Source organism: Bufo gargarizans, chromosome 4, assembly GCF_014858855.1.
Source record: "Bufo gargarizans isolate SCDJY-AF-19 chromosome 4, ASM1485885v1, whole genome shotgun sequence".
Classification (NCBI taxonomy): Eukaryota; Metazoa; Chordata; class Amphibia; order Anura; family Bufonidae; genus Bufo; species Bufo gargarizans.
In genome coordinates this window covers 206,096,271-206,168,359 of record NC_058083.1, presented here as the reverse complement: position 1 = coordinate 206,168,359, position 72,089 = coordinate 206,096,271, and the positions used below count along the sequence as shown (strand labels likewise).

The following is a 72,089-nucleotide window of genomic DNA, read 5'->3' as shown; positions in this document are numbered from 1 at the left end:
GCAAAGGTTGACGTACTTGTTTTTCCTTGTAAGCACCACCTCAATAGGAGATTCGCTGTGCAGATCACCCTGACCGACGATGTTTCTTCTCGGTCACTTGTAGTAACTTGGGGGGAAGTCGCTCACTGTCCTAACAAGCCCAAACGCGTTTCAGGGAATACACCCCTTCCTCAGTGGTAGAGACAGTGAGCATTTGGCAGCATTTTATATCCTCCCAGGAGACCAGCCGTGGGTAGGGCTGTTCTAATTGGGACATCCTAAAAGCCCGGTATGGAGTCCCAATCATCAATCTCTCACGCCATATCGTGGATATGATCATATAAAACTCCCATCAAAGATAGTATAGACATATTCAGAAATATAATAATATGAATGTCATAAAATCATATGAACACACAAAAGACGCATATGTGATCACATGCGTCTAATATATCTTCCATGTCCTTTCTCAGTTAAAAAACACAATATTTAATACAATCCTTGGACTTGTGTTTATATATAGATTTTGTAGACATTTTCTCTTTTTAATGTTATTTTATATGGATGTCTTTTATTTTGTCTGATGCTATGTTTATATTAGCTTAAATATTAATCTTTACTACCGTTTCCTGTTCCCTTATATGGAGTGCCCCTCTATCTCTATTTTCTAATTTTGTCTACCGTGCGGTCTGGGTGGACCGAGAGGTGAGCACCCACATCCGTTCGGTCTGTAGGTTGAGCCGCTGGTTTGCATTACTTTGTTTCAAATATTGATTGAGGCCTTTGATATACCTGCTTCCACAAAATACTGATTAAAGGGTTAGATATACCTGCTTCCACCAAATATTGATTGATGGGTGCGATATACCTGCTTCCACAAAATACTGATTAAGGGGTTTGATATACCATCTTCCAACAAATATTGATTGAGGCCTGCGATATACCTGCTTCCACAAATACTGATTAAGGGGATTGATATGCCTGCTTCCACCAAATATTGATTGAGGCCTGCAATATACCTGCTTCCACAAAATACTGATTAAGGGGTTTGATAAACCCGTTTACACAAAATATTGATTGAGGCCTGCGATATACCTGCTTCCACAAAATACTTATTAAAGGAATTGATATACCTGCTTCAACCAAACAGTGATTGAGGACTGCAATATACCTGCTTCCACAAAATACTGATTAAAGGGATTAATATACCTGCTTCCGCCAAGTATTGATTGAGGCCTGCGAGATTCCTGCTTCCACAAAATACTGATTAGGGGAATTTATATAACTGCTTCCACAAAATACTGATTGAGACTTGCGAGATACCTGCTTCCACAAAATACTGATTAAAGGGAATGATATACCTGCTTCCACAAAATATTGATTGAGGTCTGTGAGATACCCGCTTCCACAAAATACTGATTAAGGGGTTTGATATACCTGCTTCCACAAAATATTGATTGAGGCCTGCAATATACCTGCTTCCATAAAATACTGAGTGAGGCCTGCGATATACCTGCTTCCACAAAATATTGATTGAGACCTGCGAGTTACCTGCTTCCACAAAGTACTGTTTAAGTGGTTTGATATACCTGCTTCCATCAAATATTGATTGAGGCCTGTGATATACCTGCTTCCACAAAATACTGATTAAGGGGCTCGATATACCTGCTTCCACCTAATATTGATTGAAGCCCGTGATATACCTGCTTCCACAAAATACTGATTAAGGGGTTTGATATACCATCTTCCACCAAATATTGATTGAGGCCTGCGATATACCTGCTTCCACAAAATACTGATTAAGGGGTTTGATAAACCCATTTATACAAAATATTGATTGAGGCCTGCAATATACCTGCTTCCACAAAATACTGATTAAAAGGATTGATATACCTGCTTCCACAAAATATTGATTGAGGGATGCGATATACCTGCTTCTACAAAATACTGATTAAGGGGATTGATATACCTGATTCCGCCAAGTATTGATTGAGGCCTGCAAGATATCTGCTTCCACAAAATACTGATTAAGGGAATTGATATAACTGCTTCCACAAAATACTGATTGAGACTTGCGAGATACCTGCTTCTACAAAATACTGATTAAAGGGAATGATATACCTGCTTCCACAAAATATTGATTGAGGTCTGCAAGATACCTGCTTCCACAAAATACTGATTAAGGGGTTTGATATACCTGCTTCCACAAAATATTGATTAAAAAGATTGATATACCTGCTTCCACAAAATATTGATTGAGGGATGCGATATACCTGCTTCCACAAAATACTGAAGGGATTGATATTCCTGCTTCCACAAAATATTGATTGAGACCTGCGAGTTAACTGATTCCACAAAGTACTGTTTAAGGGGTTTGATATACCTGCTTTCACAAAATCTTGATTGAGGCCTGCGATTTACCTGCTTCCACAAAATACTGATTAATGGAATTGATATACCTGCTTCTATAAAATACTGAGTGAGGCCTGCGATATACCTGCTTCCACAAAATACTGATTAAGGGGATTGATATACCTGCTTCCACAAAATATTGATTGAGACTTGCGATATACCTGCTTCCACAAAATAATGATTACTGATTAGGTAGGGTCTCATTTTTTGCAGGACGAGATGACTGAGTAGTGCAATTTTGGTGTGTGTATGACTTTTTGAATGCTTGGTATTTACACTATTTGTGATGTAAGGTGACAAAAATTGCTTTTTTTAAACAATTGTTATTTATTTATTTTTTTACACTGTTCAACTGAGGGGTTAGTTCATGTTATATTTTATACAGGAGGTTCTTGTGGACGCGGCGATACCTAATATGTATACTTTTTTATTTATTTAAGTTTTCCACAATAAAAGTATTTTTGAAACAAAAAATTAATGTTTTAAATGTTTCTATATTCTGAAAGCCATAATTTTTATATTTTTTGTGTGATTGCCTTAGGTAGGGGCTTTTTTTTAGCGAGATGAGGTGATGGTTAGATTGGTACTATTTTGGGGGAAATACGCCTTTTTGATCGCTTGGTGTTGCACTTTTTTTTTTGCAGCTTAAAAAAAAAATGATGGTGTTCACCTGAAGGGTTAGGTCATGTGGTATTTTTATAGAGCAGGTCGTTACGGACATGACAATACCGTATATGTACACTTTTTTTATTTATTTAAGTTTTACATAACAATATCATTTTTGAAACAAAAAAAAATCATGTTTTAGTGTCTCCATAGTCTGAGAGCCATATTTTTTTATTTTTTTTGGTGATTGTCTCAGATAGGGCATAATTTTTGAGGAATGAGATGACGGTTTGATTTGCACTATTTTGGGGTGCAGATGACTTTTTGATCGCTTGGTATTACACTTTTTGTGATCAAGGTGACAAAAAAAGGCTTTCTTGACACCGTATTTATTTTATCTTTTTCACTGTGTTCACCTGAGGGGTTAGGTCATGTGGTATGTTATGGTTGTTATGGATGCAGCGATACCTAAAATGTCTACTTTTTTTATTTATTTTTTACATTTAACACAATAAAAGAATTTCTGAAACCCAAAAAAATCATGTTTTAGTGTCTCCATAATCTGAGAGCTATATATATTTTTTTTGTTTTCTTTTGGAGTGATTGTCTTAGGTAGGAGCTCATTTTTTGTGGGATGAGGTGACGGTTAGAATGGTATGATTTTGGGGGCCATACGCCTTTTTGATCGTTTGGTGTTGCACTTTTAGTGATGTAAGGTGACAAAATAATAGTTTTTTTAGCACAGTTTTTATTTAATTTTTTGATGGTGTTCACCTAAGGGGTTAGGTCATGTGATATTTTTATAGAGCCGGTCGATACGGACACGGTGATACCTAATATGTCTACTTTTCTTTTTTTACCTATTTTTTACAATTATTTTTTACTTTATTTTGGGAAAAGGATGATGTTTTTTTAAAACTTGAAACTTAATTTTTTTGCAAAACTTTATTCTTTCTACTTCTTTTTTTACTTAATTTTTTTGGACCACTCTGCGACTTCAACTTTTGGGGGTCTGATCCCCTTTACAATGCTTTACAATACTTCTGTATTGTAAAGCATTGGATGTAAGTGTATTACTGAATGTAATACACTTCAGCCTGCTTGCCTGTGAGATACAGGGGGCTGGATCTCACAGGCTGTCATGGAAGGCAGCCACAATGCCTAAGGAAGGCATCGGGCTGCCTTCTCTGCCATCGGGTCCCCGTCACAGCAGCACGGGGACCCGATAGCTGCTCAGATCCCCGCAAGGACACTACACGTGCCACATTAAGGGTTAATGCGCTGATGCCGGCGAATACAGCAGGGGTTCGGCTATCAGTGGCTGCCGGACCCCTGCCACGGATCAGGCGGGCGCAGCTCCTTCTCCTCTCTCCTCCCATTTGTCCTCCACTCCACCTTCCACCATGCTGTCGTCGCATTCATCTGGCACAAGGCAGGCTTCCGTGGCCCAAATGTTCCAGCGTAAAAAAATGATGAAGCCAGATAATCCTCTTGCCCAACTGCTGACCGCTGGCTTGTCGGAACTGCTAGCCCGCCAACTACTGCCATATAAATTGGTGAACTCAGAGGCCTTTAGAAAATTTGTGGCCATTGGCACACCGTAATGGAAGGTCCCCGGAAGGAAATATTTCTCCCAGAAGGGCATCCCTGAACTATATGGCCACATTCAGCAGCAAGTTAATATATCTCTGGAACACTGTGTCAGTGCCAAGATACATCTGACCACAGACACGTGGTCTAGCAAACACAGGCAGGGAAGGTACATAACTTTTACTGCCCACTGGGTGAACATTCTGATGGCCATCAAGCATGCAACCAGTGGCACCCGTTTGGATTTGGTGTTACCGCCACAAATTGCATGCAGGCCTAGCTCTTCTTATGTTCCTCCTATTTCATCCTCCGTCTCCCCCTCAGCTTACTCCTCCTTTTCCACTGCTACAGCCTCTTCCACTGCACCCCCCAAGCTCCCCAGGATCTATTCGACGTTCCAGGTGAGACGTTGCCATGCTGCGCTGTGGCTGTTGTGCCTGGAAGCCAAGAGCCACACTGGTCCTGCACTGCTTTCCGCTCTGCGGTCACAGGCCGATCAGTGGCTAACCTCGCTCAATTTGACAGTTGGTAAAGTGGTGTGCAACAACGGTGCCAATCTGCTGAGTCAGCTGAAACAGGGCTAAATGACACAGGTGCCGTGCATGGCACACATCCTGAACTTAGTCGTGCAGCGATTTATTGCCAAATACCCCAGGGTCCAGGACATCTTGCGGCAGTCCAGGAAAATCTCTGGCCATTTTAGAAGATCTTACACGGCCATGGCTCGACCTTGCTGACATTCAGTGGCGACACCACTTGCCTGTCAGATGTCTGATTTGTGACAGCCTGACGTGCTGGAACTCCACCTTGTATATGCTTGATTGCTTTATAGGCTGCTCCAGCAGAAACATGCTGTTAACAACTACCTGTACGAAATCTGCGGCAGGATAGGTTCTGGGGAGCTTGGTTTCTTTTCACCGTGCCAGTAGGTGCTCATGCGCGTCGCATGCACACTTCTTTTGATGAGATCACCAAACTGGTCAGTCGCAGCCAGGGCGCTGTCAGTGACATCGTACCTTATGCCTTCTTTCTGGAGCGTGCATTGCGTTGTGTCATTGATCAAGCTGTCGAGGAGCAGGAGCTGGAAGATGAGGAAATCGCAATGCTGAATGATTTCCCAGGGGGGGCTACTCCATCAGAGACAAGTCAGCAGGAGTCTGAAGAGGAGTCAGAGGAGGATGGTGGCTGGGGGAAGGAGGAGGAGGAGCAAGAAGAGCAGGCTTTAAACTGAGCAGCCTGGTGTTGTCCGTGGCTGGGGGGAGGAGACCGAGGACGACATTCTCCTGGGCAATGAGCAGGAGCCAGGGCGCTCCATCACTTCCAATTTAGTGCAAATAGGGACCTTCATGCTCCAGTGTTTGAAGAGGGACCCCCATATAAGAAAAGCATAAAGGGCAAGGACCTGTACTGGGTGGCAACGTACTTAGACCCCCAGTACAAACAAAAAATGGCAGACATGTTACTAGCAATACAGAGGGCTGTCAGAATGCAGAATTTCCAAGCCTTGCTGCGAGAGATGCTGCATTCTACTGTTGCAGGTACAGGGGCAGAGAAATTTCCACCCACAGTGAAACAATCCTACTGCGCCTGCAAGAAGAGGGCGATTTGAAGATGTGTTGGTCATTTCAGATATGAGATCATTCTTGCCGCCAACCCATTGACAGCCACCCTCCGGATTCAGCCTCGGGGAACGCCTAGACTGACAGGTGTCCGACTACATCGGGCTAACGGCCGATGTGGACGCTCTGAGAAGCGAGAAACCCCTTGACTACTGGGTGTACAGGCTTGACCTGTGGCCAGAGCTGGCACAATTTGCCATGGAACTCTTGGCTTGCCCCTCCTCGAGTGTCCTGTCCGAAAGGACATTCAGTGCAGCTGGGGGGATCGTGACCGATAAGCGCACTCTCCTAGCTCACGACAGTGTGGACTACCTCACATTTTTTAAAATGAATGAGGCATGGATCTCGGAGGATTTCAACACCTGTGATGACCATGTGTAATTGAATTTCCTCATGCCAGCCCACACATATCCACTACCACAGAGAACAAAGAATGGTCCTTGCCTTATGTATATAAAGCGGCATAAAATGCCTTTTATGTCAGGTGAATGCCTAATTTTTGGGGCCTGTACGGGCTGACAGTTACATATTTATCCTGTGACCGCTTAATGTACCTCCAGCCACAGAATCCAAAGTTCTTTGCTATCAGCTGAATGCCTATTGCCTAATTTTTGGGGCCTGTACCTGCCGAAATTTACATTTTTTAGCTCTAGTCACATAATCACACCCTTGTCCCACTTCACTGCCTCTCATTATGGTGGCGTATGAACCACATTCACCATAAGGACCTTCTAATGTCACAGGGTCATGTGACTGTGCCCCCACCCCTTACTGTGCCCCCTTATACCCTGCATTGTGCCCTCTTAACACACCCTGTGCAGTGCCCCTAGTCATTCCCTGTACTGTGCCCTCTTATACCCTTTTATCCGGTACGATATGGCGGTGTTATCTGGTCACTGTACAGTTGTGTTATCCGGTTATGGCGGTGGTATGATCCCCCTCTGGTATAACACTGTCAATGTTGTGGAACTATAGCAAGGAGAAATAAATAGTTCTATGTGTCAAAGTCGCAAACTAAGCAGCAGTCCTGGAAATAGGAGTCAATCCAACCTCCTTATCACATGCAATCCATAAACCAGAGTCCAGAAGCCTCTGGGCGAAACCCGGGTCGGGCAGTGATATTTCAGATGATTTTATATGCTGATTTCTAGCGGTGCTGTTGTGAGTATAATAAAACCTTTAATCTTTGACATATTCACGGGTACTGCACTATGTTGCTGATCTTTTGAAGGGTCATCGCTGTCCTGTGAAGTTTTGGTCGGCAGTGTGGCGTGTGCCTGTGGGGAAGTTTCAGCGTGGAATACGATTTAAACTGCGCTTTCCTTTAATAAGGCGTTTTCTAAACTATATCTCCTTTTGAAGCCCGGACCTGGACTCTGGTTTATGAATGTTGTGGAACTATTTGTGTACTTCTAGTAAGTGTTTGCTGCCTGCAAATATGACCTGAAGATTTTTTAGGTTTGCCTGTCATTAAAGTGAATGGGGCCCGCCGCGTCCTGGCCGATTTTTGCCCATCACTACACACCATCTCTCCAGCTTCCTCCAATACACAGTCCCATGTAAATAAAATCTCTCTCTATCTACAGCCTCCTTCAAAATACAGTTCCATGTAAATAACATCACCTCTGCCCCAGCTGCCTTCAACATACAGTCCCAAGTAAATAATATCACCGCCTCCCCAGGCACCTCCAACATGCAATCCCATGTAAACATCAACCCCTAACATTCATTCTTCCTGAAGACTGCGTTTTCCACAACACAGCCTATTTTACTTGTCACATGACCTGTGATGTCATCACAGGTCCTTCAGCTCTTCCAGTGCATTAGATTCAATTGTATTGCCGTCCTGAAGATGGCAATACAGTTGTATCTAGCAGGCAGGCAGGACATTCGGGGCCTGGAACAAAACATCCGGGGCCCAGGCCCCGAATGTTTTAACCTAGCAACTCCTCTGGATCTGATGCTGATGACCTATCCTGAGAACAGGCAATGAATATCGAAATCCTGGAAAACCCAAAGAAGCAATCTTCTGTGGCACGCTATTAAAGCAAATAATAGAATAATCCTTTCATACACGGGCAATGCTGTTGTATGACTGGTGTGGGCCCTTATTTATTACACAACCATAAGAACTGGTTATAGAGTATCAGAAAACATGTTATCACTGGAATCTACTTGCCCAATTGGCTTCTTGCTGATGAAGCGCAATCCTGGAAATGCAATGAGAGTCCCTCAGTTTAAGCAGCATGCATATTTTATAGAGCATTCTCTCTGTTTCAGTAGCTGATTATGTTTTCAATAGTAAACTGGTTAAATCAAACTAATTTATTACCTGTCAATGACCAAGTTTTGTCAGGATGACCACCTCCAAGGAGATAAATAATTCTAAGGCTGATTGCTGAGTGGCTTCCCTAGTGCTTGCTTCCTGATGAATTGAGAGGAGATCTAATAACACATGCTAATAGTTTGTTCATTTATCATAACAACAAGATTTACTGGGTGTATTGCACTAAATTAATTAAATGGATGCCTACAATAGGTGCTGGCGGAGCAATAATCCTGCACTGTGATGCACTAACCATGCCATAAAAATAACAGCTTAATTATATTTAATAATACAAGCAAGAGAACGGTGGCAAGCCATGTTTTATAAAGGAAACATACTGTTCTTATGCCCATTTACGTGTAAATCATATGATCTGTCAAAATGTACTAGTGACAGCACAAGTCTCTGTTAATGCCATACCTGTCAATGCTGTATGCTGCATACATTTCTACCATATGCCTATATAGTTGCATATGCTATTAATTCAATTTACAAAAAAATCCTTAAACCTTTAAATGGGTATTCCAGAATTTTAACCTGCTGCAGAAAGCGCAGCAAACCGCAGGGCTGAATTGACCTACGGTTTGCTGCAATCGCCGACATGGGGGGTCACGGGACCCCCCCCCGCGCATTTAGCCTAGGTGCCTGCTCAATGATTTGAGCAGGCACCGGGTTGCGATCACCGCCAGCCGTACACCAGTGATCGAAAATACACAGGGCGTACATGTACGCCCTGTGTCCTTAAGTACCAGGACATAAGGGCGTCCCTGTACGCCCTATGTCCTGAAGAGTTTAATATTGAAGGCCTATCCTCATGGTAGGCTATCAATATCAAATCAGTGGGGGTTTGCCAACCGAAATCCCCGCCAATTAGCTGTTTCAGAGTAGGTCTAGTGCAGGGATGGCCAACCTGTGGCTCTTGAGCCACATGTGGCTCTTTGCTTCTTCAAGTGAGGCTCTAGCTGTGAAGCCGGGAAGCACTCTCCACCCCATGCTCAGATCTCTTTTCCTGATCAGGCACTGTTACTAGTTTGCTGCTCCAGCTCACTCTCCACTACGTCCTGATGCACACAGTGTAAGAACGTAGTACGTGGAGACACGCACTATGACCTGACATTGCGCTCATCTGGTCACAGTGGAGAGCATGTCAGACCTGCAGAGTAGCAGGTGCCCGACCGAGCAGGAGCCCAGTGCCTGATCAGGAGAGGAAAGAGATTTTTTTTTAAATTATAGATGAGAATGTGGGTCTGATCTGAGCATGGGGGGGTCCAGATCTGAGCAATGGGGGTCTGATCTGAGCATGAGGTTTCAGATTTGAGCATGGGGGGCAGATCTGAGCATGGCGGTCTTGTTTGAGCATGGGTTGGTCAGGTCTGAGCATGGGGGGTCAGATCTGAGAAGGGGGAGATCTGAGCATGAGGGGGGGAATCTGAGCATGTGGGGGAGATCTGAGCACTGAGGGTCTGACACTGGGAGTCTGATTTGTGTTGTCTGATCCAAGCATTGGGGGTCTGATTTTGAGGGTTTGATTTGGAAGTATGATGAGGTTTGGTGATCTTATTGTAGGTCAGATAAGGATTGGGGATCTGATTTAGGCCTCATGCACACTTATTTTTTCACGGTCCGCAAAAACGGGGTCCTTAGGTCCGTTTTTTCGTCCGTGGGTCTTCCTTGATTTTTGGAGGATCCACGGACATGCGGAGCCAAACGGATCCGTCCTGAATTACAATGCAAGTCAATGGGGACGGATCCGTTTGACGTTGACACAATATGGTGCCATTTCAAACGGATCCGTCCCTATTGACTTTCAATGTAAAGTCAGGAGTCCCTTTTATACCATCGGATCGGAGTTTTCTCCAATCCGATGGTATATTTTAACTTGAAGCGTCCCCATGTTAGAATATACTGTTGGATATGAGCTAGATCGTGAAACTCAGATCCGACAGTATATTCTAACACAGAGGCGTTCCCATGGTGATGGGGACGCTTCAGGTTAGAATATTCTGAAAAACTGTGTACATGACTGCCCCCTGCTGCCTGGCAGATGCTGCCAGGCAGCAGGGGGCAGACCCCCCCCCTGTTTTTAACTCATTGGTGGCCAGTGCGGCCGCCCCCCCCCTCCCCCCTGTAGTTAACTCATTGGTGGCCAGTGGGCCCCCCCTCCCTCCCCTGTAGTTAACTTGTTGGTAGCCAGCCCCCCCTCCCTCCCTCCCCTGTAGTTAACTCTTTGTTGTCCAGTGGGCCCCCCTCCCTCTGCTGTAGTTAACTCGTTGGTGGCCAGTGGGCCCTCTCCCCTCCCTCCCCCTCCTCATTAAAATCTCCCCCCCTATCATTGGTGGCAGGGGAGGGAGGGGAGAGGGCCCACTGGCCACCAATGAGTTATCTACAGCGGAGGGAGGGGGGGCCCACTGGACACCAATGAGTTAACTACAGTGGAGGGAGGGGGGGCTGGCTACCAACAAGTTAACTACAGGGGAGGGAGGGGGGCCCACTGGCCACCAATGAGTTAACTACAGGGGAGGGAGGGGGGCTGGCTACCAACAAGTTAACTACAGGGGAGGGAGGGGGGGCCCACTGGCCACCAATGAGTGAACTACAGGGGAGGGAGGGGGGGCCGGCCCCACTGGCCACCAATGAGTTAACTACAGGGGAGGGGGGGGAGGCCGCACTGGCCACCAATGAGTTAAAAACAGGGGGGGGGGGGTCTGCCCCCAGCTGCCTGGCAGCACCAGCCAGGCAGCAGGGGGCAGTCATGCACACAGTTTTTCAGTATATTCTAACCTGAAGCGTCCCCATCACCATGGGAACGCCTCTGTGTTAGAATATACTGTCAGATCTGAGTTTTCACGAAGTGAAAACTCACCTCTGAAAAAGCTTTTATGCAGACGGATCTTCGGATCCGTCTGTATGAAAGTAACCTACGGCCACGGATCACAGACACGGATGCCAATCTTGTGTGCATCCGTGTTCTTTCACGGACCCATTGACTTGAATGGGTCCGTGAACCGTTGTCCGTCAAAAAAATAGGACAGGTCATATTTTTTTGACGGACAGGACACACGGATCACGGTCTCGGCTGCAAAACGGTGCATTTTCCGATTTTTCCACGGACCCATTGAAAGTCAATGGGTCCGTGAAAAAAAAATGGAAAACGGCACAACGGCCACGGATGCACACAGCGGTCGTGTGCATGAGGCCTTAGGAGTCTGATCTGAGGTCTGATGAAAAAAATATTTTTTATTATATTTCTCTGCTAATGAACAATAAGAAAAAATATATTTTTTTAATCTTATTTTTCTTTGTTAAAACCTAGGTGCATCTTGTAGGGGGAAAATACGGTAACTGTGTGTAAATGTATAGCCTGTGGCTCCTTTTTTTTTTTTTGGCTCTTTGTGTATGTAAGGTTGGCCACCCCTGGTCTAGTGTCTCTGACAGGCACTGGAACCACACAGCTCCATCTATTGTGTAATGGACAGAGCTGGTAAATGCAATACTGCTCCTATTGAAGAAATTCCAAACATTCATGGACTTATGCAGCAAGCCTAAGAGATGAGAGAAGTGAGGTAGCAAGAATGGTGGTTGTAGCTGGTACTCACTCTGTCACTTCCTTGGACCGTGCAGTGATAGGAAAAATGCACATTTCTTCTCTTTGGGGCACACCCAGATCTCGGGGTTCTCCTGCCTTTGATAGTGATGGATTGTGAGGTGCAAGGCAGTAATCCCTGACAGCTGAAGGCGTCATGCAGTGCAGGAAATAATGAGGCCAAGTTAAGAGTAAACAGTCCTTTACTGGAGGATAAAGTTTAGGAGCATTAATCACCGCTCTCAAAATGCATGGGGGAATGGGGGTTGGAATACTGAATGTTATATGAGGCAATGCGATCTCAGGGCAGTCCTTAAATCAGGCATTTTAGACAGAATGTGATACTCACATTAAATGTCTCCACAAATATCCACTGCAGGATGTGGATATTTTTCTATGCAGATAGCCAATCTGCTCCTCAGGTGTGTCCAGGCACTATAAGACTTAAATCTCCTCGAAACATGGCAATAGAGGCCTCATGGTCTTGTTCAGACATTTCTCCACAGGACTTCTCTTCACACCCCCATCTGCAGTACGCAGACCTGCAGGGTATTGCGATGTGAGGTCACAGTTAATGGGCAAAAGAGGGTTACTCACAGTTTGTAGGGAGACCCTGGGCAGGCATACAGCAGTGATGGAGAGGCTGACACAGGGGTCCTCTGTGGCACTCTATGTATTTAGGGACCAGGCCTGATGGTGGATAAGGTGCCCTGGATGTTGCAGGTGTTTAATGTGCCTAGGGCAAGGTCCCTTTAAGGTTAATGACGCCAGTGCTTGTAACAGTGGCACACCGATTTATAGTAGCAATAAGTGAGGAACACGGTGTTGTGGTGAACCAAACTTTCTTTTACTGGAAACAGTTCAACTTTATACAGTTTGAGTTCAGTTCCACTTGGCAGTAGCAGTTATAAGCAGGCTTACACAACAATGGCAGGTACACTGTTCTTTGCAAGATACTCAGAGGGTAAGAACAACACTCACAGACCAGGCGGCACTCTTCTTTAGAAATCCTGTGCACTATTCCTCAGAACTCATGGCTGTCTCAATCCCAAGGCCCGTATCCCCTAATGCTGGCTTTATCCTTGGTAACAAACTTCCTCAGGTATATATATCCCTTGCTTTAGGTTAATGATCCTTCTGCCCTTCAGCTTACTTGTCTGGCTGGAATACTCTTCTGCTCTGCTCTGCTCTTTGCTCTGTGGGAACTGCAGGTTTCTCCCAAGAGGTAAACTCTTCTCTTGGTGACTATCTTATGGGCTAACTCTGGCTCATAAACTTCAGGCAGGCCGGAATCCTTCACTAGCCTACTGGTGGCAACTAGAAGCCTGGGCTGTCTAGCTGCATGTCAGGAGGAGGCCCTCAGCTTGTCTCTGGCTGGTGCCCTCTCACTTCTGTCTCCACAGAATCCTGACTACACAGACTAACTCCCGCCTGTCTGGGCCTAAATATATATACTAGGGGCTCCCTATCTCTCTCTAGTGTCTAGGATGATTAACTACACCCTAATAGGCCTGCTACACACATTACAGGGAAGAATACACCTAAAAGCATATGGAAATACATTAAGATGGACTGTTAAATACACTGCCACTGTCCCTCAGTAGTAGGAGTACCACGTGGCCCAATTGACTCTTGTGTAGTGCCCACATTTACCTAGTGGGACACTACATACTCCGTTGCTGTGACGTTGCCCGTCCTCGGCGCAACATAAGGGGCCCTGCCCAGCTGGAGACTGCACCTGAAAGACAAAAATAATGCAAAGCAGGAACACACATCTACATTTGCAAATACACACATATATCAGGCAGCTCCACTGGAAAAAGGAACAAGTCCGGTGAAAAGGGGTGTCGTTCTGTTCTCTCAGGATAGTATAAGGGAACAGGGGGCGCTGACCTGGTGCAGCGTATCAAGGATACCAGGATAGTCCATAATAAAATACAATGGTCCAATAAAACAGCATCTCAGAGGCCCACTTGAATTTAGGGTAATCTCTGGCCACATCACTTTAAGTTAAATATTGCACACATAAAAGTAACAGCACATGAAGTCCACATCTCAGGGATTATTTTCCCTGGCAAGTCCTGGCATATAAAAATTGTGCTGTAATGTCCCTTAATCAACCTAAAAAAAGGGGTTAAAAAGGGTTAAGGTGCAAATAAACAAACAGCACAACTTGGCTTTGGTATACTTGGAGCAGGTAGGAGGTCCTGTAAACAGCATGGCTTTAGAGCACTTGGTAATTTTCAGTGGCCTACCACCACCACTGAGCCGTGGGTAACTGGCAGCAGCTACTAGGGCCAAAACAAAGGACTCCTGTCTTGAGATGGTTAAATCCACGGTAATAAGGGTCCCTCAGCAATATAACAACATGACCTAGCAGGCCTACTTACAGGTATGTATCCCGTCCACTAGAGTCATCACTGGTGGGACATCCTGATTCTGCTTGTAAACTGGGCCTGACACGAGGATCTATGTAGGTTTGTGCCCACAAAATAGTGTTAGGCGGCAACTGAAGCATAAATGGACCCCTTACAGATATGGGCCCCATAGGCCTAGGGGTGAATGCCGCGGGAGGCCTCAATGCCTCAAGAGAATCGCTGGACCTGGGCGCAGGTACGGCAGGTGGCTCCAGGTGTCTGGGTGGCGCTGGTTTTAAGCGACGATGCCGGGCATAGATAAGTCGCTCTGGTGCCGCAACAGTAGCCGCAGTCACTATGGTCGGCTGCCTGGCAGGGATAGGCGCCCTTACCTCTGGCTTAGAGACGTCTGAGTCCTTAGTGGTATCTTTCCTTTCAGTAATCAAAGCAAAAGGTGGCTACTTTGAAGAACCTAGAATATGACATATTTTCAGTTGTTTCACACTTTTTTGTTATGTATATAATTCCACATGTGTTAATTCATAGTTTTGATGCCTTCAGTGTGAATTTACAATTTTCAGAGTCATGAAAATAAAGAAAACTCTTTGAATGAGAAGGTGTGTCCAAACCTTTGGTCTGTACTGTATATCCCTTGCTTTAGGTTAATGATTCGTCTGCCCTTCAGCTTACTTGTCTGGCTGGAATACTCTTCTGCTCTGCTCTTTGCTCTGTGGGAACTGCAGGTTTCTCCCAAGAGGTAAACTCTTCTCTTGGTGCCTATCTTCTGAGCTAACTCTGGTTCAAGAACTTCAGGCAGGCCTGAATCCTTCACTAGCCTACTGGTGGCAACTAGAAGCCTGGGCTGTCTAGCTGCATGTCAGGAGGAGGCCCTCAGCTTGTCTCTGGCTGGTGCCCTCTCACTTCTGTCTCCACAGAATCCTGACTACACAGACTAACTCCTCCCTGTCTGGGCCTGAATATATATACTAGGGGCTCCCTATCTCCCTCTAGTGTCTAGGATGATGAACTACACCCTAATAGGCCTGCTACACACATCACAGGGAAGAATACACCTAAAAGCATATGGAAATACATTAAAATGGACTGTTAAATACACTGCCACTGTCCCTCAGTAGTAGGAGTACCACGTGGCCCAATTGACCCTTGTGTAGTGCCCACATTTACCTAGTGGGACACTACACATCTTACTTCCTGCATGTCTCTTTATGGATCCATATGTTTGGCTTGTCCCTGTCTGATTTAATCCAGAACTAGGTTCAGCTAGCTCGGCTCTCATCAATGTCTAGGTTCTAACTGCCTCGAGACTGTTCTAACTCCTCCTGTGTAAAACTGATAGGCAGCATTTTAGGCTCTGCCTAACATGGCATTCCTTTGGAGCCTTTATTAGACTGATTCCATGGCAAAATATCAGCTTCCCTTAATCTTGCCACAAGGGTGCCAATGGGCTTTCATATGGAGCCCCCTCATTCTGTAAAACTACTTAGATGCTGTGGTATGTTTCAGCTTGTACCTTCTGTAGATGCTGTAAGACTGTTTCTGAGCTTGCACCATCCCTGTACCATACATGAACAAATAAATATCTTGATGTAGAAACAGGCTTAAAGCAAGTCTTCAGCGATCATTATGTTGTTTTTAGATTCAGCATTCTGAGCTAAATCATTTCTTTTTACGCCTTAACAGTGGTTCGAATAATTTTTTTTTTCTGACACAGAGCTCCTAAACCTCTCCATATACAAGGGTTTATAATATAATATGCTGTCTGAGGGTTCAGTTAGTGTTGTACTTCAATTAGTAGTGTCATACAGTAAGCTTCAATTAAAAGGGTTACCTTCACCTCGTACTGTTCCCTTGCATCCTAATGTGCGTTTTAGGACTGTGGCTGTACTTAAGACTCTCTACAATATCCCTGTTGTCAGGAAAACGAAAATTTAAATTGAGGAAAGTGTTGTGTTGAGATGTATTTGTCTCCTAAACCCTACTTGTTGCTGCTAACAGTTCAGGATGGAATGAAGTATAATTTTGCACTTAGGTACCCAGACATCACCCATTTCAGCTGAGACATCTTCCCTGCCCGTCACTGTAACTTAATGTCTGCATCCTCAGAATAAACCATCTTCGCCTTTCTTGATCTTCCTTCTTTCTTGTTTCTGGATTGAAGTTCTTTGCTGTCTTATTTCTGCTGTCTCATCTTTGCCGAGTGTAAGGTATCTGCCGATCCCAAAGTCATCTTTTTCCAAGTTTGACTGGTCTGACTCAGGAATGGCTTTTCTCTCACAGTCCTTTATGTCGAGGCATGACTTTGACCAGACACTTTTCATTTTCTCCTTGATTGAAGTAGTGATCTTCGACAAGGTTAATTCATCCATGGATAGATATGTGGATCTTTAGCAAGGCAGGTCAGAATCCCTGAGTAGGAGGTGATGTCACATAACCTAAATCCTGACTGCAGGAATTATTATTGAGATGAGAAATTCGAGAAAAAAGACTTAGTCAGTAGGGTTTAGTTTACTAAACTATGATAAAAAATACAAAGACATTTAAAGACAAATATTAAAGTAAAGTAATGGTTACCGAGTCAAGAGATAGATGGGTGGGCTCCATCGACCAACGCCCAACATGGTACTCGGCCAATGCCTATTGGATACAAAGAGAGGTAATGGTAGCAAGATATCCCAAAACTATTTTTTTTTCTACTCTCCTGGTCCCTCCTAGCCCCACCTAAAGATCATTACGCATTCACAGTTGCCTCATACTGCCAAAATATGACCAGGTATGAACATCAGTAAATAACTTCATAAAGTTAAAGGGGAAGAACCAATTTAAAACCTTGCTTTACAGGGAAGGAACACCATCTATCACTAACCAACATTCAATCCATCTCTTACGAATTACACCACTCCTAGGGTTGATGTGGCAAATACTAGAAAATGTGGGAACCTGTCCCTGGGGATACCTACGCTTTTCCCATTCATACACAATAAAGGTACAATCTTATCCACACACAACAAATCAATACACCCAACAGTAATTAAACTTAGTTTGTTTATCCATAGAGACTCATGCAACATGGCATATCTTCCCTACAAACCCACATGTCAATGGGTAACAACTATAGACTGCAAATGTATGTAAATCCATATACTAACTGCTGTATGTTGGATGAGTTTCTCTGGGTATAGGCTGTCACACATCTGCACCTAGAGTGTCTATGGGTACACCATTAAAGAAAATACAAATCTTGAACAATTTCGGGGTCACAGGACTGTATCGAAGTCAAGTGCTTGATCCCTGTCTTTGCATCAGTTCATGACTTTATGCCTCGCTTTGCTGTAGTTGGCTGGCTAGTCCAAGGCATGACCACCGGGATACAAAAGGACAATCACAGGGTGGATGGGCAGGTTGAAGAACAAAGTCACAATGGGGCTGTATACAAAAAAGACTCTCCCACCAGGAACATGGTGGATTGGCTTTCACAGACTCTGAACTCCTCTCAGATTTTCTTCCTCACTGAGGCATTTTCAGTTTTGACAAAAATGATCAGAGCACTGAAACAGTTCAGGCTATGAAGACACTCCAAATTTGCAGGAGGAGGGAGTATGCTAATTTAAAATGTAACTTTTAATGAGATCAATTATATCAGAATAATAAAACTCACAACACGTAATAGATATACATACATATAGACAACCAAATGAATGGTGCCTGGCTGGTATGAACAAAAATCTGTTCCGTCCGGGGAGACGCGAACTGTCTTACCAGACCCTTTGTAGGTAGTGGGAGAGGTCCTTGAATACAGGAGGCAGCAGATACTTGGATCATGCCATGCGGGGATGGGTGCATTCACTGTGGAGCCACGTAGATGGAGTACTGGAGTAATTCAGAGTAGATAGGTAGAAGGGGGCTATTGTACTTCTACCTATCTACACGGAGGGGGACCATTGGAAGCAACTCTATATTCCATTCACTGACATAACTTCTGTAGTTTTAGGGCTAGGTCCATCATAGGGACAGGCTACCTGACGGGGTCGCCTTTTCTAAGGCGAGTGCTCCGTGTAGATAGGTAGAAGTACAATAGCCCCCTTCACTTTGTTAGGGCTATACAGGAATTACTCCAGTACTCCATCTACGCGGCTCCACAGTGAATGCACCCATCCCCGCATGGCATGATCCAAGTATCTCCTGCCTCCTGTATTCAAGGACCTCTCCCACTACCTACAAAGGGTCTGGTAAGACTGTTCACATCTCCCCGGATTTTTGTTCATACCAGCCAGGCACCATTCATTTGGTTGTCTATATGTATGTATGTCTATTACGTGTTGTGAGTTTTATTATTCTGATATCATTGATCTCATTAAAAGTTACATTTTAAATTAGCATACTCCCCCCCTGCTACAGGGGCCCATTGTCTATCTATTTTCAGTTTGGAGCCAAAACCAGGAGGGGGGGGGGGATCCCAAGCTGATGTTTAGACTCAACTTCCCTCCGCTGCTTTCCAGGGTCACCTCTGTTCTTTCTAAAAGTAGCTCTCCTTTCCCTACCTGGTTAGGCAGGAAAAATGTTCTTACCACTTATATATTGCCGCTGATTATGTATACCTTAAGAACTCTTCCCATTACCATTCCAGCTAGCTTCATTAACAAACTGCAGTCCACCATGAGCAAATATTTATGGGATAAGGGCCGTCCTAGGATGTGCTTCCGCCTTCTTTCCCGCAGAAGGAAAACTGGGGGTATCTCATTACCTGATTTGTTGACCTATATACAGGCTATCGGCTTAGAGAGATGGCTTAGATTGGCCAGGCGTGAGACGAACTGTATGCATATTGACCTAGAATTAGCACTGTTGGGTAAAGAAGCTTTTCACAATTTGTGGACGCCTAGGAGGGCAGGGGAGGGACTTAAGGTTGAGAGTGAGCTAACTAGAGGGATGTTCCATGTATGCCATAAGGCTGTGGCTTTAGCCTCTACTCAGGGTCAGATATCTCCACTTGCCCCTATTTCAGTTATTCCCACACTCCTGTACCCGCAAATTAAGTCATAGAATAGGAGACTTGTCGGGTTATAATAATTCAATTAAGAATTATTAATTATGGTCATAAAAATTATTAATCATAAAAAAATTAAATTTATAAAAATTTTCATAAATTCTTAAAATCATGACCTGGTGAATTGTAGACAACCAAATCGATACAATTCACATCTGAGTCCGACTATTTCCTCAGATAAATAAGTTCTTTTTGACGTGAGATGACGTTAATGAGAAAACATGTAGTTCTGCATTATACAATAATACACAGGTTTATAAAAATATGCAGATTTATTGGTTATAAGATTATAAACATATATAAGTAGATAAACACAATGATACATGCAAATGAATATATATAGCGTTAATATAAAACATTACAAGCTTAACAATACATGTGAGCGGAAATAACTTGTCACATTATAACCAAGCTATTATTAGGTTAGGATATCAAATAGGAACATCATTTTTATACATCACTCACTTCTCTGTTCGGAGGAAACCTCATGATATCAGGATGGGCATGTCTAATCCTAGACATCAATATAGAATGCTAAATACATTCCGCCCCCCTCTAACTAACTACACGTCACATGACTTCAGGCATGGGCAAATCCATTCAAGGATATAGCTTAGAAGAGATAACTATATCCTTCCGCCCCATCCTGGACTATTTTCACACATATGACTTTGGTAAGACTATTAAGACAAATGACAGGGATATATGATCTTTGCTAGACCATATCTTAATTGGAAAGGACTTGAAATAAGTCTTTCCTGTGGGAAACCATCACTTAGCTTGGCAAAGAATGTTCTATCAATATATATATATATATATATATATATATATATATATCTAAGCAATTATTTAATGCTCTGCTAGATTATGAGTCTTGATTCTTCTGCAGGTAGAATGAAGTCTCACAATATCCTAAAACGACATCTCAATATGGAGATGATCAATTAATTTAATTATGTATTTATTCGCCAATCTAGATGGTATAATTTCACCCACACTATCAAATTAGTCTTAATAAAATGAAATATCATTTTCTGTGTCTCTTACCAAGTTCTAGTAGGAATCTCACTTCTGCTCCTAGGAAAGCTGGGTGGTCCATCATAGCACATCTCACCATGGCTTCCATCTTGATAGACCCCTCTAGACAGCTTTACTTCTCTTTCCTCTCTCTCTCGTGTGTGTCTCTGTTCTTTCTCATGTCTCCCCTCTGTTAGCTCATACCATCTTTTTATCCTATCTTAGAAAGGGCTTGGCCAAGTTTTATCATTAACTAGTGACCTCACTTTATAATCAATATAACCTCCCTCTAGTATTTTACCCTAACACTAGATGGCACTAGTATTCCATACAAAAATTTAATCACTCACTTCTTTCTCTTATCTAATATACTAGCAATAAATGTTATCTAAGGTTTCAGACAAAACCTTGAGAAGATCTTGAAGAGACAATGAGTTTTATACTTGGTCAACTATCTTGTGTATCCTTAAGTCTTTTGACCAGACTTGATTAAATCAAGATAAATAGGGCTATCTCAATTCATTGTTCTTAAAGGAGACAGGGTTTGTTCATGATCACCTGTGTTCACATTTCTCCATTCAAGGAAAAAAATAATTAATTTGTGTGTTACACTGAGACAGATTTTAAACATGACAGAGGAGTTTATACCTCGTTTCTAATCTTAAAACTGAATATATCTATGAGGACTATACTCTTATATATATATACTATATATTCAGCACACCTATTAAAATTGCTAATATAAAATCAATCTACTCCTATATTGATTAATATAAAAACCACAAAGAAAGATTAGAGTCTTTCTATTCACTAAAATCATCAGAACTCGAATACATTGTCTTATCTAGGCCTTCTCAAGACATACAAAATTGTAACTATAGTGGAGCATGGCTCTTAAAGGTAATGAACATCCATCTTGACTAAAAATGAATTGGATATCAATGTATTTACCTATGAAAAGGCACGACAGACTTGAAGAAGCTTCAAACCTCATCTGACTTCTACACTGTCCTCTCAGGTGATACGACCCCTAGTTCAGATTTCATCCAGAAAATGGACTTTGAAAGTACTTGCAGGCAGTTTTTGTCCTCTAGGTTCTTCTCGACCCCAGACCCGTCGTGGTTAGAGAATTATGTATTATTACCTAGTTTGCCCCATAAATGTACCACTCTCATCTATAGACAGATTTTACTCGCAAGAGATTCTAATGTGCCGCCGTGGGTAGCAGAATGGGGTAAAGAACTCCAAATTGAGTTTGACGACGCTGATGTTAGATGGATTCAAAACGCTTCGCATGGCTTCTCTAAATGTATAAAAGTTCAGGAGAATTCTGTCAAGACGGCGCTGAGGTGGTATAGAACGCCCGAGTACCTTTTCAAAATTGGGATTCTTTCCACAAATCTTTGCTGGAGGTGTAATGCCGGCACTGGCTCTCTATCCCACATCTGGTGGTCCTGTCCGGCCATCAAGCCTTTCTGGGAAGGTGTTGAATCTGCCATTAATGTAATCTGCACGACGACACTAAAACTCTCAGCCCAGCTGATCTTACTCTGGTTGCCTACCCTAGACTTTCGTCCGGGGAAAAACAACCTGGCCACACATCTGATCATGGCCGCAAAGCTTTTGATCCCAGTAAAGTGGAGATCAACTGATCCACCATCATTGGGGATGTGGCGGGACAGGGTCCATCAGATGTGCCAGATGGAGGAATTGATAGGGTGGACGTACCATAGCAGAGACAGGTTTCTGCAGCTATGGCAACCTTGGTTAAAATATAGAACCGATCTCCTCAACTCCCAGCTATGGGACTCTGAAGAAGATCTGTAACAGATGGTCACTTCCTCTATCACCTTCCGCCCGATTTCTGTCTAGCCCGTTATAGAAACCTACCTTGGGGACACACAGCCAGTATATGTTTGTACCATATCTTTGACATTATGAATGGTCATGCCTTCACTACTACTGATGTGAGCAACTTTCACAATGCTTGGGGTTGACACAACGTTTGGGCCCTGTTTTTTCCCTAACGTTACTGATGTTTGTTTGTTTTGTAAGATCGATCGCTTCCAGGGCCCTTTAGCCCTAGACAAGCGGTGATCGCATCCTAGCTTGTATTGTTAGGCAATGCCTTTGATGCTCTGTACTTAAATATGATTGTGATGTGATGCTCGCTTTATTGCGCTTATATTATCTGATGATCTTTGTTTCTCTGATCAATAAAAAGAGATTTCAAACAAAACCAGGAGGGATCCTCTGGAGTCTCTCGGGGAATCTACTCGGGGAACCAACTTCTTCTCCTGGGTGTCACGAGGGTGTCAAGAGCCACGTCTGACTCCGTTATACCCGGGGTCAGGAAGTCGCAGCGGGTGGCTGCGCGCTCTATGTCTAAAGATCACGGTGTTTCTTAGTGTTTGTTTTCTGTGTTTGCCTTGCTATCCTTTTTGTCTCACTCAGGGATCCGTAGCTTCTCCTCCTCAGCTGTTTCTTGTCTGCCACTCCCAAACTCCTTATATTCTCCTCTCACACTTCTCTTGTTGCCAGTTATAGAGCTTCCTGCCTGGACATCTATGCTGACCCACTGGAGCTGAGAATCTGGTTGTTGTTCCAGAGTGCTACCCTCCGGATCCCTGTTGGGCTTTTGTTGTCTCCTGTTGTTGCCCTCCTGGGATTATATGTTTAGTTTGTATTGTCTGTCCTCCCCTTGGTGTTTTCCTTTAGAGCTAGTGGTGCGGACTAGTGTTCCCACCGCCCTGTTCACTATCTAGGGCTCATCCTAGGGAAAGCCAGGGTTTTAGGCACGTGATCGGCGTACGGGTGAGGAACCCGTCTAGGGACGACAGGGCAGCCAGGCGCCAGTCGCAAGGTGAGTCAGGGGTCACCACCTTCCCTCTCACTAGGGCAGGGCCTCCCTCTTTTCCTCCCTCCGTGTCACGTATGTGACAGTTACGCCGATCGTGATACTGGGTAGTTGGTGTTCTTAAAGAAAAAAGGGAAAAATGTCTAGCACAGGAAATAAAATCTTGATGCTTTATTGAAAAAATTATTAAAAATCCATCTCCACAAGTCCAAAATATGTTATCCTCAACGCGTTTCGATAACAAAGATCTTAATCATGGTTTAGCCTTAAATATTTAATTTTGCCAAGGGGTAAGAGGAGAAAAAGGACCCCACAATTTGTCACCCATTTTCCCACGAATATGTGGTTGTGCACTGCTGTTCAGGGTTCAGAAGAGAAAGAACACCATGTGCATTTGAGGCCTAGAATGGTGATTTATACAGCACTGGCTGACAACTCCAGAGCCTCTGCAGTTAAATATAAAAAAGAAATCCACAAGAAGTGACCTTATTTTAGAAACCACACCCCTCGCAGTATTTAGTAAGCATTTTGAACCGACAAATGTTCTGCAAAAATAAATTTACAGCAGATATAGCAAAATTGCTATTTTTCCACAGATATGCCATTTCCATGTCCAATATGTTATGCCCATCATATGCCAGTGTTATTATTCCATGCTTCCTGGTTCTATAATAGCCTACACATGGCCCTAATCTTTTGCCTGGACATACAACAGGGCTCAGGAATAAATAACCATCATGTGCATCTGAGGCGATGTGATGATTTATGCATCTTGTGCTGACAACTGTAGAGGTTCTGGAGTGAAATAAAAAATGGACCCCCAAAAAATGACCCTATATCGGAAACTACACCACTCAAGTTGTTTATCAGGGGGTGAAGTGAGCATTTTGACACCACAGGCGTTTTCAACACATATGGCATTTTGGTGCCCAGTATGCTATGCCCAGCTTGTGGTGAGACACACCACACCCGTTACATTTTTGGTTGGTTCTACTGGGTGCTTAAATGTTATAAATGTGGGCGTTCAAAGCTGTTTGGGTATGCTGCAGGATTCAGAAGGGAAAGACCCCCTTTTGATTTACCATGTTGCTATTGACTAGCCTCTGGGTACCTGTACAGCCATTTTCTGACAACTGTATGTCTTTAAATTTTCTCTCAACAGAGCTGTGTGAGGATTTATTTTTTGTGGGGTGCGTTATCTTCATTATTGGTTCCTATTTAGAGGCACATACAACTTTTTGATCACTTTATTTAGCCTTTTTGAAAGAAGGATAAAGGAAGCAACTCTGCCTCTGGGTTTTGTTTTTACGGTATTCACCAAGGCGGAAAAATTATGCTATCTTTATTCTGCTGGTAAGTATGATTAGAGAGATGCCAATCTTAAATAGTTTTAATAGTGTTCTACCACTTTATGCAAAGCAATTTTCAACAAAAAAAAAAAAAGAAATTTTTTTTATTTTTATATTGCCATTTTTGGAAACCCTATTTTTTTTTACTCTTTCTGGCGATGATCTTGCGGGGACTCATTTTTTGTGGGATGAGACATTTTCATTGGTACCATTTTGGGGTAGATACATTTTGATCACTCGATATTATGTTTTGTGAGGAGGGATGAGCAAAAAATGGCTGTTCTGGCACAATTTGTAATAATTTTTTATGGCATTCACCTGACATGGTAGATTAAGTGATATTTTTATAAAGCAGGTTGTTATGGATGAAGCAATACCTAAAATGTGTATTTTTCTTTTTTGCTATTTTACACAATAAAAACATTTTAAAAAATCCTGTTATAGTGTCGCTGAAAGTCCTATTTTTGTTATATTTTTGCCGACCGTCTTGTGTAGGAGCTGTTTTTTTTGTGGGACAAGGTGATATTTTTATTGGTACTATTTTGGGGCACGTAGCACTTTTTGATTGCTCGCTATTACGCATTTTGTGAGGCAAAGTAAAAAAAATGGCCAATTTGAGACAGTTTTGATTTTTTTTATGGTGTTTATCTGACAGGGTAGATATTTTTGTAGAGAAGTTCATTATGAATGCAGTGATGCCTATTATACTAACGTTTTTCCTTTTATTTTTTTGCAATTTTACACAATAAAAGCAGTTTTGAAAAACTCCTGTTTTTGGGTTGTCATTTGTTGAGCATATTCTTTTTTCCTGCTGATCATCTTGTGTAGAAGCTCATTTCTAGCAGGACGAGGTGACCATTATTGGTACCATTTTAGGGTACATTGTATATTTCGAACGCTCACTAATATGTTTTATGTGAGGTAAGGTGACTAAACAGGATATTTTGACAGTTTTTATAAAAAAAAATTTAGCGGTGTTCCCCTTACAGAGTAGATCATGTGATACTTTTATAGAGCAGGTCACTACATAATGTCAATTTTTTCTGCAATTTTACACAATAAAAGCATTTTTGAAAAGAAAAATCCTGTTTTTGTATTGCCAGTGTTTATTTTTTAATGGTGCTCTGACAGGGTAGATACCTAACTTCTATTTTATTGTACATGACTTGATGAGGCTAAATGGCATTTTTTTATACTTGAAACATTTTTTTTATTGTTAAAAAACATTTGTTGTCACTTTTTAAAATTGTTTTACTGTCCCACTATTGTACTTCAACTTTTCAGGTTTTGATCCCTGTTTAAATGCAGTACAATACATTCTGTATTGTGCTACATTGAGCCGTCAGTTTCATACTGAAAATTGCCTAGGAAACAAAGCCTGAGGTCTCCTGGGCTTCCGTAGCTTGCAAGCTCCAATGCCTGCGTAAGGCATCAGGATTGCGATAGTACCCATCGGCCCCCTGTCACCGTGGCGTGGGGTGCTGATGGGGTCAGATTGGGAGACCCCCCCCACCATGGTCAGTGTTGACCATGGCATCTTATGGATTAATCTGAAGCTGAAAATGCCAGCAGACACAGCAGGTGCTCGGGTGCAAGTAAAAGCCAGGCCCCTGCCGCTAATCGAGCGGGTGCAGGAGGAGGACTAAAATAGTTTGTTGTCAGGGCCCCCTCAAAAGTATTATACAATGACATTATATACAGTGACACTGTAGGAAATGGATGGGCTGGCTGCCAGGCCTTGTCTGAGAATGGGAGCTTGACTAGCCAGAGGAGTGGGGGGTTGCATAGGGGTCAGGAATTGCAAAGAACTTGCTGGGGGAAGAGGACTTGTTAAAAAAATTTCTGCAGGGTCTGATCATTTCTAGTTACGCCACTGCACTGCAGCAAAAGAGCACATTCCCCTATGTGCATGTACGTGAAAATGCAAAATGCATGAAGGGGTTGACCTTTAATGATTACATGGTAAAACCCTACTGGCTGTTAAATATAATCAGGGTCCACAGTGTGATAATCTAATTTTATAGGTGATGTAGCAGGGACATACCACCCTAGGTCATAAGGTTTGCCCACAATAGAGCTACTTACTTTGATCCTTTGGCATTCTAGAAAGCAGTCAGATTCCCCAGCATCAGTGTCTGTTTCCACAAAAGGAGAGGAGATCTCTAACGTGCTGTAGAAGAGGATGAAGCTGTGCAGATACATGAGATCTAGTGAAGGCAACAGCATCCTAGACACACTGACCTCACATCCAGCATGTATTATGGAGAGGGATGCTCTCACCTTAGAAACGTCTGAAACTATGAACCAGTTTTAAACTTTATATCAGAGGGTCTGAAAACTAATGAAGGAATGAAGATTTCAGACTGAAACTTAATACATTTCGTTACATAAGATAAAAAGTAACAGATGTAAAAAACCATTGCTTTCATATCAAAGGTGCCCATAAGCCTTCAAATCAGGGGATTTAGAGCTCTCCATTAGAAAAAAAAAAAAAGCACTAACCACTATGAAGATGTAAGGCTCATTACTGAATTTGGAACATATTTTTTTTTTTTTGTGAGTGGGAACTTTAAAAATGGTGATCATTGCCTTTTCTTACATAGAACAAAAAATACAGTAATAGAGAAACATCGGGATAACTATATTCATGAATTTTAAAGCTTTTTAGATGAATGTGATGCAAGAGCCCAGTTTATACTGTTCTAATTTCGCAACAAAGACACTGTATGTTTCACATTATCAGTATCAAAAGATGAAACTTCGCTTCTTGATCCCAAGACACTTCACCTGCTATTACACTCATATTTTGTGTCTAGCTGATAAATTAGCTGGCTCTTTTTAATTATAAAAACAATTACAATATATAAAACTGCTTTATGGTTGTCAAGAGAAACACTGATAACGGTAAGAGGTTTACATTCATTCCTCTGTGGCCAGGAAAATGCAATACGGCTATGATAATTGTTCAGCTGTACTCATTCAATATGTATAGAATTAAATCGCTTCTAAAGAGGATGATTTGCTGTAAGAGCTCATGCACATGTCGCATCATGGCTCTACACAAGGCTGTACACAGTCCTGCCACAAGATCACTATGACAAAAATGTACGTCATAGTCCAGAAACAAGCACTAAATCATGTCTTACATGTTCATCACAAATTAAGAGGTTAAGGTTATTACAACAATAGACAATACCACCAACTTTTTGGACAAAGGAGGTTCCCCTAATCTGCTCTGTGAGGTTGGTCTATGAACAGAGACTGCCGGCCACGTATGTGCACAGATCTCTCGGTTATAACCTATGGAAACCCCCAAGCAATCTGGATATGGATATGTCATGAATGTCTGTTGGAATATCCCTTTCACTAGATAGTACAAAAACAATAGATCACATTCTGAATCTTGTATATTGTCAATATACTTTAAACACGTGAAAGCACCATTATAATAAAACTATACCTTATAATGTGTCTAGTGCTTTCATGCCATGCATCCATAATATGTGACAGTAAATAGGCTGAACTTAATATTTTAATAAGAATATAAAGCTCTAACAATAAGGCCCGATTCACATGACCGTATTTTTGGTCTGAACTGCATTTTTGCAGATCAGATGCAGAGTCTTCCGACCCATTCATTTCAAAGGAGCCACCAAAAATGTGGACAGCACACTATGTGCTGTCTGCATCCATACATCTGTTCTGCAGTCCCACAAAAAAATATAGAACATGTCCTATTCTTGTTTGTTCTGTGGATAAGTATAGGCATTGCTACAATGGGTCCACAAAAAAAGTAGATGCAAGACGAACATCATTCCTACCTAATACAATGGCCAACAGGTCGCTAACATATTTGACTTAGGGCTAAACCCGGTAGCAGTCTCTAAGGAATTGGGCATTCTTTATCCTAACCCCAGCTAGAAGGTAAGGACTTTCCCACAGATAATGCCTAGAGGACTCTCCATCACTAATGGCTGGCACAGAGTCAGCCAGAAAATTCCAAGGTGCAGTACAGGAACAGTAGGAAAAAAAATCAAAGTCGGACAAAGCAAATGTCCAATAGGTACAATTCAGTCATAGGCGGAGATCAGGCCAAGGTCAATACAGGCAGCAGACAACTTGATGAGGTCAATTGACACAAGTCAGTTCAAACATGTAGAAAGCAAGAAAAAAGCAACTGAGTGGAGTAGGAAACAAAGTGACCTTATTGCTGAGACTCAAAGTGGTTTGGGGAAGATCCTAACGAAGTCTAAGATGTGCAGGCATTTGGTGTGCACTGGCCCTTTAATAAACAGGGAGTAGCACATGTGTGGGTCCCAGGCACAGAGTGGTGAAATAAAAGAGGATAGCGGTGACTAGAAGGAGAATGCCAAGCATCTGGAGAGGTGAGATGGCATCGTTACCTTACATAGAAGTGTCACCAGATGGTAAATGTACATGTGGACAGGTGTCAGCTGAAAAATGGTTCCTATTACATCTGTAATATGAATGTCATCAAACTCTTACTGGCTCTTCAAGTTAGAATACAAGTCTCATTTGGCACATTAATTTGACTCTGTATATTCTTCCTGTGAATAAATCATGATGCGTACCATAATTCAGTAACTTGCAGACACACCATTACTTGCAAGAGCTGGAAAAGTAATGATTTTCTCATGACCGTTGAAGGAAATATTACAGAATTTTAGCTTGCTCTTCCTGAATCTCTGCTTCAGTTTTTTCATAGAGAAATCTTGCAAGCTATTGCCACATCATTATGGTCACTCCAAAACGATAATTCCTTCATTGTCCTGTTATATGATCTAAATTCACATACATTTTAATTGCCTAATAATACTTGATTCTATAATAATTGTGAATATTGTCCAGGTTATGCACAACATCATGCGCTTTATGGGCTAAATGAAGTCTTCATTCACATATATTGTATACTTAGTGTGTGTATATATATATATATATATATATATACACACAGTACCGTGCATATTTAACTTCTTCTGTCTTTATTAATGCCAGTCTGCCACATGTCTTTTAAATAATCCAATGACAGGATAATCATACGGTTTTGAAGTCCTGCCTGGTCAGCATGGTTAACATCATATTTCTACCTATTCTTTCCATTCTGCTTTTTTATTTTCAAGGATGTGTGGGACTGATCCTAGGCCTCACTTATCAGACTCCACCCTTATCCTGTTAGTGGATCCAGAGTCTCTATAATAAAAGAACACTTCTGACAAAACGGATAAACTGTTATTACTTCCTAATGCAGAGCTTAAGTGGTTTAAAATGCTCTTTTGGTATTCTTTGTCATGGACCACCCCCTCATACCCTTCAGTAGGCATAACACACAGTAGCAATTTTGCCCAGAGTTCTAAGGGAAGTCAACAATCTAAAAGACAACCAAAAACAAAAAATTGCTACCACTGACCCAAACTATAGCTGTAGCCAGGGCCGAATTTGTAATTAGGCTCTTAAGGGTACATTTTTTATTTATTTCTTTTCTACACCCCCCCCCCCCCACTTGCCAACAGGGTAAAGGTCATAGGGGGAGCATGTGAAGGGCGAGCAGCCCTTCACACTGATAAGTGAGGCCTAGGATCAGTCCCATACATCCTTGAAAATAAAAAAGCAGAATGGAAAGAATAGGTAGAAATATGATGTTAACCATGCTGACCAGGCAGGACTTCAACTGGGAGAAGGAGGCACAGAGTCCCAGCGGCTTCCAGGGGGTGCAATGGAAATGGCACATGGTTCAGACTCCCTATCTAGTGGGCATGTGGATCCTCATGACAAGTCTGGCAAAGCTTGGGGAGTCCTGGGGTGCAGATGCTCCGTTATCATACCCTCTACTGTGCCACCTAACCTGTACTATGCTACTTATACCCTGCACTGTCCTCCCATACTCTTTACTGTGCCTCATAAAGTGTATTATGCCCTCTTATACTCTGTACTGTGTATAGTACAGGACATAGTACAGTGTATGACAAGCGGCACAGTATAGGGTATAAAGAGGGCACTGTGCAGGTTATGAGAAGGGGGCACCCTTATCATACTCTTTACTTTGCCCCTAGTCATAAACTGTACTATGCCTTCATATCATACCCTTTACAAAGCCCTTTTAAACCCCTATACTCTGCTTTTAGTCATACATTGTATTGTGCCCCCTTATACCATGTTATCCAGTAACTGTATGGCAATTTTATCCAGTCACTATATGTTGCATTATCCCATCACTGTATAGTGGTGTTATCCAGTTATCCTATGGAGGTGTTATCTAGTCATTGTATGGTGGTGTTATCCAGTCACTATATGGGAGTGTTATCCATTCACTCTGTAGTGTTGTTATAAAGGTACTGCATGGCAGTATCATCCAGTCACTGTATGGTGGTGTTATGCAGTCACTGTATGGCGTTGTTATCCAATCACATTATGGTGGTGTTACCCAATCACTGTACAGTGCTGTTATCCAGTTATGTTGCAATTAAGTTATCAAGTCTCTGCATGGTGGCATCAAGCTTTTATACAGTATGATGGTATTTTTGAGTCACTGTATGTTGGCAATATGTAGCCACAAAATGTATTATTATTCGGGGGTGGGCTAAGCTAAGTACAGTGTATAGATTCCAGTACATGATACTGTGGTGTGGACTGCATTTCATCTACTTTATAAAATTTGCATAATAAAAGGCAAACATCTAAAATATGTATTTTAGTTGAATTCAGTGCTAGGATAAAACAGAGAAAAGCACGAAAAACAAACTTTATTTTAAGGTTTTCTCTCGAAAACAACCAAAAATATACTAATGTAAAAATGACAGAAAAATAAAGCCCCATGTATCATGGAAAAAAGTGCCAAACATATTTGAATAAGTGACGAGAAAATATGGTATCGTTTTTAAACCACCAAGTACCAATTAAAAGGGAAAGTGGTAAAATGACCACCAATATTATGGTGGCATTCCATGCCTTTTAATATCCCACTATCCAGAGTGAGCACAGGTACAGCATCACTCAATTGGCCTCTGCTTAGCTGTCAGATTCCCTTGGCCCATGCTGCAGGCCACAGCCTGGTTGCAAGAATCTTCCTGTGCGTGTATTAATGGGACTTTTCCCTGCAGCACTGCAGGAGTTAATGTCCTTTTGTAGTCTTGTCTAACTGATTGACAAATGAGCTAATCAACTGACCTAAATAGCTTTTCCTCTGACCTCACTTCCTTGCCTGAGCAATTAGGTTTCTGTAGATCTAGCATTAGGTCCCTCTTGCTATCTAGTGCCTTTTAAAAATGCTATATTACATTTGTGTTCTAGTGTACAAACTGCTTTGTGTTTCCTGGATTCTGAACCTGTGCCGTCTGTCCTGACCTGTGCCTGTTCACCCTACTGATCCTGTGCCTCCTGCCCTGACCTTTAGTTTTTTTCACAGATTTACATAAACTCTGCCAGCCCAGACATAGAGGTAGCAGCCTAGTGGCTCCCCTGCAGCAAAGGCCACATACCTGTATAGGGTTAATACCAGGAGAATGCCAGCATAATGCCCTCAGGCATAGCCCAAAGTCAAACTGGTTGGTTGGCACAGTGGTTCCACAACCAACCTAGTGTTGAACTGTTTAAAGGCTCAAAAGCACTAAACATTTTATGCGTGGAGGCCCATGTCTAAGTAATTTTGCATTGACTGATATACAGCTGCATTAAAGATGCAATTAAGAAAATGAAAACCATAGCTATGCACACTATAGTGCATAATGCATACAGCAAATCACATTTTTGGCGGCCCCTATTATGATGTATAATATAATTTGTGATATTTAATTCATAACTTTAATAATATATAAACAAACACTAATATTATACTTGAGTATGTGATGTCATTTTATATAAATCATGAATATTCATCATTTTAATCATGAGTAATTGCTTATTTACATGTTAATTACATGATATATGACATGGACATAACACATTAATCTTTATTTGCCGAGATGTGAAATAGAAATAAAGTCACAGCCCTTTATTGTTACAAATGTACGTTGAGCATTAATGTTTTTCTTTCTGAGATCGATATAATGAACATTTGTAGTAATTGTGCACATAATCATAATTTATAATCATTAACTACTAATAGGTAGTAATAAAGACCATTAATGCTCGAAACAGAGGCCTAATGCATCAAAATAGCTGAACCCTCTGTTCTGTTCCTTAGATGGACAAACTATTCTGATCCAAATAAACTACTATGAATGGCTTTTATAAACCAGGGAAAGTACAAAAGCTCCAAACTACACATTGACCAACTGAGATAGTAAAATAATGGATACAAGTTCAGATAACAAGCACAAGCAGAAGAACAGTGAAGATATTGGTATTTATAGGCTAAGATAGTGCAATGTTTAATGGTAAAATCCCTGGTCGCCTTTAGTAGTAATGAAGTTTTGATGGTCAGGTGTAGTTGGTAGAATGCTCCTGCAGTAGTGGATCCAGAGAACTGAGGCATAGAGAATAAGTAGTGTTGAGCGAACTTCTGTTTTCAAGTTCGGTGTACAGGGTTCAGGTTCAGGTTATCTAAGAATTCTGTTATGTATTCCGCTACCACGGACCATAAGTTACGATGGTAGAGGAATCCATAATGGAATTCTTAGATAACACGAACCTTGTACGCTGAACTTAAAAACAGAAGTTCGCTCATCCCAAGTATAAGCCATTAAGTATTCTTCACTCTCTGAACCCGTAAAGCGAGATGGACTTTCCTGCAGTGAATAATCAGATTGTGCTCACTCTGAGTCTCAGATTGCTGGCAGTGATGTAGCAGAGGCCAATATACTCTTGAGTCAGATAGGGGTGTAAAGAGATGTAAAGCCCAGAATGAGTAGAATCACAAGTAGCAGTAGCTAAGTATACCTATATTCAGGCAAAGAATTTATAGTGGGGCTGATGAACCCCCATAACAGATCATTACCAACAGAGGACCACGCCAGACAGTGACAGCCCACCCACACACTGCCATCTAGCGGGTAAGAGAGATTCTGACCGACTCGGTAAACATATTATCTGCATCTCGTTGATGTATAGAAATGTACACTTTAAAGGGGTTATCCCATCTTAGACAATGGGGGCATATCGCAAGGATATGCCCCCATTGTCTGATAGGTGCGGGTCCCACCTACAACGAGAACGGAGCCGAGGAGAGTTGTGGCTGGAGGACCCCGGGTTTCCCAGGGTCCGACCACCACCAGGCGCAGCTCCCCGCCTCTCCCATTGAAGTGAATGGGAGCGCACCGCACATGCACGGCCAACGCTCCCATTCATTTCTATGGGGCCGCCGGAAATAGCCGAGCCAGCGCTCGGCTATTTTCGGCGGCTCCATAGAAATGAACGGAGGGCGGCTGCGCATGCGCAGTGCGCCCTCCTCCACTTTCTCTGCTCCGTTCTCCTTATAGGTGCGGGTCCCAGCGGTGGGACCCGCACCTATCAGACAATAGGGGCATATCCTTGCGATATGCCCCCATTGTCTAAGATGGGATAACGCCTTTAATACCGAACGGGTCAGACTAATAGGTATCATTTGCACCCAACATACTTGCATTACATGTCAGAGATAGCTTGAGATGTTCACATAATAGATATGCTGCTCTAGACACATGGTATGCAGATTTTGAATACTTTGGCTGTGGATACTGAATGTGACCCTTTGCTGCTTTTCTACAGTATCGCTGTGAGCTGCCGCTGTGGGCACTTTGTATTGTCTCTACATATTTGTATCTGTGTTTATGTTTTTATGTCGCAATAAAAGAATTGGGATATTTTGGGTATTCTATGGTACCTGTTCTCTTGGTTGGTATATATATTAAGGAGGTACACCCGTGCAAGCACCAGGTGGTGTCGATCCAGTTGATTATTATAACATTAAAATACTGTATACAATAGAAACCTTATGTAAGACCTTTATATGTCCTCCCATAAATCTGTGCAAACCATTCTAAAATAAGGTCAATTACAAAAGCTTGGAAACAATAAAGTAAGCTAATCCATGTAAAATCTAAAATCAAACAGAACATCCAATGAAAGACATGAAGCAACAATACCCATTGTTACAATAGCTGTTCATGTGTTCCATAGTATGCCGTGTTGGCTGGTTCCTGGATACTGGTGGGTGTGTACCAAGGGTTATGCGTCACTGTGGCAGTGCCTCTGTCTCGTGCGTAACGGCTACAGATATTTGTGGTGTCCCACTGTATGCCATCTGGTCTGGTTCCCTTGTTTTGCATACTGGCCGCATATACTTTGTGGTGTTAACATGACCATTAGGCAGGTCTCTGCTGTCTGTTCTGTATGGATGGGGTTAATCACCTCTTGCTTGCTGTGTGTTCTGTGTGCCATGTAGAGGTTAATCCCTCTTTCTTTTTGTGTGCACCTGTGGGGGATTTGGGCTAATGAACTCACCTATACACTTACCTAAAGAATTATTAGGAACACCATACTAATACGGTGTTGGACCCCCTTTTGCCTTCAGAACTGCCTTAATTCTACGTGGCATTGATTCAACAAGGTGCTAATAGCATTCTTTAGAAATGTTGGCCTATATTGATAGGAAAGCATCTTGCAGTTGATGGAGATTTGAGGGATGCACATCCAGGGCACGAAGCTCCCGTTCCACCACATCCCAAATATGCTCTATTGGGTTGAGATCTGGTGACTGTGGGGACATTTTAGTACAGTGAACTCATTGTCATGTTCAAGAAACCAATTTGAAATGATTCGAGCTTTGTGACATGGTGCATTATCCTGCTGGAAGTAGCCATGGACATGGTCAGAAACAATGCTCAGGTAGCCCGTGGCATTTAAACGATGGCCAATTGGCACTAAGGGGCCTAAAGTGTGCCCAGAAAACATCCCCCACACCATTACACCACCACCACCACCAGCCTGCACAGTGGTAACAAGGCATGATGGATACATGTTCTCATTCTGTTTACGCCAAATTCGGACTCTACCATTTGAAATCTCTCAACAGAAATCGAGACTCATCAGACCAGTCAACATTTTTCCAGTCTTCAACAGTCCAATTTTGGTGAGTTTGTGCAAATTGTAGCCTCTTTTTCCTATTTGTAGTGGAGATGAGTGGTACCCGGTGGGGTCTTCTGCTGTTGTAGCCCATCCGCCTCAAGGTTGTGCGTGTTGTGGCTTCACAAATGCTTTGCGGCATACCTCGGTTGTAACGAGTGGTTATTTCAGTCAACGTTGCTCTTCTATCAGCTTGAATCAGTCGGCCCATTCTCCTCTGACCTCTAGCATCAACAAGGCATTTTCGCCCACAGGACTGCCACATACTGGATGTTTTTCCCTTTTCACACCATTCTTTGTAAACCCTAGAAATGGTTGTGCGTGAAAATCCCAGTAACTGAGCAGATTGTGAAATACTCAGACCGGCCCGTCTGGCACCAACAACCATGCCACGCTCAAAATTGCTTAAATCACCTTTCTTTCCCATTCTGACATTCAGTTTGGAGTTCAGGAGATTGTCTTGACCAGGACCACAACCCTACATGCATTGAAGCAACTGCCATGTGATTGGTTGACTAGATTATCACATTAATGAGAAATAGAACAGGTGTTACTAATAATTCTTTAGGTGACTGTATGTTCTGTCTATCCTGTCCCTTGGCTGAGCAACAGATTCTTTATCTGCGTCTGTTGTTCTGCTTGCCTGTCCAGTCCTTGCCAGTCTGTATGCCTAATCTGTGTCTGGTGTCATGTCTGACCTTAACCTGCCAGAGTTCCTGCTGTGTTCCCTACTTGTTTGGTCATCCTGTCTGGTGTTTCTGCTTTTGTTGCAGAGACCTGTGTGTTAGTCTTAGTTCCTGTTCAGACTGTGCCTGTGGTTTTGTGTGTTTTATATTGCCTGTCCTAGGGTCAGCTGCCAAGTACACCAGGACCATTCAGGAGGTAGCAGTCTGGTCGCTAACCCACAGGAAGTCCACATACCTGTGTCGGGATTATAGAATGAATGCCCAGGAGGGCACAGTAGTTCTACATTACCACTTTTCCATCTTGATCCATAATCAGTGGATCCATAACACCCATAATGTAGCAGTAGGTGTCCAGGCTCTAGTATGCACACATGACCTGTCCCACATCTAGAAAACTCATGAGTTATGCATCTTGGCAGTCTCCATGCATCATATGTCCTAGGGCATGTAACACTGGGAGAGTTACTTGTAGAGTAGGATTTGGGTGTCCTTGTAGATCATGGATTAAATAACAGCATACAATATCAATCAGCTGCTTCTAAGGCTTCTAGGATATTGTCGTGCATTAAACAATGCATGGAAACGCGGGACAGAGATGTAATATTACTTCTTTACAAAGCGTTGGTGCGGCCTCATCTGGAAAATGCAGTTCAGTTCTGGGCACCAGTTAATAGAAAGGACGCTCTGCAGATAGAAAAAGTACAGAGAGCGACTAAACTGATAAGGGGCATGGAGGGTTTTAGTTATGAGGAAAGATTAAAATAATACATTTTATTAGTCTTGAGAAGAGACGTCCAAGGGGGGACATGATTAACCTATACAAATATATAAATGGGCCAAACAAAAAATTGGGTGAAAAGCTGTTCCATGTAAAATCCCATCAAAGGACAAGGGGCCACTGCCTCCGACTGGAGAAGAAAAAGTTCTGTCTCCAGTCAAAGCTTCTATACTGTTAGAACTGTGAATCTGTTGAATAGACTTCCTGAGGGTGTGGTCACAGCAGGACAGTTTTAATGGGTTAAAGGGTTTAGATGAATTCTTAAAAGTAAATGACATTAATGCTTATGAAAATGAAAATCTGAGTCTCATTTCCTTTCTGGGATTCGCATTCCCACCCATCCTTTGGTTGAACTTGATGGTCTTTTTTCATCTGTATTAACTATGTAACTAGCTTTCTCATAAGGTTTCTATTGAATAAAATATTTTCATTTTGTGGTGGTAAGATTTTTTTTTTATATATTGGATGTGCTGTCTGTCGGTATAATCCTTCTGGGTTCTTATCATACTATACTGTTTACATGGTCTATTGACCAGCACTCTATTTTATCCTAGTGTGCCCTCTGGGTTTTCATACTAGTAATTGGCTGAGCGGGCATCTCCAGCTACTTCTTGTGTGTCTACCTGGGAACAGGAAGTGTCCACAAGGACTAGAGCAGCAATGAGCATGGGTGAAGACAGTAAAGCTCCTTTTTTATTTTTAGACCAATCTGTTCACTTTTCAAAAACAATTCCTAGCCCCTACAGAAAACCCAGTAATTAAGATGGCTCATTGCTGTAGCAAATACACTCAAAACAAATAACAACTTAGCACTAATTTTACAAATATATTTTCAAATTCAAAGTTGCAGTAATTACAGCAAATATGTTGATGTGACTCATCAGTAAGAACATGGTGATATCGGAGCCTCACCATCTGTGGTCGAAATCAACACCAAAATGAAAGATTTTGCTCAATGTAATTTTTGTCTCCAGAATTTTGTGTAAAATGAAAAATCAAAAAAGATTGTCTGCTTTAGCCACTTCCTGACCACCCAGTGACTATAAACGTCCTTGGGCGGTCGGTTTATCTCTGAATTCAGAGACAGCAGCTGCAAGCTAATCGTGCAGCTGCCAAGCGAGGGGCCCACTGACAGTGACAGCAGGGCACCCCAGAGAGAAAGCAGGGACCATTCCTGGGTGTCCCTGCCTTCTAGATTGCTGTATACACAGCGCTCAATGAGCGCTACTATGTCACTATGTTATGGGGGACACAAAGTATAAAATAAAATAAAATAAAAAAAAGGTTCACATTTAAAAAATATATAATTCCTCCCAAATCTGTTATTAAAAAAAAATGGCAAAAAATAGAAGAAGAAAAATTAAATAGATATATTTGGTATCACTAAGTCCGCAATGACCGGCTCTATAATAATATCATATGATCTACCCAAACAGGTAAACGCTGTAAAAAAATAAAAAACAATATAAAAAAAAATAAACATTGAGCCAAAACAGATTTTTTTGTGAGCTCACCTACCAAAAAAACATATTGTTAATCAATCAAAAATTTCGTCACCTCATTCCGCAAAAAATGAGTCCCCACACAAAACCATATCCAGAAAATAAAAAAAAATCATGGCTCTATGAAATATTTTGTTTTGTTTTGTTGCTAACCCATGATGTGTTCCAGGAAAAAATTTAAATTTAAATGGAAAATCTGCAAAAAAAAGTTACATTTTGAAATTTCATCTGTATATTGCTTTAGTTGCTGTGGAATACCTAAAGGGTTAACAACATTTCTTAAACCAGTTTTGAATAGTTTAAGGGGTGTCATTTCTAAAATGGAGTCAATTATGGGTTGGTTCTATTATGTAAGCCCCACAAAGTGACTTCAGAACTGAACTGGTCCTTAAAAAAGTTGACTTTGGAAATGTTCTTAAAAATGTCAAAAATTGCTTCTAAATTCTAAACCTTGGAGCGTCCTAAAACATGATGCCAACATAAAGTGGACATATGGAGAATGTTAATTAATAAATATTTTATGAGGTATCACTATTTGTCTTAAAAGCAGAGAGATTCAAATTTAGAAAACAGTGAATTTTTTCACATTTTCGTAAACTTTTTTTTAAAATAAAGGTATAACATTGACTCAAATTTACCATTAACATGTACAATGTGTCACGAGAAAACTATCTCTGAATGGCTTGCATAAGTAAAAGCGTTCCAACGTTATTACCACATAAAGTGACACGGTAGATTTTCAAAATTAGGCCTGGTCAGGAAGGGGGTAAATGGCCTGATCTGGAAGTGGTTAACACATTTATTTTAACCCGTAGGATACCAGAAATGCTGGACACAAATACCAGAAGAGCTGCACCTGCCCGATCAGTGGCAGGGGTCCAGCAGTCACTGATAGCTGGACAACTGCTGTATGCGCCGGCATCCGTGAAAACACGGATGCCGGCGTATTAAACCCTTTCATGGCCACAGTCAGCGCTGACCGCGGCAAGTGCGGGATCCTGCCAGGTGCGGGTGGCCATCGGGTCCCTATGCTGCTGTGATGGGGACCTGATGTCAGGAAAGGCAGCTAGATGCTTTCCTTAGGCATCATGTCTGCCCCCTGGATCTCACAGGCAAGCAGGCTGAAGTGTATTACAGTGTGTAATACACTTAAAGCCAGTGCATTACAATACAGAAGTATGGTAATGCACTGTAATAGGGATCAGACCCCCAAAAGTTGAAGTCCCATAGTGGGACAAAAAAAAAGAAGTTAAAAAAATAAAGTTTTCCCCCAAAAAATTAAAAGTTTCAAGTAAAAAAAATAAAAAAAAGCGTCCTTTTCCCAAAATAAAGTTAAAAATAGGGGGGGAAAAAAGTTGACATATTAGGTATCTCCGCGTTCGTATCTACCGGCTCTATAAAAATATCACATGACCTAACCCCTCAGGTGATGCACACGGCCATGGAACGCAGATGTGAGCGGTCCGTTGTATCCGACCTTTCATCCTGCTGACAGCAGGAGCGCACAGTGTCATTGGTTGCTATGACGCCATGCGCTTCATGCCGCCACTGCACTACAGTAATACACTCGTATAGATCATACCAGTGCATTACTGTAGTGTTCCACGTCTGTGTGCATTCGGCCTAAAAGTGCAAGCGATTAAAAATGCATATGCCCCTCAAAATACTACCAATCTAACCGTCACCTCATCTTGCAAAGAATGAGACCCTACCTAAGACAATCGTTCAAAAAAATAAAAAAAACTATGGCTCTCAGACTATAGATACACTAAAACATTATTTTTAGTTGTTTCAAAAATAATATTATTGTGTAAAACTTAAATAAATGGAAAGAAAGTATACATATTCGGTATTGCCATGTCCGTAATGACCTGCTCTATAAAAATATCACATGACCTAGCCCCTCAGGTGAACGCCATAAAAAAAAAACTGTGCCAAAAAAGTTATTTTTTGTCATCTTAAATCACAAAAAGTGTAATATACCAAGCGATCAAAAAGTCTTATGTACCCCAAAATGATACCAATCAAACCGTCATCACATCCCACAAAAAATGTACCCTTAACTAGGACAATCGCCCAAAAAAATAAAAAAATAGGGCTCTCAGAAAATGGCAACACAAAAACAAGATTTTATTCTGTTCAAAAAATATTTTCACTGTGTGAAACGTAACAAAAAAAAATGATGGACATATTAGGTATTGCCGTTTCCGTAACAACCTGCTCTATAAAAATATCACATGATATGCCCCCTCAGGTGAATGCTGTAAAAATGTTTTTTTGAAAACTATGCCTCACAAAAAGTTTAATACCAAGCGATCAAAAAGTCATATGTACCCCAAAATGGTACCAATCAAACTGTCACCTCATCCCACAAAAAAAGAGCCCACTCATAAGACAATCACTTAAGAAAAAATAAATAAAAATGGCACCCATAAACCTATCCATACAAAATCGGTGCTGAAAAAGCTATATGGCGCTCCTTCCTTTCTGGGTCCTACCATGTACCCCACAGAAGTTCACCACCACATATGCAGTGTTGCCGTATTCAGGAGAAAATGGGTAAAAAATTAAGCAACATTTTATTGGAAGAAACAAAACTTTAAATTTTCACAGCAAAGTGTTTCAAAATTCCGTAAAGCGCTTAGGGGATCAAAGAGCTCAGTACCCCCCTTAATATATTCTTTAAGAGGTGTAGTTTCCAAAATGGGGTCACATTTTGGGGTTTCCACTGTAGGGGTATGTCAGAGTCTCTTCAAATACAAAATGGTGCCTAAAAACCATTCTACCGAAATCTGCCTCCAAAATCCACATGGCTCTCCTTTCCTTCTGACCACTGCCACGTGCCCACAGAGCAGTTTACCACCACATATGGGTTATGTCTATAAACTGCAGAACCAGAGTAATATATATTAAAGTTTATTTTGCTGTTAACCCTTGCTGTGTTGCAAGAAAAAAATTGATTAACATAAAAAATCTACCCAAAAAATTAAATTTAGGAATTTTACCTTCATTTTCCTTCAATTCTTGTGGAGCACCTCAATGGTTAAAGTTTGTAACATCAGTTTTGAATAATTTGTGGGTGTAGTTTCTAAAATGCGGTCATATATGGGTGGTTTCCATTACCTAAGCCCCTCAAAATCACTTTATAAATGAATTGGTGCTCAAAAAATGGTTTTGGAACTTTTGTTGAAACTTTGAAAAATTGCTTCTAGGCCTTCTAACGTCCTAAAAAAAATGAAATTACATATACAATATGATGCCAACATAAAGTAGACATATGGGGAATGTTAAGTAATAAATATTTTATGAGGTATCAATTTCTCTTAAATTTTTGGTAAGTTTGGGATTTTTTCATAAATAAAGGTGAAATATATTGACTCAAATTTATGACTGTCAGTAAGTACAATGTGTCAAGAGAAAACAATCTCAGAATGGCTTGGATAAGTAAAAGCGTTCCAAAGTTATTACCACATATAGTCAGATTTGCAAAAATCGGCCAGGGATTTAAGGTGAAAAGTGGCTAGATACTGAAGGGGTTAAAATTAAAATAAATATCAAAGGAAACAATCATGTTGTTTACAAAACCAGAGATGGTTTTGTAAACAGGAACCTAGGACCCTGAGGATCCCTGAAATAAGGTTAGGAGCAGGAGATGACCTGTTCATCCCAGACTCGGATGGACAGGAGTTTTCACTGGCCCAACTGCAAGAAAAGGGACAGTCAGTGAACAGCCACTGAAATGGCAGGTAAGTGCCCAGAAACAACATGCACTTATCTGCCGCGGCCACAGTGACAACTGGACCCCCATGCAGACAGAAAGCATGATGGCCCCAGGCAGAGCTGCTCCCTGACTAGTGATTCCCCCTCTGGGTAACCCTGACACCCCCTTCCACAGGTTATACGACTCACAGGGAAAAATGTCTAGCAAACATGTTGGAAGACAGACACCACATGCCAGTCATGTAACGACAACTAGACATACAACAGACCCCGCACATAACCCACACCAAACATAGATAAAAGGGAAGGTAAAGACATAGGGGAAACATCAAGGTGACATTGATGTCTAGCTAGGAGGCCCTCCCACTGGACAGGTGGTATATCCAGGATAAGAGCAGCACTCCAGCTCAAACAAAGGCAGAAGGGCCACTGACCTGAAGCTCACAACACATAAAGAGCCAAGAGGCCACACCCAAGACACACCTAAATCCACACCAGCCAGATAATTAACCCCTCTGGCACCAGACAGGGAAGGACCCAGGGGAAAGGAGGAGTTACTTACAAGCTGCAACAACACGTTGCCGCAGGCAGCAGCATGCACGGCAACCATGTCACGGCGCACACAACAGAGGCCGTGACATCATAAATAGGCTCCGGGTTGGGAAATTCATAATAACGAGCAGATTTTGAAGATTTTCATATGCTCACATCAGCTGTCTGTCATTGTAATTATGTGCAAACACAATAAACCTGAGAAATATTTGTCTATAACCATCATTTGTTTCCCAAAATTCATACTCATATTTTTTTAATGTGACGGAATAAGGTAGACTCTTACAAATGTCATGGAGAGAAAGTTTTGTATTAGCAAAAATTTGTAATCATAGATTTCAACACCCAAAGACATCAGTCAGTCAAAGTGCTTTCTACATTAACTCATTTTGTTGACAGATTATGTTATATCTACGTTGATAAAATGCCACTAAAGTTGATTTATTTCCTTTACAAATGCCTGTTACGGGTTGGCAAGTGCACACAGATTTATTTATCATGTTATTATATCTTACATTAGATCGGGTTGCTGTGAATGAAGACAAAAGTCTCTTCAGTGACTTGATGGCAGAATAGATTAACTAAATAAGTACATGAATATGGCAAAAAAAAAAAAAGCAAGTTCACGGTTGTCCATTTTTTGGCTTAGAAACAATAAATTATAGTCAAAAATACCTAAACTGGAAAAACAGAATATTCAAAAAAATGACATATGAAAAAGTTCCAAAAAGTTCTGTTTCAACTTTTTTTATTCCATTATAGAACCAGCTGAGAATCCTCCTATATGTTTATTAGTTCGTTCTCCCACTCCACCGTTTCATTTGAAACTTTCCAGATGCATGGTGTCCACATTTTAGACCTGCATTGTTCTCAAGGCCAGTCAAATATGAAGTGTAACCCATGTTATATATTAGAGGACATAGAAATCGCTGTTATTATTGGATAAATCTGTATACTGCTGTAGACTGAAGGTAGCTACAGGGGCTGGTGCTGGGGCCTGCTGGACTGTGCCATTCTGAACCCAACGAGTTTTATTTTCATATGTGACGGGTTTGCATAAATGTGTCTCCCATTTAGGTTTTGCTCCTGCTCTACATTTACTTCTAAGTCTGTTATCACTATCACAATAAGTCACGCAACACTGACAGGCCTTTCCACCCTTGGGCCCATGTTTTACTTTTACTGTGCCTACAAGCACATTTCTGTCAATGTTGTTGGTTTTAGGAGGCTGAGCAGAGGATGTTTCTTTTAAACGTCTCTTCTTCTTTTGAATCTGGTCAAGACTGATATCTGACTGGGAAGAACAGCTCTCATTCCAGCTTGACCTTGTATTTAGGCTCCGCAAAGGTAATGACAATCGTAAAGCCTTCCAAAACTTGGAGCTGCTGCGTCTGGAACTTTCCCCCTCCCAGCACACAAAGGGCACACTCTCCTTGAGCTTAGAAATGGTGGTGTGCGATCCATGGAGTGGCTTATATTCTACAACGATAAGACTGGTGCATACGGCATTATGGCACACAATACCAAGTTTTAACTCCAGCATACTGATGCTTTTATCTGTCAAGTAGTCAGGACTCAACACAACAATCATTCTTCGACTTCTCTGAATAAAATCAAACACGGCTTCCACTGTATCTGGGAAGTATAAGAGGGAGCATGGCAGAGGACATGAAATGGAAGAGGATTTACAAAGAGAAAGTGTTAGAAACTAGGAAAAGTCATAGCAGTTTACAGCAAGGAAAATAAGACAGAATTATGTTAGTATTTCCTTCTATAGGAAGATCCAAGCAACAGTACCCAGACTTGCCTACCTTCTGGAAAATGTTTGAAAGCCACAAAGGCACCACAATGACATCTTAAAGGGACGCATGATGAGAAGGTTCTGCTGGCCAACTCCCCTATGTACAGATGGATGTCTCTGGTTCGGCTGATAAACTTATGTTTCAGGCATCTTTGAGAGTTTTAAAGGCTACATTAGGGCTCATGCACATGACTGTATGCATTTTGCTGTCCACAAAAAGTACAGATGACGTCCATGTGCATTCCGTATTTCAAGTAACAGAACAGCTAGCCCCTAATAGAACAGTACTATCCTTGTCCGTAAAATGGACAATAATAGGACATGCTCTTTTTTTTGTGGAACGAACGGAAACGCAATGCACAGCACACAGAGTAACTTCAGTTTTTTTGCAGACCCATTGAAATTACTGTTTCTGCATATGGTCCGCAAAAAAAAACAAAAAAAAAAAAACGGAACGGTGACAGAAAGAAAATAATTTTGGGCACATGAGCCCTTAGGGGCAGTTTTTCCAACTTTTTTTCCAGGCTGCATTTCACTAAATGCTGCTGATTTCGGCTGTGTTATATCGCACCATATGCTCCAGCCCGAAGATTTTATCCTGTACATGAATAAAGAAGTTTCTTATCTACGCTGGTGAGTGCCGCCTATTCTATTACTCTTTATATTTCTGCATTTCACTAAAGACTCCATACCAGCTGTAACTCTGAAACTCATACTAGAACTTTATAGATGAGATCTAACATTAAATGTTGCTGGCTCAATGTATGGAAAGCTAGGGATTTGCACTGTGACAACAGTCTCAGCAGTTATCTTTAAAACGTTACTTTCTACAAAGACAAAATTGACATATGAACTATAAAATGGTATTCAAAGATTAACACTTTTTAGGCTATGTACACCTTTGTTTTTGGTTTTTTATTATTATATTGTACTTATTTTGAGCTCATAATAATTTTTTCAATACGTCTTTATTAAGAATATGGAATCCTTTTTTTCTGTACATAGATGCTCTAATAGCAGCCTGTGGATTTTTTGTATTTTCCTTCATCTGGGGAGCATACAGACTCCTTATATCTGCTCACTGACATTATAAAAACTCATGAAAGCTCAATTCTTATCTTATTGAAAAGAATGTGGCTTAAATAAGTGTTTATGACCTCTCAGTAGTTTAGAGATAAGGGTTTTTAGATGACTGACACAAAGTGAAAGTACTAGTCACACAGTTAACACTACCAGAAAAAACAGTTTACCCTTTGTGACAGAATGGCTCAACATTTTTAATAAAGGCCAATTGAAAATATGAGTAAAATTCAATCAAACAAAAATTGCCTCCAAAAGGTGTACATAGCCTTTAAATCAGTGATGTGGCTGATAAGTGGCCCTGTAAAACTACAACACCCACCATGCCCTGCTGTAGGCTAATAGCTGTAGGCAGTCTAGGCATGCTGGTAATTGTAGTTTTTCAACAGCTGGAGAGACTCAGGTTGGCCATCCCTGCCCTAGGGGAAGGAACATTCATAGGATGCAGCTGCCTTCCCAAGTACAGCGATCGGCATTAGTGCTGCTGTATGATGCCCAACTATACCAAATAGAAGAGCTACTATACTTTCTTCTCTGTAATGGGGCCTACTGCTTAGCTGAATATAATGTCAGAATAGGTCGTCAATATCAAATTGCTAGAGGTCTGACTCCCGGCATCCCCGCCGATCAGCCGTTTTTAAGCACCATGGACTATTCCTAGGCCAGGGACATAGGCCTGATCTGGCACATGGACCAAGTGAATGGGGCTCAGATGCAATACCAAGTGCAGCTGCTATCCAATCGACAGCCCTGTGGCTTGGTAAGCTGCGAGGAGGCCGCAGTGCTCACCGGAGCCCCACCTCCTTTTTCAAATAGCTCATTGGAGGATGTGCCGGGTGTCAGATCCCCGCAGGTCTGATATTGATGACCCATCCTGTGGGTAGAGCATCAATAATAAACACCTGTAAAACACTCTTTAAATACATTCAAATAATTTAAGTACGGTACATTCAAAAAATTGAACTTCACACTGCAAAAGAAAGATATTATTAAAAATGAATAAGTAACCATTTTACAAATGAGCAGTCTAATATGTTTTACATTTGTAAATTGTATAATCATCTATCAACTCTATAGAATAGGCATGTATTCATGTTTATCCATATTTTACGTGACATTAGATTAATGTAATTCATATTCGTAACAGAAATGAATTTAATTTATACAGATTAGAATACTGATGCTCATACTCTCAAGCTGAGGTCTGACACAGTAGGAAAAAGGAAGAAATGTGAGTAACAAGTGAATATAAAAAGCTACTTTCTGTTATAAATGTGTAAAATAAAAATACAAATCTAGACACAAAAGACATCAACAAGAAAAAAATTGCATATAAAATAGAGTTAAATCTGGAACTTAATACAGCAGATACTATCAGGACATTTCTATTAGATCACGGATTGTAGCTGAATGTAATATTCCATCTCATGAATATTCCTGAAATATTTTAAGGCTCATTGTGAAACCCTTCTGCAAATATTATACATTTTATCAGTGACAGATCTCCCACTGCTTGGCACAAGGAAATTGGATTACATGATCCACTACTCAAAAAATGTCAGGAAGACGTGTTGTGGACATGCCTATAATCTTTGCTATGGCGAATGGTCTATAAAAGAACTATAAAAGGAGGATTTCCTTTGGGTGAACATACGGCAGTTAATTGAGTTTAAAGGTATAGCGGACTATCATTATGGAATATATAATTTTACACTGTAGAACATAAAGTGGAAGGCAGGGTCATCATTCATCTTTTTCATTGCCTCTTTCTGCCTAATTGTTTCTCTTTCACAGAATAATGATGTGAATATGCATATTTAATAACGTCTGCCAAATGAGATTGGTTTGTCCTGAGTTTTCCACTGTTAATTCTGCTTCATTGTACTGTGGTCTCCAATCTTGATTTAAATTCATTGTCGCACACACTGCTGCACAGAAGAATACATAATCCCCTGACATCCTACTTAAACAGAAATTGAAATTGATTCTATATGATTAGACTAACAAAAAATCTTGTTGCCGAGTGCTGCAGAGTATTCTAGATCAGCGGTCCCCAACCACCGGGCTGCAGACGAGTACTGGGCTGTGGATCATCTGGTACTGGTCCATGGGGAGCTCCTGAGTTGAGGTAAAGGATACATCACCTGACCTGTAAGTCACTGAGTGGGACCTAAACGGGATTATTAGTTACTGTGTTTTGTTATGTGCATAATCTACCTCACTTACACCGGACCGCGGGAAAATAATTTTGCATGAAACTGGTACAAAAAAGGTTGGGGACTACTTCTCTAGATGATCCAAAATGTTGTCTTCTTATGAAAAAAAGTGTTGAATGGAAATGATATTTATTTAAGCATGTACAATGAGGTTCTTTTATGTGTATGTAAAAATGTTATTTCATTTCCAACAGATCCCTTGCTCTACTATTGGATTCCTGGTGCCAGTTATTACTAGTAATTTCTATCTCAACATTTGACCATTAAAAAAGTAATCTTTTAGCGGAACGGAAATACGGAAATGGAATTCACACTGAGAACATTCAGTTTTTTTTGCGAAACCATTGAAATGAATAGTTCTGCATACGGACCGCAAAAACGGAATGGAAACGGAAATAAAATGCGTTTGTGTGCAAGAGGACAAAAGCAAAGTAAACTAATTTAGAGTAAGAGTATATCTGGGTGATAAGCCTCTGGCGGTATAGCAGGCAGTAAGCCTTCCCTGGCCTTCTTCCAGCCCCACACTGTGTCCAGACACATACAGCATCAGGACGTAGTGCACGTAGATGTGCACTATGACCTGACGCTGTGCTCGGTCAGGTCATAGTACAGCGCGGTGATAAGAAGACCAGGGAGGGTAAGTAAATCTGCCAAGAGGCAGTGCCGTCCAGAGCTGGTGAGGTAAGTTTATTTATTTTAAATGTCTGATCTGAGGCTAATGGAGGGTGGGGAGGGTCTGATCTGAGGCTGGGGGGCCTATTGGGGGTCTGATCTGAGGCTGGAGGGGGGTCTGATTTGTGGCTAGATTTCTGATCTGCGGCTGGGGTTCTGATCTAAGGCTGGAGAAGGTCTGATGAGGGTCTTGTCTGAGGCTGGGTGTCTGATATAAAGCTGGGGGGTCTGATGGGAGTCTGATCTGAGGCTGATGTAGGCTGGAGGGTCTGATAGTTGGCTGATTTGAGGCTGATAGAGGTGGGGGGCAGATCTGAAGCTTAGAAAGGGACAAAGGTAGGGACAGTGGCAGGGAGAGTGAAAGCTGGGTGAACCCCTCGCTAGACCCCCCTGGGATAAGCTTGGCTGTCATTAATTCCAAATAAAGAACTAAATATGTAACATTCTGAACTTAAAAATTAGACTATGTGTGGTCAACATGGCACCTATACTATATGTGCAGGCGCCATTTTGAGCTTCCAAAATTCAGAGCTCTAGATTTTTTTTATTTTATTCAATCGCAATTTATGTAACTTACCCCTAAGTCAGTTATATGTTTTGGCCAAATATAGCAGACACATTTTTAAGTTGAGAATTTTGTATGGCCCGCGAACGATGTTACAAATATCCATATAGCCTTTGGCAGCAAAAAGGTTCCCCACCCCTGTGATAGACCAACAAAGTAACAAGTATGTGTGATGTACAAAGAAAATGATGCATTGTTTTAAAAAATGTAATAAATAAAAAAAATTGGAAAGCGTGGCATGCATTTTGTATTCCGCCGCCCTGAGTCAGGACTTTGTAGGGCCACCTTTCACTGCAGTTACAGCTACAAGTCTTTTGGGGTGTATATCTACCAGGTTTGCAAATCTAGAGGCTGACATTTTTGACCATTTTTCTTTGCAAAATAGCTCAAGCTCAGTCATATTGGATGGAGAGCATCTGTGAACAGTAATTTTCAAGTCTTGTCACAGATTCTCAATGGGATTTAGGTCTGGGCCATAGGTTGTGGCAAACTGCAAACATGATTTCGTATGGCTTGCTTTCAAGCTGCTTTCTTCTTGCCTCTCCTATAAAAAACAGATTTGTGGAGCATACGACTAAAGTGTCCTTAATAATAATGCTTTCAAAATTGCCCAAATACTGACAATAATATTCATCCAGCGCCACTAGTTGTAAACAAATTCTCGGTGGTCTACAGTATGTCCACTAGTTTGAAGATAATAACCCCCTATGCTAGCAACTGCAAAGAAAAATTTAATCAAATAATTACATTTTAACGTGAACAAACCCTTTATAGAGAACATGCAACCCCACCTGACATGTCTGTTTTAGCAACTACTTGCATTACCCATGTTATAGTTTTGGAACATCTATTCATATGACTTTTTATTGTGCCTTTTATTATTCCTTCCTGAAGTTATGAATGAATTGCTATCAGTTTGCAAAGAAATTTCAACTGGGTGCGGTCAGTTGGGGGTGGGTCCCTGCATATTCTATCAGTGGCGGCACCAACTGGATAATGTAAGAATGGACATACCTCCAACTGGTAACTGCCAGCATCTCTAATGGCAACTACAATTTATAGAGATTATTTAGCAGGAGTATCTATTGAGAATTCTGTCAAAGTGGGTGAATACATGGAATAGGTACAAACTCAACTCTCTTCCGTATAATAACTGTAACAAATATAGATTACTTTGTAAAGATTTGCTTTCAGGTTTAAATTCAATTATTTCATGTTCATAAGGGAGCATTCACACGACCGTGTTGGTTTTGCGGTCCGCAAATCACGGATCCGTGTGTTCCGTATGTCTTCAGTTATCTTTCCGTTTCCGTTCTGTAAGTCCGTATAATACGCACGTGGTGCTTCTGTGTGTCATCCGTTTTTCATGGTCCGCAAAAAACTAAAATGGGGTTTCCTAGAATGTTTTCAGTCCAGGGGTCCGCAAAAAACGGATGACATACAGATGCATTTCCGTGTGATATCTGTTTTTTACGGACCCATTGACTTTCGGACCGCAATTTTCGGCCAAGTATAGGACATGTTCTAAAATAAAAGGAACGGACACACGGAACGGACAGTACACGGATGACAATGAAAGGCATTCCGCAATAGAAATGAATGGGTCTGTGCATTGTCCGCAAAAATTGTGGAACGGACGTGGAAGAAAAACACGGTCGTGTGAATGCTCCCTAAGGGTGAGGGTATGTTTGGAGTGTGAGAGATGTGGGCACTTTTTACAGACACATTATATTCATGAATCCTAAAGTAACGTCAATGTTAAGCAACACAGTGAAGAGACAATAGTACAAAAAAACACAAGCACAAAAAAGATCCAAATTATAGAAAATGCATTTATTTATTTTAAAAATGCATTGTATAACAAAAGGGACTGAAAGGCAAATAATAAAATAAAAAAAACAATGAATAATAATAAATGTGCAGGTGATGCAGAAGACAATGAAGCAATGAACATTTATTTTAATAGAGCTCTATGTGGTTTGCAATGAACTCTCATTTAATGAGACACTTTTTACACTCAGACCTGCAATTGGTTATGAAAAGTAATCCCCAGAATAGAATTTGTAGAAACAATGGGATGATGTAAACATCTCTGTGTCCATCACTGACAGGGCCGGACTGGGACAAAAAATAGGCCCGGGCATTTTTGACTGAGCAGCCCAATCACATGACCCACAACAGGCCCCACCCCCTTGCAGTCTAGGGGCGGGGCCAAAACCGGAAGCACAATTGAGAGGCAGGGCCAGCCATCAGTAAGATAGGAAGGCTTCAGCCAACACACAAGGTTCTTTGGGGGTCCCCAGGTGACATTAGGGGTCTTAGTACGATCCGGCCACCTAATCCGGCAGAAAATGCAAGGAATCGACTGGACACAACGCACAGCATGCAGCGGTTTATGTCCCGCTGATTCTCAGCATTTTTCCCAGATTGTGGCCTGATTTCTGCCGTACCCCATTATAGTTAATGGGGCCGGCGGGCATTCCGTCAGCATCCAGCAGTGCCGGATCCAGTGAATTCTCAGCTGGAACAGCCGCCAGGATCACTAACGCAGATGTGACAGTAGCCTCATACAGCACCCCATACCTCTTATATCCAGTGACGTCTCCACTGATGTAGATGTTCTCTTTCTTCATCTTCTCCATTCAGACCAGACCACCGTGATAATTTCTTTCAGCCATCTCACGTCTCTGCAGAGTTTGACAGACATCTTAGTTTCCTACTTTTCCATCATCCTCCAATTAACATCCCATCATGCACCCCCAATAATGAGAAGCTGTGCTCCCCAAAACTATACTGCAAAAAGAACTGTGCTAAACTGATGCTGTGCCAGGGTGCCCCCAAAGTCAGTAATGTGTCCCACAAGTAATAATGCTCCCATAGTCCCCCAGTTGTAATAAAGCCCACCATAATGCCCCGATAGTAATAATTATCTTTATAATGTGTGACAGTATAACCCCCCCCCCCCCTATAATGTGCACCAGTACAAAAAATGCTCAGTCGTGTGGCAGTAAAAAAAGAAACACCTCCTCTTAGTGCCCCCAGTATAGCCAATGCCCCCAGAGTGCCCTCATGTGTTCTAATGACCTGCACTGTGTGCCACTACAAAAAACACTTAGTGCCCAGTTGAGCTTAGGTGCCCATAGTGACCTTATAATTTGTGCCTGTATAAAATACTCCTATATAGTCCCCCCAGAAGATGCCCACATAGTGCTCCTTCCCCGTCTCCATAGTGCCCTCCATAATGTGGCACTATAAAATGCCCCACATAGATACCCCCATAATGCTCCTTTCCTCCCTTCCCCATAGTGGCATCAAAATGGGTGCCAGTATTAAATGCCCCTATATAATGCCCTCATAGTGCTCTTGTCCATAGTGCCCACCTATAATGCGTGCCAGTATATAGGGCCCCCAGTAGATGCCCCCATAGTGCAGTCATACACGCACTCTCCACATACATGGACGCAGTCATACACACACTCTCCACATACATGGACGCAGTCATACACACACTCTCCACATACATGGACGCAGTCTACACATACATGGACGCAGTCATACACACACTCTCCACATACATGGACGCAGTCATACACGCACTCTCCACATACATGGACGCAGTCATACACGCACTCTCCACATACATGGACGCAGTCATACACGCACTCTCCACATACATGGACGCAGTCATACATGCACTCTCCACATACATGGACGCAGTCATACATGCACTCTCCACATACATGGACGCAGTCATACACGCACTCTCCACATACATGGACGCAGTCATACACGCACTCTCCACATACATGGACGCAGTCATACACGCACTCTCCACATACATGGACGCAGTCATACACGCACTCTCCACATACATGGACGCAGTCATACATGCACTCTCCACATACATGGACGCAGTCATACATGCACTCTCCACATACATGGACGCAGTCATACACGCACTCTCCACATACATGGACGCAGTCATACACGCACTCTCCACATACATGGACGCAGTCATACACGCACTCTCCACACACATGGACGCACACATACACGCACTCTCCACATACATGGACGCGCACACACTCTCCACATACATGGACGCACACATATACAATACACATATATAGACAGACACCCAGCTTTCCTGCTGTGCCTCTCCCCCATACTCTAATGCCTCTGCACTTGTGCCATGCAGGATAGCAGGGAAGCTGGATGACATTTCATGATATAATTCACCCAGCTTTCCTACTGTACTGCATGTCACATGTGCACAGTCTGGGAAAGCTGAATATAACCCCAGTTCCCCTGACACTCACATCACTGGTGCAGTTAACTGGTGACAATCCAACTGATGTTCAGCATGCTGCTGGGCAGGAAAGGTAACTTCAGGCTGCAGGAATCGCTTCGCGGGTAGAAAAGGGGCGGGGCTATGATAGCTCCGCCCACATCGGGCCGAACTGAGGAGTTGGAGAGGCAGAGCAAAGAGTGCAAGTGCAGGAGAAGTCAGCTGCTCTGACGGGCCGGGGTGATACCTGATAGGTATGCGGCCGCCACTGGGAAGCACTCATCTCCACTCCTGCCCGGCTGCTGCCTGCCACATTAATGAAAAAAAAAAAAAAAACGGCTGATTGTGTTCGGCCCGGCCCACCAGGCGGCCCGGCCCACCGGGCAAATGCCCGGTCTGCCCTATGGCCAGTCCGGCCCTGATCACTGACTATGCTAACAGTAGAACACAAGAGCAGTAGTTAGTAGTAGTTTGCAAAGGCTGATGTAATGTTGAGTCTCCACTGACTCCTTAAAGGAGTTGTCTCATCATGAACAATGGAAGCATATCGCTAGGATATGCCCCCATTGTCTTATAGGTGCGGGTCCCACTGCTGGGACACGCACCTATATAGAGAACAGAGCCCTGCAATTAAAGGAGGGCGCACTGTGCATGCTCAGTTGCCCTCTATTCATTTTCTATGGGGCCGACGTCGGCCCCATAGAGATGAATGGGAGCGGGGGCTGCGCATGCGCGGTACGCTCCCATTAACTTCTATGGGGATCTAGCTTGGTGGTGGCCGGACCGGAGTCCTCCAGCCACCACCTTGAGGGGCTCTGTTTTCGGTGGGACCCGCACCTATAAGACAATGAAGGCATATCCTAGCGATATGCCCCCATTGTCTATGATGAGACAACCCCTTTAAAATGGTTGTCTCACTTCAGCAAATGGCTTTTATCATGTAGAGAAAGTTAGTAAGTCACTTACTAATGTATTGTGATTGTCCATGTTGCCTCCATGCTGGCTTGATTCACTTTTCCATCACATTATACACTGCTCATATCCAAGGATTACAGCCAAAGCTGCAGAAAACAAAGAGACAAGGTGGTCGATATGGGAGCTGCTGCACATGAGTGCCTATGCATGCTCTCACGGTCTCGACCACCAATGAGGCTGGCACTTTTTCCTATATTGTACAAGCATGGCCACTTCTGATGGATTGCTGGTCGTAACCTCTAGTGTATAATGCGATGGAAATATGAATCCAGCCAGCAAAGGAAGCAATATGGACAATTACAATACATTAGTAAGTGCCTTGTATTCACTTTCTCTACATGATAAATGCTATTTGCTAAAGTGAGACAACCGCTTTAAGAGTGGTGGCAAAATACATTTTATTGGCAAAAACACCACACTTTTCTGCAGTATTTTTCTGAGGTGTTTCATTCCTTTTTTGTGCAGTGAAAAACATTGCATCCAGATATATTTTAGACAACACCCTAAAAACAGTAGTCCACATTTAATAATGTGCCAAAAATGTGTCTAAAAAGTGGCACAAATCAGAGTAGTTTGGCGTATATCTTCTACACTTTTCTGGACATGCTAGACAATGGAGTGGGCTTAGCATAAAGGAATGGGGCCTAAAATGCACAATTTTGCTGCAATTCTGGAGTAAAAATCTGTCTGTCAAAGTAAGCCAACCAAGTAAGCCTGTCTAAGCTTATGTCATCTTTAGGATTAGTGTAAAAAAAATTTAAGTGGGTGCACAGCTGTAAGTAATACAAACAAGGCAAGTGGATGCTTACACCCCTGATGAAGCCAGGTTGCTGGCAATATGGGTAGGGTGTTTTCTCCCTGATACAGGTGCACAATGGGGCGTACTCTCAATTTTTCAGGTCATTAGCGTTGTACATTTCTTATTATTTATTTTTGCCTATTGCATTATTATGTGTGTACCTGTTTATCTATATGTATTGATTTTGGGGAATAGTGAGATGGTGGTTGTATATCGTACAACCCTCAGATGGGTTTGTTTTTAAGGGTCTTTGTTATACTTGGTATGAAGTTTTGGATACATAAATAAAGCTGATCATTATATAATGTTGGTGTGCACATAACTCTTTGCCTACCATCTGTTTTTTGTATTTTATCTTTAGGATTAGTAAATTTGGGCCATTTTATGATCGTTTCCTGGTGGGGGGTTTTGATCGCAGTATGCTCTGGATGTTTTTTTTTTATGTTTCCCACAGACTTCTCTATAGGGAAAATCTGCATGTGTTACTTGTCGTTTTTTGTGGCAGATTTTATGCGGTTTTGCTGCAGATCTCACCCTTGCATTGCATAGCGTGAAATCCGCACGAAAAAACTGCATATACAAATGAGATGCTGTGGATTTCTAAATCCGCATGGCAGGAGAATTTCCGCACGAAAAGAAAAAGCAAGTTGTACTGTATATGAGATTTGCCTAATATCATTCGCTTTGCTGGTACAGTGCGTTTTTTTCCCCACACGAGAGTCACAAATTTTACAAATCTCATGTACACTTTGCATATTTTTAAAGTGCTGAAATTGACCTTTCATGGGGATTTTAAAATCAGCAGCATGCCAATTGTTTGTGAGATTCTGCACCTTATATATAGTGGTTTTCTCTATAGACTACAATGGGGATGTTAACATAAACTGAAAATCTGTGCAAAAATAACACACTAAAACAAAATAAATAGTAAGGATCTATGGGCGTTTTTTATGTGGCAATTTATGTGCGCTTTTTAATGCAGTTTTGGTGCAGATTTCATGTGGATTTCTTACGTATAAAGCCGCACCATGTGCAGGTAAACTAAGGCTTCTCTTTAGCCCAGACCTTATCATATTTTCCCACCATTCTGAGTTTTCAGCGTCAGTTAAAAAGCACTTGCAAATAATACCTTCATACCACAAAGACCTTGTCTCGGCAAGTTACAATAAATCTAATAAAAGTGTGTAAACAATTACATGATGACTGCAAACATTAACTTATACCACAGAAATGTACAAAATAAATCAGATATGCACTGTTTCTATCAAACCACATGGTGAGATTGATCAAAACTGGTGTAAAGGACAACTGGCTTAGTTGCCTATATCAACCAATCAGATTAATCATGTAATTTCATTTTCCAAGGGGGGCTGCAAAAATGAAAGGTACAATCTGACTATGGGCAACCAAGCCAGGTGTCCTTTGCACCATTTTTTATACATCTATAGTATACTATCCAAATTAGCACTTTGATAAATAGTAATAAGTACTGCAGTGCATTTGTAATACTGGAACACAAAAATACACTGAGTAGTGACAGATTGACTTTCTTTAATTGGCCCAGCTATTTTTCCAAAATCTTGTATTGAACAGCTCCAGTGCATAATGAGGCGTCCTGAATAATCATGAGCTCCCGGCTTTCCCCGCCTAGCTGCTGCTGATTTATATGGAAAAACCTGTCAATCAGAAGCAGGTGGGCGGGGAGAGCCATGAGCTCAAGAATATGGGGACTCAATGGCATGTGCTGGAGATGTTAGGATTTAAAAGTGATGGGAGCAAAAAACTGGTGACAGATCCCCTTTAAGAAACTGTAGCAACAATGTGGTTTAAATGGCTTGTCTCAATGTAGACTTTTATGCCATATCAATCAAAAATTTCGCAAACTTCAGAGTGATTAGGGTCCCATATGCTAGAACAAGCTGCAGGTTCTGGTCACGACCTGGAATGGACCTTCTGATCATTTATGACATGCCTGAGTCACAAGTCATACACATCTACTGCTCGGTCTATACAGTATGACTAGTTTATGAATTAAAATCGCCTTGACTGTTGCCCTAGGTGAATTTGATTTTTAAAGTAATGAATGTATTAAAATGTAAATAGAAGCCATAGATTCATTTTTTTTAAAAAAGATTTCAGTCTGACCTCAATGCTTTTCATTTGTTTCTAGAGCTTTTCAAACCATCCTGACCTTTTCATATCATTTTAATGCTCCTTAGTGCCTTCAACACAACTCTTCCGCTCAGAAATCCTACTTTTAGAGGATACAGTACACTTTAAACAGAAGTTCCACTGGGAATTGCATTTTAGGGCTAAAAAGGGACAGCTGGTATGGGCGAACACTTATGATGTGTATAGGAGCCGTCATCCAGATCTACCCATCACATGCTACTGTAGTTAACTGGGGCGATGGAACTACAGGCAAGGCGTTTGCTTTGTCTAGTCAAGGAGTCGTCAGACTTTGGTGTCTTATTTTACATTTTATACAATCTATTCCAAATCAAACCCTCATCAAGCCATGTCTATGGTGGGTATTACAATCACATTTTCCTATCTCACGCAGATAAAAGGGCACAAACACAGGAGAACAAACAAGTACCATAGATGTTGCCCATTCAAAGAGACTAATACCATTTATTAGGCGATTACCTTATTTTCTTAACTTTATTCCTGCATATGGTTTCTAAAGCTGGCTATACACATTAGTAGGTCGAAGGTTGAACAACCGTTGAAAGAATGATTGCCAGGTGAACTACTATTATGCTGACACAGCCATACATATTTTAATCCATACTGGCTGCACAGTCATTCAAATTTGTCATACACTTTCAGTAACTCAAGGCAAAGAACAAAGGGGCACATTTTATACACCAGTCTTAATAAAGCCTCATAGCTGTCGGAGGATCCGCCAAAGTTATGAAGAGGCGCTGGTCTTTCCATAACTTTGGCGTAGTTGTAAATGTAAGACGATTTCTGAGCTGTCTTACATTTAGACCATTTTCTACGCCTAAAACAAGTGTAGAAAATGATGAATGCCCACAATTGCAGACCTGGTGTGAGCGGGAAGAAGTAGCAGATAGCGGTGCCACTAACTGTTGCGTCGCCATCTGCGCCTGATATACACCTAAGTAGGCATATTTCAATATAATAAATTACTTCAAATGTTTCTCTGAATGTTTCAGGAACATTCTGGAAAAGTTCTTTCAAGGAAGCATTTTCATGGGCTAGCATGGACTACATAAAATGCCAGTTGTGGCTGTATAACGGTTAAGGTCTCTATTACCGGTATTCACAGATTAGCGTTACTTAGAGTTTTATTACAAAAATCCAGTGTGGTGTTTCTTTGGTTTTAGAGCCTGAATAATGCCACCATTCATGACTTTTAAGTTATTACATTCTTGCTACACTCTGTACCAAATTCAAGATTCTGGGGAACCATTTGGAAACTACAACTATTTTTAGTTGAAGAGGTCTTCTTTACGGGCAGTGCTACATGAAGCTGTTTCCAAAATCTACCACCAGGATATTTAGATTTTTCTCCTTTCCACTTGATGACACCAAGCACCGATTGTGCTAGCTTTAGCTCCTTTACTTTCTGTTTATTCTTAATAGACCTATGTTGAACTAAGACAAGTCGGATGTTGCCCTGGAAGCCATGTTCTGCAAGCCAGCTTTCAACTCCAAGAGGGCTTGTGTACCTTGGTGGACATAACTGGGGCTAACCACAACAAGAAGACGCCGGCTTTTCTTTAATGAAGCTCAGTGTTTCGTCTGTACCGACTGGGAAAGAAAATGGACATGTAACATGAATTGAACACTCCTATTAGGAATCAAACAGCATTTCTCATACAGAATTCTTTGGTGGGAATCTAAAGGCTCCACATCTTGAAAAAAATCTACACCATAAAGATTCAATTTAGTCTACATTATTTTTAAGTGTCAAGATGAAAGAGAGTAGAAACAGAGTGCAGATGATTAGTGAAGTTTACATAGCAAATAATATACCTAAATGAAGATAAAAAATGCTGTAGTTTGCTCATTTATTTTCCATTCTTCTAAATCTCGACCTAGCCACTTGAGAGTCTAAATGGGTTTCCTAAACTGCTGTACACATATTTAATTCACCAGATGGTCACAGCGATCTGAGCATATGTTTTTCTACTAAAAATAAGTCCAAGTACGTCCAAAGAATAACTGAATTGTCTTACTAGGTCCTGCAGCAGAGTGATAAATAGAGGATGTGTCTGGCTGTCTTAAATCTAAAGAGAACTCATCTTAGAAAATGTTTAGCCACATGAGTAATAGAAAGATAAGCTATAGGATCTCCACCAAGAGCTGTCAAAGAAGCAGTTACTTAACTTCCACCTGGTAAGCTGTCCTCTGTCAAAGATACACAGTTTGTAGCCAAATTCATTCTCAAGCACTCCTCTTAGTGTCACCAGAACAAATTCTTCCTCCTCTGCATTTCTTGCATAGGATACATACACATCATACTCCTTTCCATCTGGGAAAAAAACTGAAAACTGTCAGGAACAAAAAGCAAGTACCAAAAATAGACGGTAATCAGATTATGCAACGTGTAATACTTAGATTTGGAAAATAAAAAATAAATACATTTGTGGTTGATTTTTTCAGAAACAGCACCGCTATTGTCCACAGTCGGTATGGCTGCTCAACTGCTGAAGTGAACGGAGCTAAACTTCCGTACCAAATACGAATCATGGACAAGAGAAGCCTATTCCCATAAAAGTATTTTCATTTGTAAATTTGTACCTCCAATAGTTTCATCTGTCCCAAAGTGAGCCCTGTAGAAGAGCACCATTTCCAACCAGTACACGTGGTATACAACAACAAGCACACTACAAGAAATAGGGTTGCTCCCAGTCCACATGCCAGCTCCGTAATGTATCGTGGAGTACCAACTGCAAAGAAATGGACAAAATAACAAGTCTATAATGTACAAAGCATATATTCAAATCAAATGCGTCAATGGCTGTCCTGATTTACCCGAATAAACAAAAGTAATAAGATGTAAATTTGTTTCTACGTGCACATCAATACTGTATAATATGGAGGCCTTTTTAGCATACAGTATGCCATTTTACGTATGACCAGTGGGAATAAGGAACCTTTTCATATGATTTACAAAATGTCTTGGCGCTGGCTGTCTAAAAGAATCCACATTGTAGCTTGAATGTATCTTGATGTAACTTCTTGTTAGCCTTGTTTATGTCAATAATTATTCAGTAGACAAGGCGAAGGAGAGTGCTCGGTGTTCTCAAGGGAAAGTGAGAAGCTAGGTTTGCAGAAAAGGTGTCAAGAGTTCACAAATACATTACATAACGGCAAATGGTTTGAAAGGTCAGAGCACAGCAAGAAAGTGCTAAACCTTAAATGCTGATCATCCCAGATTTCTATGGTTATATCAATGACATGACCACATTGTTAACAGAACAGGTTCAAGATCTTTACAATTATTACACCTTAACCCCTTAGTGACCAGCCTGTTTTGGGCCTAAAGGGCAGATTATTGCTAACGAGTGTTACTAGTAACGATCATTAAAGATGACCTTGCAGTGTAAATGCACTGCCGATTACCCGATGAAATAGCGAACCGTTGATTCATTGGGTAATTAGAACTTTTGTGCAGCACAACAGATCATCGTTTCTCAGTTGCAGACCGTGCTGTGTAAACACGATCTGCTGTTAGGAAACAACAAGAGAGATGGCAATAGCGACTGCTCCTCCCCATACTCTGGAGGAGCTGGAGGAAATCGCTAGCGATCGGTAGATTGTTGGGAAGGAACGCTTCCTTCCCGACAATCAACTAGATTGTCGTCCCGTGTAAAGAAACATTTAGTGATCAAGCAATTTTGGGGGCATAAATAACATGAGAACTTGATTCTCTGGGTCAGTATGATAGTATGATTCCAGCAATGCCAAATACATATAGGGTTTTTATGTTTCACTACTTTTGCACAATAAGACATAAAAAAGAAAGAATAAACATGTTTTTGCATTGCCGCATCCCAAGACCATAACTTTATTTTTTACTTCTACAGAGCTGTGTGAGAGGGCTTGATTTGTGTAGGACGACTTGTAATTTTAATTGTTAGCATTATGGGGTTAATAACCCTTTTGATCACTTTTTATTTGGTTTCTTTTTTGTTTTGGTGGTGAATAAACAAATATAACTGCAATTCTGGCATTTCAGTATGGTGTTTACCATACAGGATAAATTATATGATAATTATGTAGTGCAGGTCATTATGGATGCAGCAATACAAATATGTGGTGGGGATTTTATGTTTGCAATTTCTTCCACTAACATTTTTTTTTCTTTTTTTAAATGGGAAAAGGTGTATTTTTTTTTAAGTTGGAGTTTTTTAACTCCTAACTTTTTTTGAGCAATTACTAGTCCACAAGGGGACTTTAACCACTTAAGGACCACAGGTTTATACCCCCCTAGTGACCAGGCCCTTTTTTTACAAATCGGCACTCCACAACTTTAGCGGTTTATTGCTCGGTCATGCAACTTACCACCCAAATGAATTTTACCTCCTTTTCTTCTCACTAATAGAGCTTTCATTTGGTGGTATTTCATTGCCGCTGACATTTTACTTTTTTGTTATTAATCGAAATTTAAACGATTTTTTTTTGCAAAAAAATGACATTTTTCACTTTCAGCTGTAAAATTTTGCAAAAAAAAACGACATCCATATATACATTTGCCCACCTTGGCATCAAAAAAAGTGTCACACATCTGGTATCGCCGTACTCAGGAGAAGTTGGGGAATGTGTTTTGGGGTGTCATTTTACATCATACCCATGCTGGGTGAGAGAAATATCTGGCAAAAGACAACTTTTCCCATTTTTTTATACAAAGTTGGCATTGACCAAGATATTTTTCTCACCCAGCATGGGTATATGTAAATGACACCCAAAACACATTCCCCAACTTCTCTGAGTACGGCGATACCAGATGTGTCACACTTTTTTGCTGCCAAGGTGGGCAAAGGGGCACATATTCCAAAGTGCACCTTTCGGATTTTGCAGGCATTTTTTACAGATTTTGATTGCAAAGTTCTTCTCACACATTTGGGCCCTAAATTGCCAGGGCAGTACTAACTACGCCACAAGTGACCCCATTTTGGAAAGAAGACACCCCAAGGTATTCCGTGAGGGGCATGGGGAGTTCCTAGAATTTTTTATTTTTTGTCGCAAGTTAGTGGAATATGAGACTTTGTAAGGAAAAAAGAAAAAAAAAGAAAAATCATCATTTTCCGCTAACTGTGACAAAAAATAAAACATTCTAGGAACTCGCCGTGCCCCTCACGGAATACCTTGGGGTGTCTTCTTTCCAAAATGGGGTCACTTGTGGCGTAGTTATACTGCCCTGGCAATTTAGGGGCCCAAATGTGTAAGAAGTACCTTGCAATCAAAATGTGTAAAAAATGGCCGGGGAAATCCGAAGGTGCACTTTGGAATATGTGCCCCTTTGCCCACCTTGGCTGCAAAAAAGTGTCACACATCTGGTATCGCCGTACTCAGGAGAAGTTGGGGAATGTGTTTTGGGGTGTCATTTTACATATACCCATGCTGGGTGAGAGAAATATCTTGGCAAAAGACAACTTTTCCCATTTTTTTATACAAAGTTGGCATTTGACCAAGATATTTCTCTCACCCAGCATGGGTATATGTAAATGACACCCCAAAACACATTCCCAACTTCTCCTGAGTACGGCGATACCACATGTGTGACACTTTTTTGCAGCCTAGATGCGCAAAGGGGCCCAAATTCCTTTTAGGAGGGCATTTTTAGACATTTGGATCCCAGACTTCTTCTCACACTTTCGGGCCCCTAAAAAGCCAGGGCAGTATAAATACCCCACATGTGACCCCACTTTGGAAAGAAGACACCCCAAGGTATTCAATGAGGGGCCTGGCAAGTTCCTAGAATTTTTTATTTTTTTGCATAAGTTAGCGGATATTGATTTTTTTTTGTTTTTTTCTCACAAAGTCTCACTTTCCGCTAACTTAGGACAAAAATGTCAATCTTTCATGGACTCAATATGCCCCTCACGGATACCTTGGGGTGTCTTCTTTCCGAAATGGGTCACATGTGGGGTATTATACTGCCCTGGCTTTTAGGGGCCCTAAAGCGTGAGAAGTCTGGAATATAAATGTCTAAAAATGTTTACCGCATTTGGATTCCGTGAGGGGTATGGTGCGTCCATGTGAGATTTTATTTTTTGACACAAGTTAGTGGAATATGAGACTTAGTAAGAAAAAACAAAAACAAAAACAAACAAAAAATTTCCGCTAACTTGTGCCAAAAAAAATGTCTGAATGGAGCCTTACCAGGGGGGGGGGTGATCAATGACAGGGGGGTGATCACCCATATAGACTCCCTGATCACCCCCCTGTCATTTGATCACCCCCCTGTAAGGCTCCAATTCAGACATCCGCATGATTTTTACGGATCCATGGATACATGTATCGGATTCCACAAAACGCATGCGGACGTCTGAATGGAGCCTTACAGGGGGGTTATCAATGACAGGGGTGATCAGGGTAATCACCCCCCTGTCACTGATCACCCCCCCCTGTAAGGCTCCATTCAGACATCCGCATGATTTTTTTACGGATCCATGGATACATGTATCGGATCCACAAACGCATGCGGACGTCTGAATGGAGCCTTACAGGGGGGTTATCAATGACAGGGGGTGATCAGGGTAATCAGGGTGATCACCCCCCTGTCACTGATCACCCCCCCTGTAAGGCTCCATTCAGACATCCGCATGATTTTTACGGATCCATGGATCGGATCCACAAAACGCATGCGGACGTCTGAATGGAGCCTTACAGGGGGGTTATCAATGACAGGGGGTGATCAGGGTAATCACCCCCCTGTCACTGATCACCCCCCCTGTAAGGCTCCATTCAGACATCCGCATGATTTTTTACGGATCCACAAAAAACGCATGCGGACGTCTGAATGGAGCCTTACAGGGGGGTTATCAATGACAGGGGTGATCAGGGTAATCAGGGTGATCACCCCCCTGTCACTGATCACCCCCCCTGTAAGGCTCCATTCAGACATCCGCATGATTTTTTACGGATCCATGGATACATGGATCGGATCCATAAAACGCATGCGGACGTCTGAATGGAGCCTTACAGGGGGGGTTATCAATGACAGGGGGTGATCAGGGTAATCACCCCCTGTCACTGATCACCCCCCCTGTAAGGCTCCATTCAGACATCCGCATGATTTTTTACGGATCCATGGATACATGGATCGGATCCACAAAACGCATGCTGACGTCTGAATGGAGCCTTACAGGGGGGTTATCAATGACAGGGGGGTGATCAGGGAGTGTATATGGGTGATCACCCGCCTGTCATTGATCACCCCCCTGTAAGGCTCCATTCAGACGTCCGTATGCTTTTTGCGGATCCGATCCATGTATCCGTGGATCCGTAAAAATCATACGGACGTCTGAACGGAGCCTGACAGGGGGGTGATCAATGACAGGGCGGTGATCAATGACAGGGGGGTGATCAGGGAGTTTATATGGGGTGATCATGGGTGATCAGGGGTTTATAAGGGGTTAATAAGTGACGGGGGGGTGTAGTGTAGTGTAGTGTGGTGTTTGGTGCGACTGTACTGACCTACCTGAGTCCTCTGGTGGTCGATCCTAACAAAAGGGACCACCAGAGGACCAGGTAGGAGGTATATTAGACGCTGTTATGAAAACAGCGTCTAATATACCTGTTAGGGGTTAAAAATTCGGATCTCCAGCCTGCCAGCGAGCGATCGCCGCTGGCAGGCTGGAGATCCACTTGCTTACCTTCCGTTCCTGTGAGCGCGCGCGCCTGTGTGCGCGCGTTCACAGGAAATCTCGGCTCACGCGAGATGACGCCAATCGGCGTTAGCGTAGCCTGGGAGCGCCGCGGAGATGACGCCTTTCGGCGTTAGCGTGGCGCCAAGTGGTTAACAGGTGATCTTTTAGTCACTTCTATTAAACACTTCACTGCTTATACAGTACAGAGTATTATGCTGTCAGTATTATACTTAGTCACCTCTCTGGTGCAGCTTGATACAGATATACTGCAGGTTGGTCTGGGGCCTTCAGTAGGAACCAGGCTTCTATGCAAATATATCAGCATCCCACAATCTCATATGCGAGGTGCCGATGGGAGACAGAAGGAGCCCAATACATCTAAAACACTTAGATGCCGCAGTCGCTATTGAACATGGCATCTAAGGGGTTAAACGTCAGAAGTGCCAAAGCAGGCCATTAGGGCCAGAGCCAAGCTCTAATGTGAGAGCGGAGTCCCTGCTCTCTGCTGCATTGGGCTTAGACTAGGCCACCGTAAGTAGGCGGTGGCTGGTCTATGGCCCCCTTAGTGACTGCCATAAAAAGGCATATTGGTGGTCACTACGGGGTTAATTTTCTATATACATTCAAAATAAGTTTTGCAAGAACATTAGACATTTAATTCGCACTTAAAGGAACAGCCTTTGACAGGGGTATACACAGATGTTAAAGGACCCCACATCAGAACTTAATTTGGGCCTTGTGCCCCATCCAGTTACAAAGTACATGTGTGTTAATCACTCCCAGGCATTCCAAAGACATACTGATGTCTCCTTTATGTCTTCACCGATCTGTTTTCAAGCAGTGATGACTGCAAATGATGATAATGTCTGTGAAGCGCTGCAGAATATGTCAGCATTATATAAGTGAATAAAATAAAACTGTGGATTGCAAATAAAGACTCCTCAGATTTTCAATGAATTTACAATATTTTTTACTTGGTGGAAGAAATTTAAATCTAAAAAAATGTAATAAAGTAAAGCCACCTTGGCCTTCCATTTTATCTAAATTCAATTTTGGAAAAAGTAGAACAAGTGCTTCATATATATGACTCTCATTCTGAAATCATATTTCACAATGTATCTATACCAGACAACTGACAAAAATACACTGATAAATCTCCTGCTTCCATTCACACAGTATATTACAAAACTGGCTGCATGCAGCCACCACTAGGGGGAGCTCAGTGCATACGAATATACACACTTACCATTGCTATTTATAGAAGCTGTAATCAACTCCTTTGCTCTGTGCTCTTCCTAGTGGTGGCTGCTGTAAATATCAGATATTCTATCTTGAACATGGTATCCCACTAACCTGCTGAATCCCTAATGCAGTAATCATCCCCTCTGCATAGGGATGAATGATCAGTACTGTGATTGTTCATCCCTATACAGATTCATTGTTTGTTGGTGGCAAATGCTGGCAAATAATGATTTTGTGTGCCACATAAAAATGGAATCACCTGATGAACACACGTTTACTTATTCATCAGGTAACTGTCAGCACATGTACTGGGGCAATTATCGGAATCAAGTGTTCCTAGGAACATTCATGCCTGATAATTTGCCCGATTGCTGGTCCATCTAAAAAGATGGACAGATATCTGACAAAATCTGTCCATCAGACGAAGATCACTCAAAAGTGGTATTGCTTGAATGGTCAGTCATCTGACTGAAATCTGTCTCATCTGCCGGAAAACTGATCTGTGTGTGAGGCTACTTTCAGTAATCCCTTTAAGACGTAAAAGTAAAAAAAGAATATACCTACCTCCTCCTGCATTACAAGAGGTTGTCTCATCTCCCAATTACTAAGGCAGGATGAGACGGTTCTAGCTAACCGGTAAACAGCAGAGCGCGCCGGCATCATCCGCTGTTTCCCAGCTGACTGGTAGTTGGGACTGTGTCTCATCTAGCCTTAGTAATGGAGAGATGAGACAACCCCTTTAAGCCTTTAGAGAGTTATTCTTGTAACCCATTAAATCAAGCAGTCGTTGGTAGACAGATATTCAGCTACTCTACGGTATGCATTATTTCTTCTAGACAAGCTAAGGTGTTTTTTTTTCAATTATATAGACAAGCATTTCCCTTAATGTGAAAAAATACTTTCTAAAAAGTACTATCATAATAAAAATAATACAACAACTTGTTTACTGTATATTTATGCACCTTTCTCTTTGACAAGTGCTTGCCTGGAGACTACCCCCAAGGTGTTCTTGCAGTGCAAGTATAGTTGTGCTTGAGTTCATCCGGTGTAATGTTTTTGATCCGTAATTCCTTTTTTATGGCCTTGGCTCCAGGAAGGATCGCATCCAATAAAACACTAAAGAAAATGAGAAAACCTTGCATCATTTCATTTTCTAACTCATAATGGTACAAACAGGAGTAAGACCCTTATGCTTACATGCTCATGTGGCAACAAGTTCACTCCAAGGTTAAGAGGAAAACAAGATTCTAACATGTCTTTACATTTAATTTTTCAAACCAAGCTGTAAGATTTTATGATAAATGTCAGAAAAACCTAAGTGACAAGATATGAACACCAAAATTATGTCCGAAAAATATTAATTGATATTCATTGAATTATACAAATTACCTTATACCAGCCGAGCCAGAAACACCCAACTTGCAGACACTATTTCAAGGTACTTGCACCTCATCAGTACAAAGAAAGGTGCTGGTCAGTTGGTTGAAATGCCACAGAAGCAGCTCTGAGGAAAGGCGTTGTACCATTTCTCATTTTCAGAGACACAATGGTACCTGGAGACTTTTAATATGCAAAATAGCTCTTATCCGCCAAGCAAGAGACATTCATCTGTAGACAGCACTGTTTCGGGGGTTCTTGCCCCTCATCAATACATAGCAGGGAACTGGCTGGTTGTCTGAGATACCCTAGAAGCAGCTTAAGGTGCCATTTTTATTTAAGAGATAGCAAAAATAGCGTGGTGCCTTGTTAGACAGAAAATTTCTAAGTGATGTTAAATATGTTTACACAAAAAAATACAAAAGTATAAAAGTGCTACCTTTATTGGCTAATTAGTAAAAAGTATGTTTGACGGCCTATCCACAGAGCCAGCCCTACAACTAACCAGGTATGTGCTCCATCATCATTACTCTTCATTTGGGAAGTACATATACCTGCAATGCAATTTTCATCAAACCATAAGAATGACTCTGAACTACTCCAAATCAGATACACTTCTGTCATGGCGGACAGGAACTCAGATACACAGACAACCAAATACACAAGTGTCTAGGCTAGATGCTGGGGACAGGTCACCTCCTAGCACATCCCTGACTTCTCTCCCTATGCTGCTAAGCCCACATTCAGACCTTAATGGTAGGAATGAAGTGTCCTCGTGCCTGGACTGCAAACACCCTAGAATCCCTGAGATGGTGAAAGGGGAGAAGGGGCAGAAGACACACAAATAGCCTAGACCGCAAACAACACAAACAGAAATCAAACTTATCTGAGCTGGAACAGACAATCCTTCCTTCCTTGAATCCAAGGCCAGACTGAAATCTATAACCCGCACGGCCCTCTGGGATTGAAGGCAATTTAAGCCAATGACCCCACCCAGAGCACCTGAAGGAAGGCGGATCCAGCATGATTCCAAACAAACAAAAGGTTAGACACGTGCTGCCAATCTGACAGACCTCCGCACACCGTCTGAGCAGGGCATGACAGTACCCCCCCTTCTACGGGTGACCTCCGGGCACCCCGGACCAACCTTATCCGGGTGGGCTCTGTGAAAAGCCCTAACCAGTCGGCTGGCGTTGACCTCCAGTGCCGGAACCCACATCCTCTCCTCGGGGCCGTATCCCCTCCAGTGTACCAGATACTGAAGGGAACCCCGAAGAACTCTAGAGTCAAGAATCCTGGAGATCTCGAACTCTAAATTCCCATCGACCAGAACAGGAGGAGGGGGCAATGGCGATGGTTCCACTGGTCTCACATATTTTTTCAATAAAGATCTATGGAACACATCATGGATCCTCCAAGTCTGCGGAAGATCCAGTCGAAACGCTACTGGATTGATCAGCGCAGATATTTTGTACGGGCCGATAAATCTTGGACCCAGTTTCCAAGATGGCACTCTCAATTTAATGTTTTTAGTGGACAACCACACCAGATCACCCACACACAGGTCCGGACCAGTCACACGTCTCCTGTCAGCCATTCGCTTATATCTCTCACCCATCGTCTCCAAATTCACTTGTATCCTCCGCCAGATAGAGGATAAGGTAGAAGAAAACCTTTCCTCCTCTGGCATCCCAGAGGAACTAGTCCCAGAAAAGGTACCAAACTGAGGATGAAAACCATATGCACCAAACAATGTCGACTTACCCGTGGATTCCTGTCTACGGTTATTCAAAGCAAACTCCGCTAAGGGCAGGAATGAGGACCAGTCCTCCTTATTCTCTGCCACAAAGCACCTCAAGTAGGTCTCCTAGGTTCTGATTAGTACGCTCCTGTCTGTCCATTCGACTGCGGATGGAAAGCCGAAGAGAACGAAAGTTGAATGCCAAGCCGAGAGAAGAACGCCCTCCAGAACCTGGAGACAAACTGCATGCCCCTATCAGAAACCACATCCGAAGGAATACCATGCAATCTCACAATATTGTCAACAAAAATTTGCGCAAGAGTCTTGGCATTAGGTAGACTAGTTAACGATATAAAATGAGTCATCTTGCTAAAACGATCATCTACCACCAAAATTACAGTTTTCCCCGAGGAACTCGGCAGATCCGTAATAAAGTCCATGGACAAGTGCGTCCAAGGACGAGACGGAATAGATAAAGGAAGGAGTGAACCAGCCGGTCGAGTATGAGCAACCTTAGATCGTGCACAGGTCTCACAAGCTTCCACGTAATCCTCAATGCTCCTACGTAACCCGGGCCACCAGAACCTCCGGGACACAAGGTCACAGGTGGACTTACCACCAGGATGTCCGGCAAGGACAGTATCGTGATGTTCCTTGAAAACCTTGTATCGCAGTTCTTCAGGAACAAATAACCTCCCTGGGGGACAGGAACCAGGAGCCCCCTCCTGGGCTCCCAACACCTCCATCTCCAATTCGGGATACAGAGCGGAAACCACAACCCCGTCAGCGAAAATCGGAGCAGGGTCCTCTGAATCACCTCCCCCAGGAAAACTGCGAGACAACACATCTGCCTTGATATTTTTGACCCCCGGACGAAAAGTGACAACAAAATTGAACCTGGTAAAAAACAGTGACCATCTGGCCTGTGTAGGGTTCAGCCGCTTGGCAGATTGCAGGTAAGCCAAATTCTTATGATCCGTATAAACAGTAATGGGGTGAGAAGCCATTCCTCAAAGGCCAATTTTATAGCCAGCAACTCTCTATCTCCCACATCATAGTTCCTCTCAGCGACCGAGAGCTTCTTGGAAAAGAAAGCACACGGGACCCATTTGCCAGGAGAAGAACCCTGCGACAGCACCGCTCCCACCCCCACTTCTGATGCATCCACCTCCATCACGAATGGTTGAGACACATCGGGCTGCACCAGAATGGGAGCAGACGCAAAACACTCCTTAATAGTCGAAAAGGCCTGCAATGCCTCCTCCGACCAAACAGAGACGTCAGTGCCCTTCGTTGTCATATCAGTCAGAGGTTTAACAATGTTGGAATAGTTTAGAATAAATTTTCTATAATAGTAGTAACCCCAAAAATCGCATCAAAGCTTTCTGATTCTCTGATCGGTCCCATTCCAGAACCGCCCGGACTTTTTCGGGGTCCATACGAAAACCAGAGTCGGAAAGCAGATATCCCAAAAACGGAAGCTCCTGCACAGAAAACACACATTTTTCCAATTTGGCATATAACTTATTCTCCTGAAGGATCGTCAAAACCTGTCTCACATGACTCTGATGGGTCTTCAGATCAGGGGGGTAAATTAAAATGTCATCCAAATAAACCACCACGAACCTCCCCACCAAGTGATGAAAAATGTCATTGACGAATCGCTGAAATACCGCTGGCGCGTTCGTCAACCCAAAAGGCATAACCAGATTCTCAAAATGACCCTCGTGCGTATTGAAGGCCGTCTTCCACTCATCCCCTTCCTTGATTCTGATCAGATTGTAGGCCCCTCTCAAATCCAACTTGGAGAACACCCTGGCACCAACAATCTGATCAAAAAGGTCGGAGATCAAAGGAAGGGGATACGGATCCCGGACCGTAATACGGTTCAATTCCCGAAAATCCAAACATGGTCTCAGTGATCCATCCTTTTTCTTGACAAAGAAAAAACCTACTGCCACCGGAGACTTAGATGGCCTAATATGACCTTTTGCCAAACTCTCGGCGATATACTTTCGCATGACCTCTCTTTCAGGTTGGAAAGATTGTAAAGGCGAGACTTTGGCAACTTAGCTCCTGGGATGAGATTAACTGGACAATCATAGTCACGATGAGGGGGCAATTCCTGGGTCCCACCCTCCGAAAAGACATCCGCAAAGTCTGAGAGATATTGAGGTAGAACCGCAGTGGACACCCCAGAGATAGATGTGCCAAGACAATTCTCCGAACAAAACTCTCCCCAACCAATAATTTGTCTTGCCTGCCAATCAATAATTGGATTATGTTTTGTCAACCAAGGTAAACCTAGGACTAAAGGAGCAGGCAAATTCCTCATGACAAACAAGAAATAAGCTCTACATGTGAATCACCCAACCTCAACTTAATATTATGTGCAATATGAGTGAGACTCCTTTGAGAAAGAGGTG

General features: G+C 42.1%; 1 protein-coding gene and 1 pseudogene across 1 annotated transcript; both read right to left on the bottom strand.

The window, feature by feature from the left end:
• Positions 1 to 43,436: 43,436 nt before the first annotated feature.
• On the bottom strand, positions 43,437 to 45,115 carry LOC122935119. Its single transcript, XM_044290878.1, has one exon. It carries the CDS (start codon positions 44,645 to 44,647, stop codon positions 43,967 to 43,969), a length of 681 nt encoding a protein of 226 aa, XP_044146813.1. The 5' UTR covers positions 44,648 to 45,115; the 3' UTR covers positions 43,437 to 43,966.
• Positions 45,116 to 58,748: 13,633 nt separating this feature from the next.
• On the bottom strand, positions 58,749 to 68,546 carry LOC122935319 (annotated as a pseudogene).
• Positions 68,547 to 72,089: the final 3,543 nt, after the last annotated feature.

Bases quoted from the DNA above. Each gene is read 5' to 3' on its own strand.
- LOC122935119 (XM_044290878.1), bottom strand. From the start codon at position 44,647: ATGATTGTTGTGTTGAGTCCTGACTACTTGACAGATAAAAGCATCAGT.